This window comes from Gymnogyps californianus, chromosome 11, assembly GCF_018139145.2.
Source record: "Gymnogyps californianus isolate 813 chromosome 11, ASM1813914v2, whole genome shotgun sequence".
Lineage (NCBI taxonomy): Eukaryota > Metazoa > Chordata > Aves > Accipitriformes > Cathartidae > Gymnogyps > Gymnogyps californianus.
The window spans coordinates 18,402,946-18,475,034 of record NC_059481.1 but is presented as its reverse complement, the minus strand read 5'-3'; the positions used below and the strand labels follow the sequence as shown (position 1 = coordinate 18,475,034).

Sequence of the window (72,089 nt, the reverse complement as noted above, 5' to 3'; positions counted from 1 at the left end):
TCCCAAGATGAATATATTTCAAAGACTAGTACAAATTTGGTCTGTCTGTCTATGCATATAATATGGCTATTGCTATATTACCAGATTGAGCACATCTTTAACTGATGCTAACAGGCTGATACCTTTAATGATGATATGCTGTTTTACACTGTGTGGGGACCTGTTCATATATTTTGAACCAGTGGCTGAATTTTCTCTTTGGTTTTCTATTCCAGGTCATCTTCTCAAAAGGGTTAACTTCTTCACCAACATCTTAGAACTCAAAGTGAGCCTTCAACTTCACACTGTGGGCTCATGTGCTTTCAAACCCTTTGAGATTCAACCGCTGTTAATCTGTAGGCACAAGTGGCACAAACTGTGATTAGCTTATGTCTTTATCATGAATCATTTACATTCCCCTGCACCATATAATGCACTCAAGCTAGAGATGACCCACGCTTGCTTTGTGTATGATAAGGATTTATTCACTCCCTGGCTGAGACCTTGGGAAAAGGAATTTTTTTAGAATTGGTTTACTCCAAAGCAGATCTGGGAGGAGCTACACATTAAGATTTATAGAGGTCTTTAAGATTTTTAATTTAAGATAAAATAAAGATGCATATCTTTTAGAGTATATATCTGTATACACACATTAAAGTCTAATTATACATAGACTTATGTGTATCACCTTTAAATGATAGATTTGGCTGATTTTAGTAGAAATTGAATCCAGTAGATTGAATATTTATTAATATTATCACATTAAGTCACAATGTACCTTTTAATGTGAAAATAATAACAAAAAGAGATTCCACTTTGCTGAGAAAAAACATATAATGACAGTAACCAACTGTGTTGGCTTTTTTTCATGTCAGAGTTGGGCAGGAATGCCAGACCAAATTATAAAGTCCTTCACCAGGCACAAAACTCTCAACAAAATCAATGGGAGTTTGTTTAAATTTAGATTTAATTAAATCCACAGAATCTGGCCAGTTATCGGTAACTTTGGTCAGGATGAGAATCTTAAGGAGACAGTTGAATCTTTCCCATCTTTGCCATTATATAAATGTTATTTTTCTAGGATATCTTCCTTCACCCCCACCCCCCAAGCAGTTCAGAGACAATAAAACACCAGGAATCCCTGAAGAGTGGTAAAATGCTGACATGATTTAAGGAGGAAGACTCTGATAAGAAGATAAAAATCTAATAAACAGAGTCTGGAGGACCTTGGCAAGTCTCAGCTGCTTGCCAGTGTAAGCAAAGCCCCTCCCAAGGAAAACAAAGGGAACCTTAATCTCAAGGACATTCCACTCACAAACCATCTGAAGGAGAAAGTCAAGGCCATGACCTCTGCAGTCTGAAGTTATGAGCATACTGACAAGAAAATATTTGACTTGGTTCAAGAAGCAAAATCAGTCATTGGATTTTTTAATATCTTTTTTCTTCCATAAGAGACAAAATAATGCAATGCTGTGTTATGTGTAAATGTGTATGTATATCCGCCTCTTCTCACTATTAAATGGAAGGGATATTCACATGCACATGATACGTGTATATTATTATTATGCATGATATATACATTGAATCAAATATCTATGCCCCAAGACTTCCCCAAGATAAATAAGCTAATTGTATATGACTGCTGTATTTTTGACCAGACAAGACACAATTTCAACAGATTAAAATGTTGCCTTTGTGTCTTACTGTATGTAACTTTAGGCCACTTAAAAGCTTCTAAAAGATAGCTAGGCTGTAATTAGTTACAAGGAGTCTAAATTGGTTCAGATAAATCAAATGGAAACACAAAATGACATCTAACAGCCAAAGTTTTCTCAGGCTGCAAAGATTCATTGTCTCGTTTGGTCACCCATCTACTTACCCTTAATAGTCACTCTCCTGCCCTTCTGTGGATGCTTCACATGTTTTTAACATTGGAAATAAAGACATCAGTAACATTTGGAAAGCGGGGTCCTCAGACTGCTCCACAGCACTTTTCTGAAATTTCTGTTCTGATTTGAAAGTTTGGTAGGGTTTAGGCACTAAAGGTACACTGAAAGGTACAGGAACTTCTCAGCTTTCTAGATGGCGTGGACTTTGCTTTTGGTAGTCATCACATCTTGTCATTCAAGTTCAAATTTAAGAAATACTGGTGGTCTGTTCTGAAGCTGGCTCTTCAAATCAGCACAGCACCATAAAAACTCTTTCCTTTTCTACCTATTGCAGTTTATTCCTAGGAATCTGTGTAAACTTTCCTGATCTTGGAGGAAATTCTCCCCTGGTGCAGAGGATTAGGACTTGGCCTGTCACACTCCACTCACTATGAGAAGATCTCCAGCTAAATATTTCATACAGATTTTTAATGCCCCATTTGTTTCCAGATGCTGGTAACTTTATTAAGGTTAATTGTACTGCCCTGAAGCATGGCTATGAAGCACATTATTCACACACTTTGCTGCAGCTCACTAACGCTGTGGGTTCCCTTACCAAACTGGAAGTTGTAACCTTCTCAGACCTGCTTTGCCAGTGGGGACCGGATCACTAAGACATAATATCAGATATAAATAACCCTCTGCATATTCAGAGAGGGTCCAGAGTGACCCCAGCTCTTCTTAGAAAAATAAATAATACAATCCATGGGTAAGGATAATCATTAATTTTGCCAGTGCTCCACCAGAAGCTGGGAATTTGAATTTTGAGCTGTGGGGGAGTGAGTTGTACAACATAAAGAGAAGCAAGGATGATCTGTTAGAGAGATAAGCCTGACAAGCAGAATTTGGGTTCAGTCTGGAACTAGGCTAGCATCCGTCAGAAGTCTGAACTAATCTGAACTGAACCCTGCCCCTCCAATAACCTGCCTTGTTGTTGTGGCACCTGATGACATTTTCTGCCGTGTTGTGTAATGACTTAAGGGCTGTAATGGGTTGCATGCTGTTAAATGTCATCAAATGCCATGAATCATAAACAATCCTGGCTTCTAAACCAGAGATTAGGGATATTTATGAAGTTTAGTCTCAGTTTGGGTTTTCCAGACTCTTGAAGTTCAGAGGGTTCCTTTTATTCTTTTTTTTTTTTTTTATTGCACAGACTGCTTCCTGCTGCCGTGATTGACCCTGCTGCTAATATACCCAAACTGCAGAGCTTGATGTTAATCCAAAGGAGTTGAACGTCTGAACTGATTGCCTGCTGACAGCCAGTGTAAAACTCAAAAGCATGACTGCAGATATTGAGATTAGATATTGGAAGACGAAAAAAAGAAGAAAAAAAAAAGGATGCAACTGTTTCTTCTCTGCAGAAGCATCAGGAAACAATCCCTATTATCCCACTCCTTAAGTGCAATTTCTGGTTTCCAAAACTTTGCAATGTTACAAACCTTTTATTGATCCTATAAGAATGAAAGCAGATACAACAAAGAAGCCATAAAGCACAAAGATAAAAGAGGAATAAAAGGGACAAGGCACTTACTGTTGTTTGTTATAGTCTTAAAAGGAATTAAGTTTAAAAAAAAAAGGAAAGAAAAAAGATAAGCACCATAAAAAGTAGTGAGGGGGTGCAAAATCCAGATCTGGCTGTAGCTGGTCATACGTACACTGATTCATATTGCCATGCTCATACAGGAAGATGTTCCATGGGACAGTTCTCAAGATCCTTGCTTTTGTTTTACTTTATATGAATTTCCTGGAGAAAGGACTGAGGATTAAATTTATAGTCAGTGCTGTATTTCTGTTCACCTATGGCTTTACTGGAAGAGACAAAGGAATTATACAGGTGCACACACATGCACAAATGTTCTCCAGTGCCATTGAATGATTCTTCTGGTCATGCCATGTTATAGCGTTTGATACTCATGCACATACCTTACTGATCCCATTTAGATTTGTTCTCCCCATTCTTGTTAATAGTCATTAGATAAAGATTACCTATCTATAAGTGACAAAGATCTCATGTTGTCTGCCAGGTCATCTGATGCTGTTAAAGATAAATGCTCATAAGTCTTAGTTGAAAGCTCTTTTGAGCCAAATGGAAGCACTTTGGTGAAACCCCTAAGAAAAAACCTGACTTCACTGGTCCGTAAAAGGTCTGATTCTGCCCAAACCTGTTTCTTCAGCTGTGGAACTAACCTTCTTATACATTTATTACTGCAAGCAGCACTGACACTGAACAAGTGTAAATATTCATTAATAATGACAAATCATTCTGAATGCTGCACACAAGCAATAAAGGAAGGGTCTCCTGCACAAATAAACAAGCAGCAGTGTCTGAAGGTTTAAGACATTATTCTGGTATTTCCAAAGCACCTTAATGATGTGGATGTTCCAGCCTCAACTCCTTTGGACTCATTTGGAGATCCTGTATTTGGGCAAGTGACAAGAACCTGAAAGCATCTGCTTCAAACCCAGGGTTAAAAGCAAACAGTTTGTGTTTATATGCTACTCTGCTGCTGAGCCGAGCTCTTAGAAACGTAGGCAACCATCCATCCCTCTTCAGCTCTCCCTCCCCAGCACTCCCTAAACTTGTATTAGGAGTTGAGGAAGAAGTCAGAGGTGGTTATTGTGCACAAATCATCTGCTGGCTGAAGTTTTTGGTGGCAGCCAAGAGAGAAGAAGGAAAAAAAATTAGAAAAATTTCAATTTCAGGACCATTATTATTTTCATTAATCATAAGAGGCGCTGTCACCCCTGTCCTTATTCTTTAGAGGGAGATCTATTATACGGTCCATTTAGTCCAAGCCATATTACCTCATATGTTTTCCTGGCTGACCAAATAAGACTTAAGAGATAAAACAATTTACTGTTCATTATGATCCGTGTCACTGGAATCAATCTATTAACCTACATTAACTGGATATGTGACGATAGCTCACATACACGCTTCTCCGATTTAAAAAAAAGAAAGAGAGGATAAGGGAGGGGCTGAAGGGAGGGGGGTGGAAAGGGAAAGGGAGAGAGAGGGGAAAGGAAATCAAGGCCCATAAAGTGCAGCAGACGTATAATTTGCCAAGCGAATACAACTTCATTTTCCAGCGGCCACTGCTGCGCCCTCCACATCTTCACGCAGCCCCTGACCTGTGAAGAATTCTAACAAATTGGCTTCTATTGTGAAGCCAAAAGGTGCCATCAATGAAGGGACGGTTCGCTGGTCCTAAAGTATGATGGGAAATCGCAGGCTGGAATAAAGAGCTGCAGTTTTATGAAGTTAACCCGTTGAGGTTAAATCCAAGCGGGGAGGCTGGAGCAGGCTCTTGCCCCTTCCGATGACTTAATAAGGAGAAGAGGATTTATTCAGATGTGTTGCCCAAACACAGGGAAACGTCCCTTGCCGAGCAAGGCAGAAGGAAGAGTTTCTCTCTGGCATGCAGACGAAGCAACTTCTGCCGTGCCACAGTGCGGATTCATTCTCTCTCTTTTGCTCTCTATTTTGCTCTCCATGCTTGATAGATTGTAAGTGTCTAGAGGGAAGAAAGCAAATCAATAGGTGGTCTTCCTGATGCTCGTTTGCACAGCAAAATAACTTTTGAGTAAACAGCCAATGAGTTAAGGTAGTGCCACCTCTACACAGTTCCATCGGTCTATTTACTCTGGATTTGCACTTGCTTATTAAGAGCTCATCTGGGTGCAGGTCCTTTTTTTGTTACACCCTCCTCCAACATGCTGGAGTCCTGCTGGTGGCTGATAACTAGGAGATGTTTCCTTTGTGCTGACTGCCTCCATGCTTTCTGACCCAGCTGTGCTTGCACAGAGAAGGCTGCGTGCACCCAGAACCTGGCAGGGACTCTGCCCTGCTCCCAGTCACTCTGTCTGCGCGTGGGCTCCAGAATCATGTGCTGAATGTACTGGGAAGAGGTGGGAATAGTGCTGGTACCATTTCCAAAGGGTTTTAATCTGCTTTTTGCAAGTATTAATGTGGCAAGTACTAAACTTCATATTGTTGCTACAGCTGCTTTAATTGGATACTGGAGGTACTTTGCTTGGACAGTAGCAGGTTCAGACCTACCTTATTAGCACTGGTGCTCCTCTCTTGAATTGCAGATGCCTCACTCTTATGCAGTTATCAACCTTGAGTTACTCCACTTTGTCCTTGACATATGGCCCTTGTGGCCCTGACACTGGATTTCTCTGAAGTGATGGAGCTGCTTCTGTCCTCTGCTGTGCTTGCTGGTGCTGTCCTTGTGTATGCCAGTAAAGCGTGGGCATCCAGGAATATGTAGATTCTCCAAGGACCTGGTCCATCTCCACTGGCTCTAGCAGCAATTGTATCAAACTGGACTCACCTTTCCCCCCTAGAGATTAGGTGGGCTTTAATAGCAGGGACTAGCGGGGTCATACTCACAACCATGTAACACACATCTGCCTTAACTATTCCTTCCAGCCCAGCAAATTACAAATACATTGCTACAAACCCTGTGAATAGTCCAGGACTTGTTTTCTCATTCTTCTGTAAAAACAATAATGAAAGGCTGCAAGGGTGCTTACAGTGAATGTAATGAATAGTAGAATAAAAATAATATTATGGTCGTGCCTCATAGTTTTTGCTCTATGCAGTGAGCCATCATGCTAGGAACTAGACTAACATTTTGCAGAGGCTGTCACTGCCCCACTGTGCCTTCAGGCAAAAAAAGAGACTGTAAATTAACAGTCTGAGGGAGAAAAAAGACAAAAAGACTTGCCAGAGGCCATCCCAGAAACTAAGTGGTAGAGCCAAGGATAGAATCAAAGCTACCTTCTTTGCCCATTTGACCACATTTTCCTTAATCTTTTTAATGATCCCATTCATTGCAAAATATAAAAACCAAGATCATAACTTCGGGGGGTTGAGGGGAAGCTGGGAACACAGTCCTTAACCAGGTCTCAGATTGGGTCTTTGACTCATCCATGCCGTGTTGGGTCAGACACCGGGCCACGGACCTGGCCTCTACTCAGTCATGTTCCCTCCTCAGCCACGCAGTCTCCAGCACTTCAGATCTTCATACCTCAGATTTCCCACTCGCAGCATGAGGCTAAAAACACTTCGTTCAAGTCAACGAAACAGTCTGAGGTGCTCCTGGAAAACTGCAGGGCATGAAGTTCACTGGGGTCAAAAAAATCAGAGTCACTGACACTGGCTAGATCCAGAGTCTTCTAAGAGAAAAGAAGGATTATAGAGGTTACAGAAACTATTTCCTCATCCTCAAAGGCACATTCTTCAGAAAAGTGAAAAAAAACCCCAAAACCCTGCATTGAAAAACATGATTTATTCTTAAGACACTTTTGCAAAATCTGTACGAGTCCCTGTGGCGGAACAAACAAGGGAATAAATTTTCCAAGACTGTTAATCCAGGACTGCAATTCTTCAATTAAAAAGAACCAAACAAAACAACAGAAAACTAAAACAATATAGCAAACCAACCTTGTGGCTGTCCTACACTCAAGAATCTGTAAGGGCAGAACTTGTAACACCCAATTAAAGGAATTCAATGTTTATCTCACTGTAGGTAAAAATCAGTGATAAGTGAGTTAAGCAGACAAGAGGAGTAGTGAAGACACACATCGCTCTCCTTGAGAGTCTGGAGGCCTAAGAAAAGCAGGGAAATTAATGTACTGGAGGTCTAGTCACAGTTGGCGAAGGAAATAAAAGTTGGGAGTGTATTAATGTCATGGTCCCAGACTTTATTCCCTCTCCAAAGCACACACCATTGCGACCTCAAAATCTGAAAATTAAACTGAAAGGAAATGTTTGTTCTTACAAAATAGCAATTCATTACTGGGAATGGAGATATTTAACCAATAAATGATTGCTTAATGGCCCATAGGACCTTTTATGCAGTTACAAAAACACTGCATGTTGTTAAACAACCAAGGATACCTCTTGAAAATGCCATGCTTACAAATAACATGAGGTTTTATTTGCTGCTTGATAAATGTCCATAAACAGATACTCCCCGGGTGCCCTGGCATAACAGAGCACTGGGGATCAAGGCGGGGTGGAAGAGAGGAAGCAGGGAGTTGAGATGGAAGAAAATGCAACTGTCTCTGGTTACACACCTCTGCAATGACTTACAGCTTGCTCAGTCTGTCTGTCTCGCTGATGACTTTTATGTTACGATGGGCGTCTCAGTGTTGAGTGAAGGGGAACAAAACCTGTTACTTTCCCCAGAGTACAGAAGAAGCTCTTTTGGAAGAGGAATGTTGCCATGAGACTATATTTTCAGGCCACTGCAGAAATGATCTGATTGAACTTTTTATGGCTGCTGTAAAATCTTTCTCTATTTGTCATGAGAAGTCCAAGTTTACCAGTAACCACAACAACCTGGGCTTTTCCTGCTGAGTGGAGGAGTAAGTGCTGAACATTAATATGGGGCCTAGCTTTCTGCAAGCACTTCCAAGTGGCGGTTGCCACTGAGCAGATGACAAGGTCTGCTGCTTGGTACAGCATTATAAGATCCGGTACTTCTGCTGGTCCCAGCCACCTCTGCTTAACCCTGGGCATTTCCAGCATGACAACTGCAGTAGGAATTAAGTTAACCCCTAATGCCATATGAGCATGAAGACACAGCCTGGAGCAGCGACTTCACATGTACTCATCAGAGTCATTAACAATGATATAAATGACTCGTGGCATTTGAAAATGAAGTGTGTGTGTGAGTGTGTGTATACACATGTGTGTGTGCATAAACAAAACATCTGAGTTCAGAGCTTCCACGGAGACAATTTTCACTCCTCGTTCATCCCAGGACACTGTTAGAAGTTCCTAATTAGAAACATTCTCCTTCATTAGTATTCTCTTCCTCAGCCAATGCTGGCACGGACGAATATCCCAAGATATTTTAGTTTGTCATTTAGGCAGATGATTTTTGTAGTTCTCCCCATTCAAGAATCTAAGCTCTTTGCAAATGTAGCCAAGAAATCAAACTCCAGGGACTGAAGATCCTGATTCCTTCATCAGCTGATCAGTAATGTGGAGAGATCTTCAAGGGCCATGTTGTTCACTTGACTGCAGCCATAGGCATACCCCTAAGGTTGTCACTATATGGTAAAGGAACGGCAGTTAAAGAGCTCTGTTTAGTTCTTTTGTAAAGGTCCAGTCATTCTAGGGAAATCTACGGAGTTATCCTTAATGTGATTAAGAGAAGATTTCTGTCATAGATATTCACTAGCTATATATTAGTACAAGTAGATTTGAATAGTGCAAGCAGATTTGACTATTACTAATTGAATTAGTGATTATTTAGTTATCATTTCATTATAGGCAAGCAGAATTGATTACTTAGACAATAAAATGAGGTTTGAGTCCAGTAATGCCATTCCACTGCCCAAATGTCCTCCCTTTGGGAAAGGACAGAAGAGTAAACAGGTATGAGGTAGGTGATAGTCATGTTGCTAACTAGAAAGTGTTCAGATGCAATGATCACAAAACCAGTACGGCAGCATACACAGGACAGAACAGAACAGAAAAAAAACCTGAACCAGAATAAAGTCTGCAGAGACTTTTTTTTTTTTGTTCAGAAAAAACATGATAGTATAAAAAGATACCTGAAGGTGACAGCAAGGCTAGAAAAAGAAGCAGTGGGGTTATCATGGGGACAGCAATGCTGACAGTCAAGTCCTACATCTGCAAATCAGGTCATGTAGGTGTATGCTAAAGAATGGGGCAAGAAGTTATTCTGCCATAAACACCCCAAACCAACCTTTTGTTCTATGGACACAGGAAGAAGAGGTTAAGCCTGTGGTCAGGTAACTGCACTGCCTATTTACTGCCTCATTCGGACCAATACTATAGCACAGAGAATATGTTTCTTAATGAGTCCTATCTGTGACAACTGATGTGTGGTGACAGTCACTGCTATAATAGACCTGAACCTTTGTTGCTAGAAATTTCTTCCCTTTTCCCCCTGCTATACTACTGAACTTCTGGTAGAGAAAAAGCATGTAAGGGAAAGAAAAAGCTGTCTACTGGAAACTCTTTAGAGCAACCCCACAGGAGACATTTGAAGCTCCGATGAGGCATCAGATTCTCAATTACTGAGGCACGCCTTTTAACATGCCCAGGAACTGACTTGCTGACATGCTCTGAAGAGTATATGACTTGCCAAGGTCTGCTGGCAGCAAGCCTAAATGTTTCTCCTTTTTGTGCTCAGGTCTTCCATTTGGCATCAGAAGATGTCATGGTGCCAATGTCAGTCCACCTGGACTGCAAACAATGCTTCCATTCACTTCCTAGAATTTAATCAGTAACTAGTATCACTGGTATTTTCATTCAGGACTGTTTCCTTTAGCTCTAGCTCCAGGTGCCCTGGAACAACCACTGATAACAAGGGAGCAGTCGATTTACTTGCTCTAAGGACATACCATACGATATATTCTCAGCAGCAGCACGAGGCAGGCGGTTTGTAAGGCAGCTCCGATTTGTTGTACCTGCCAATGGGTTGAGCAGATGATAGAGTAGACTTGACCAATAAGCAGATCCACTTGTCTGCTGGCTGGACTTACAGTCTATGCCTCTGGCTTGCTACTGCAGCCGAAAGTCTTACTAATATCCTGGCCTAAAAGTCTTGAAAATAAGCTATAGGGAGCGCCCTGTCTGGTGGACTTTATTCTCGTGGAAAGTCCACATATTCTCTTTGTGCTTAGTTGTATTTCAGTATTATCAAACTTAAACTTGTTGCTTATATAAGGGCAAAGCTCTGATGCATCAGTACTCAAGAAGGCTGCGTACTGGGCTATAACTTTAAATTGGCATCAAAGATAACTTAACATGTCAAACCTTCTGACGACTCTTCAGAAAGGTCAGAAGGAAACAAAGAACTAGATTTGTCCTTAGCATACTTTCCTGCTTTTAATAGTTATGCCAGGGCCTGAAATGTCCATCAGAAAGGAGGGTTAAGTTGTCTCCAGCTAACGAAGATGAAAAGAATAATTTAATGGAGGTGGGAGCCAGAATGCAGTGTAGGGATGAAAGGACGAGCAGTAACTGAGACTGAATTTAAACAACTCTGGAGAATAAAATGATCCTTTAAAAAAAAAAGATAATTATGTCTTACAACAATTACCCTGGCTATGAAGCAAAATTAGCATAGTCCTTTCTAATTTAAATGTGTTGAAAGTGCCTGAGCATGACAGCAGAAAATTACAAGGTTTACGACACGGGCTTTGGTTAAAGTGATGGCAATCGGATTATTGTAGCTTTTTGTCTGTTGATAGTAATGATTGCAAAGTTACCTATAAATATTAACTATTTAGTACTGGGAGACTTTTGGTTTAGATGGCTAAGATATACCTCTTCTAGACACTCCAAGGCATAAAGTTCTTGCACAGAAAACACTTTCCATTTTAAATCATATATGGTTACTTCTGATACATCACTCTGCTTTTCTAATATAATTTCATGAACAGGAAGATCTTGGATTATGATTTAAGTCTATTGTTAAAATGATAAAAATTGTAATATCCATTCTATAACTACTTCATACTTTTTCTTCAGCTTTCTCATGCAAGGCGGTAGTTAGAGGATATTTAGAGTCTGGATCAAAAATATTTTTATTTATGGATTGAAAGAGCCAAGATTGACCTTGTGGCTATGTTTCTCTTTGGTTTTCTTCGGTTTCCAAATATTTTTTCAAGGCATATCTTTAGTTTCCCATATCAAGTCTGCCCTGCAATTAAGCAGAAGAGTTATTAAAAGAAATAAAAAAATCAGTAGTAAATCATGATTTGCACTTACACAGTAGCATCAGTCTGGTAGAGGTAAATTAAAATGTGGATAAACTCACCTGGGTTTTGGCCTGGACTGATCATAGACACATTAATACTCTGTATTGCCCACATTTTGTTTACATGTGTTTTACCTTGGTTACACTATTGATCATCACTTTTTACTTTGAGATCTCAAAGTACCAATGGTGTTATAACCGGGTTGTTTATACAAGAGACCCTTTCTTTCCCCTCAGATATAACAGGCAAAGCAACGTTGGGCAAGACTCATAGTTGGACTAAGTTGGACTAGAATATACTCTGGGCAAGACAAGATGTGCAGTGCAGGGTGTGACACACTCCAGCCCAGTTGCACGTTGTACCCCAAAGTTCATCCTACGCTTTCGTAAATATTCTGTGGTGGAGTAGTCTGTTCCTGCTCCATGTGAATTCAAACACCACGATTTATATTTGTACTAAGGTCAGTTGCTCAAATACTTTCATTTATTAAATTAACTCTGCAGTAAATTAATATGATTTTCTTAAACAACCTTACAACTTGGGAGGTTTGGAAAACAGAATTGAGCTCAGCTGTTTCCCGTGGAATCTTGTTTTCATAACCTCACTGAATCTTCTCTGCTTGACTTGAGATATATCTATATGTCTATATATAGATAGATACAAATTTTAGTGTACACGAAGGAAAAAGCATGTGTAGATCAGAATTTAGTTTCAAATATGAGTCTACTTGATTCGTGCATAAACTGATTTGCTTTTTGCATTTTTGGGTCTGACATTCAGATTAATTTAGGTTCTTCTCTTCCCAAGTTTACTAAAATCTTTCTTTCAGTTTTTTTTTCTTGGCAGGATTCTGGGAAAAATATTCCATGCTATTGAAACGGTGGCTTATTAAATTAATACAATTACATAAAGAAGCTGTGTTATATTTTAAGTAGATATCTGATAAGATGCTTTGCTCTGAATACTAAAAAGAATTTGGTCTCCCTGTGTGCCTGATTCAAATGATTATCAAAGGCGTTTATTTTTTGTATGTGACATGTTGTTAAATATGTTAATTTCCTAGAAGCACAGTGTAAGAAGTGCAAGAGCAGCTGTGTAGGACAGTGAGATTAAAAATAACAAGGCTGAGCTCTTCTTGGGAATTAATGTGGTCCAATGGGTAGGCAAGTAGCCTACAATTTCAGACATCTGGGTTCTGCTCCGGAATCTGCCACTGACCTACTATTTTCCACTGGGCAAATCATTTCACCCTTTGCTTTTCTGTTCCTATCCATAAAATGATCAGGAGTAAAATGATATTTACCTTAGAAACAGTTTTGTATCATTACAGTACAATAGAGTTTGATATGTGGAAATGCCTGAGTAGTAAAAACTTAGCAATATTCACAGATAATCGATGCCTGTTAGAGCCCTTATATTTAAGGAAGAAGTAGGAAGCCGGACTGCATCTAGATACAAACTCATGGTAGAGCTCAAAGGCTTGGCAGATAGAGCAATGGTGGATGTGTTTTAAATGAATAAATGGTTTCAACTTGCATAGTAGTTCCATTTTACTTGTGGTGATGATGGGCAGGGCTATTTAATTGAAATAAGAATTGATTTTGATGATATTACCTGCTTGAGTGAAGGATATATGCTGCAAAGGGAACCACTGCGCTGTGGCAGGCAGAGAACCAGTGATATTCACAGGCCAAAAAGGAATTGATAAGGGAAATCAGGACTTGGTTCTTCTGTTAACCCACTTTGTAAATTTGAGTTACTCACTTCATCCCTTCCCTTCCCACTAATATTGTAATAATAGTCCTTTTCTTTTAAACTAGAGGAAGAGAGGATGGGTGAGTGCAACCTCATGTACATTACAGGGAAAAAAAATTTGAGCCGGTAATGTTGTATTCCTCCCTAGCAGCTCCTTTCTGCTCCACTGCATGCATGCTGGGGATGAAGGTAGAGCCCCTGCTCCATCATGGCATGTGTTCACAGCAGGTATTTCTGTCTGTATCTGGACTCAAAGTCTGGACAGCTTATGAGGAAGGTAAGCTTTGGATCTTCCATTTCTTTGTGCCCCTGACGGGTCTGTGTTCAAGGGCATGATTTAGCCCATAATGATTACTGAGATTTTATCCATGTGTTTCACATCTCTGAAGAATACAGTTAGACTGCAGTTTGCCTGAGACTTCCCCTGCACTATTCCTGCTGTTCCAGACTAGGAGTCTTATTTCATTATTTTCATATTTTGGGTTCTGGTTTCAGCCCAGCTCAGAGGAACTTGGATGCTCTTTGGAACTGCAGAAGCAAAAGACTTGATAAATCACTTTCTCAGTCAGTCCATTTGTCCAGTTGTCTCAGTGTGTCTTGCAGGTCCTTCTCCAATTCCACTATAAATATCCTAAACGTGAGGATTTCTCCAACTTCTGTTTGGATGCTAAACCATACTTTTGTTCATCTTGTTTTCAGAAATGGTTTTCCAATGATCCATTTCTCCATTTCCTCTTCTCCAAGTTTCTCACCCCTTTTCACCAGGCTTTGTTCTGCTAATGCAAATACCCTGAGCAAAAGTTATTAAGTGCTGCTCCTGTTTGGTGCACAGCACTCCCTGTAATTTCTACACTGAGCTCCCTCAGCAGTGGAAAGCATTTCTACCTTAGGAGGAAATATTCCCTTTCTTCCAGGGTCGGATCACTTTGCTTGAGAATCAATACCAAAGCATCATCAGTGATCAGGATCAGGCTCTCACTATGAGAATTCGTATAAAGCCCAATATCCTTTCACACTGAGACCTTTTTATAGACTCCTAGAAATAGAAAGGAAAAAAAAAACCTTAACGGTGATGTAAATGTGACTATATGCTTTTTAAAGGCCCCTTTGTACTACCAGACTGTTATATACGTATCTTAGTGTAAGTGACACTCAAGCCAGTAAAATTTTCAGATAGTTTGGCTGTTGCCACTTCTGCCTGAAACTCGCATCAGAAATCCAGAAACAAAATTAACAAGAGACAAAAAGGATCTCTCTCTTAATCAAAATAATTAAGGCATGAAAGAACTTTCTAGGGATCTGAAGACAAATTATTGGGAAATACGTTCTGAGGGCGATTTTTGTTTCAGTTTCTGTTCATTTTATCACTGAGTTTTATGTTTGCACTTATTTAAGCTGTCTGGGAAAAGAGGCTGTACATAAAAGACGATTAGTTTTTAAAGCACTCCAGGGTTGGTTTCAGGGAGAGTTCTTTGTTTTGTTTTGTTTTAACTTGTTGTTGTTGGGGTTGTTGTTTTTTTCCCCCTTAGATAGAAGACATAAACTGTAGCTCTTAAATAGATGAATGCTGAGAATAAAATTACCAAAGACTCCTTTTTAGAAAGGAAGGCAAAACAAGAAAAAGAACAAGGAAAAATAATCCATGTCCGATAGCAGTCATGCAATGATACTGAAATACCGGGCCAAATTGTCAGTGGGTAGAAATCAATATACCTCGGGTGACGTCCATGAAGCAACATCACGTTGCACAAGCTGAGGGTCTGATAGCTACATATATATTTTATCTATCTGTATGCAGCATTACAAAAAAAAAAAAAAAAAGAGAAAGAAAAGATAAAAGAGCTCTTGAAAGTGAATGAAGTTGATTCTCAAAAAAAAGAGTGGGTTTTAGATGTTGAATATTTAATTTGCTGATAAAAGGACCCTGATTTCCTGCATATAGCCACCACAAATAAAAAAAAAAAAAAAGGAAAGGGAAAAAAAAAGGAAAGGAAAAAAAAAGAGAAAAGAAAGGCACATCTTAAAAGGGAAGCAATGAGCAGAAACTGACCTTTCTGTGAGCAAGCAGATGAGAGAAGGTATTTGGTTAATCCCAGCTGTCGCTGATTGGTCAGACAGAACCGTGTTGAAAATGTCTCCATCTGGGCTAATCTGCTCTCAGTTGGATGAGCTGAGGCCTTCAGAGTTAACCTGACATTTAACAATAATTACCCTTTCGGCTGACCCCGGCCCAATCTCCTGCTCTCTTAGAAATCTCTCTTTTTTTGTGTGTGCTCCCAAACCCCTTGACTCTTGTGTTAGAGATAGCTGAAAAGTGATGATACGATAATGAGATATGCTATACAAACATACATACGCACGTGCGCGTGCACGCACACACATGCACAGGTATGCACGCGATCTCACATTTCAATGTGCGGCCTGTCACGATTGCTCCTGCATCGTTTATCAGGTTCCTGTGGCATACAGGAGGGGAGATATTTTAAAAATCAAGGGGGGATAATTTCCCAAATTAAAGAGTAGTCATGCTTGCTTGCTAACCTTTGTGTGAAAGCTCTAAGTTTCTTTCTGGCACTTGGAAGTCTCTTATCTGTGGTGAGGAGAAATGGTGCATGGAAATAGGTTCAGATAGAAAAGCAGAGTTCAGAGGTCGCAAAGGCTAACTGTAGATGAAATGTGGCTATTTCTTTTTACCTGAGGCTGGCTTCATCTTTCCTCTGAAAGGTCATTGCGATAAAACAAAAACACATCTCAGGAGAGGAATCATTTATCTCTGGTCAGGTTCTCCTTTCCATTCTGGTACTTTATTTATTTTTCTCATCTTTTGACCACATTTCTCCCAGTGTCACCTCCTTCCTGAATGAAGTCCAATGCTGAATTTTGGGTGTCGGTAGAAGTTTGGCCTCATTATAGTTAGTCTCTGTTTTAGTGGGAAATCACATCCAGAGACTTGGATGATTCCCCAAATCACTTTAATCTGTTGGTGATGAGCTGAAAAGTTTGAGAAAATAGTCAAGCTAATGGAAAAAGAACAAGGACAAGTCTATATGATAGGAAGCTCATTTCCAGTGCCCGATTTATTTCATATCTCCGTTGTGACCGTACATAAATCTTTTCTTTACCTCAGTTTCTTTATTTGTCCAACGAAGATTATAATAGTCATTTCACAAAAGTGCTATAAGATAAAGCACCTTGAAATTATTAAATAGAAGACAATTAAGAGGAACTATATATTTATATATGGTATATTCTCTTACATCTTGTCTTGGATCCAATAACCAGCCTTAATTACAATAATTATGCCTCTGGTCACAGCCAAAAGCTGGGAGTGAAGTGAAGGAAATCAGGAAAAATGTTTAATCAACACCCTAAGCAAAACTTTCTTATAAAAGTCTTGTTTTCTCAATTTCTAAACAGTTCTTAGTAGGAAATTCAGGTCCAAGTTTATGTCTTGACTTTGGACCAGCAAACAGCAGTTGCATTTGGAATTTGGGTTACAGGCAAGGATTTTTTCAGTTATTCACTGTCTAGTTCTTTGTTTCAAGTTCATTTCTTATCCAGAGGATGGATCTCTCAGTATTTATGGGCAAAGTTCCTTTGACTGCAAAACTGCTGGGAATTATCTGACCTGCAAGTGAAATCCAGTTCTGAATATTTTCATGATCCAAGTAAACAGTCCATTTCACTGAACAATGTTCAAATCACCATCACTTGGCAAAATCTCTGCTTATGCTTTTGCCAGTTAAGCAAACTATGGCTGTTCACTTGCCCCACACGCTATGGTGTCTGCGGTGGCATGTGGACGAGCTCAAGTTCAGAGACTTTCAATTTGAGATTTTAGCAGTTTATACATGTGATAGTTCCAGTAATTTTCTGGAGTCTCTAGATTAATTCAGGTGTGAGATCATCTTTTTTTTAAACTTCATTGTAGCCTGTTGTCTTTCCATGGGTATTCAGAAGGGTATGTAGTGTGGAATTCTTCCCTTGTGAGTAACTCATTAAGAATAGTAATCTGTATTCTATTTTCATCTCTGTTTCAAAATAAAGCCTATGTCCTGGGCTGTTGCCCTCTGAAATCAGCCATAGCTTTTCCCTTCATATGTGATAAAATAACTCCTTTAGTGGAGCTCTGATCACTCTCTCAGCTCTTCATATATTTTCTTAGATCAAGATGCGTTTCAGCTCTGGGAGAAAAGATAACAATTTTTCCATAACCAAAGGAAGAGTCTCTAAATAAATAAAAAAATTCCTGCAGTTCTTCTGGAGGAAGATGTTGTCTCCTACAGCAGCCTGTGCTACAAACTTTCTAGAAATCTCTAGGTCTCCTTCAGAAAGGGCAAAAGCTTTTTTTCATCATTTTATGTTTCTTTCTGGCTGCAGCTGCTGATAATGTTATGCCCTTTGACATGTTGAGGTAAGGACATTGGCTGCGACCTTGGCCCTTACACTGTCATACCAAAGGTGAACTTTCTATGGAAGAGATTGTGTTTGATTTGGGAGGTATGAAACAAGCTCATAGATGAGCATCTGCTCACCTGCATATCTGATAATCTGCTCTACAAAGTAGTTTAGCATAATGCCCAACCAACGTTTCTTACCCTTATCCTCAGGACCAACGTCCAATTAATTTCTGTCGTGGCTGATCGGAAAGTTAAAATGCTGAGCTCTCGGTTAACTGCACATGCATGCTAGAAGAGGCTTCATTTTTTTTCCTCAGGCTGAAGAAACAACTAACCATTTCAGGATGATTAACAGATGCCAAAGCTTTTCCTCAGTGATGAGAAAGTGTGCGACTTTATTTTCCACTAGATACTATTCAGCTGTCAAGAAGATAAGTCCACAGTGTGCTTAAGCCATAGCAAATTGTTAAATAGTCTCATCCATATCTGATCAACCAGCTCTTGCTCTTATAAGCAAGAGCAAATATTCTCCAATAATTAGGGTTCAGTGGGACTAGTCCAAGCACCGTGAGATCCTATTTAAGGTATGTCCATTTGGATTCTTACAGTTTATGTACCTGTCCTTTAGGCTGTCTTTGGAAGCTGTCATCAATTATTACACAGTAAAAAACACACACTCAGAGGTGGATGGACACTGAATACACAAGTAGATTCTCTTCCTTATTAATATTAGGCAATGCTCTATGCCCTGAATAAACCAATGAAGGGAATGAGATGAGAAAGTTTTGCTCAACCTAAGAAACAAGAACACAGTTTAGCCCTTTGATTTAACATCAAGGACGAAATTGTCTGTCTTATTCTCAGTGAATGACACGGTTTGAACGGTACTCTCAGCTGGACAGGGGAAGTTACTAGCCCTCGCGAGCAAGGGTGCTGGGGTGTTATCCAGACCAAACACTCATTCCTTACAGCAATAGAAGCTCATCATGGTTTATTTTAGTTAGGTCATGTCAGTGCCAGCTTTCATGAATTCACATGATTCTCACATCTGAAATAGAACGATAATATCAGTGATATGCAGTAGTGGATTGGCTCCTTTAAGTGTTTACCTCTGTCGTACAGGAGCTATATCCCTTGACAGTGTAATTGAACCAATGTTTTGCTTCAGCTGATTTCCATCCACAAACTGTTTTGGAGTTCAGAGAAGAGATCACCTTAAACCATTGAATTCTCCACTTTCACAGTCAATTAGTGATGGTTGCCAATATGGAGGAGGGCAAGGGATATGGGCTGCCCTTGAGAAAATGTCATACTATGCTGATGTCATAAAATAATAATACTACATACTAGGCGTCATTACTTTCACTAGTACATAAAGGCAGCCAAGCACCAGAGCTACTTGGCTGTACTGTTTACACAGGCTGGGTCAGGTAAAACTGTGCTGCTAGAAATGCAAGTTGAACAGCCTGTGCCATTTTGGACAAACTGAAATCTAATACCACAAGGTTAGAGTTTACAGCATTAGTCTTCCTATTATCCAGTCCGGATTCTCAGCCTGTGTAAATTGGCCCAACTGCTTTGAAATCAATAGAGCTACGTGGACGCATGGTGTTTTCTCATTTTATACTCTGTGAGAATCTGGCCAACCATTCCTCTGTACGTCATTCAAATGTGGATATATATACGCCTATTAATAGCCTATTGAGTTACTCTGAACCTTATAACAGCCTCTGTATTCCCAAGCCCTTAGGAAAATCTGCCTAATGATCATGCAGGCAATAATTAAGCCCAGTAATACTCAGGCAGACAGAACCATAAACACAAAATTCTCCATACAGAATTTTCTAGGTAGGATAAAACACATGAACTACTGGTTGGCCCTTGTTTCTGTGCTATTTTTTTTCTGTAACATGATCAAACTAATTAGCTAGATCACACTCTGACACCTATCGAGCTGCAAAGGGGAAATACATATTTTGGTAAAGGCAAAGAACTGTCTGTACCCAGACGGATGGTAAACGTGTATCAGTTTCCTCCCTCTCCTCTTTAGGTTTTTTTTTCTTTTTGGTTTAAGTCACCCAGACCTTGTCTTCTCAGTAATGTCATAATCAGCAAGCTGAAGGCAAGGCTGCTGATAATTGTTCTTTATGTTGCTCTTTGTTTAGTATCTGATTCAATACATCTGCGTGGACACCATTCCATCACCTTCTTAGTAACAGAGGTGAAAAAAATCAATGGCAATCAGATTACCTTGTTAACAGAAAGGCTAAAGGGCCAGTGTGTTAAGTTCACAGTGCATCACCTTTCATTTAAAACATCTCACTTCTGGGGTTTCTGTTTTATTTTTTTATTATTTACCCTTTATTATTATTTATAGCACTGAGGGTTCCTCAGTATACCTTGACATAATTGCATTAGTCTTCCCCTAGGTTAGACTGGACAGCTGTGACATCTTTTCTGAGGGATGCAATGTTAGTTTTGATAAGGCAGCTCTGTCTGCAGGTCCTTGTTTCACACATGGTTCGTAACAAAATCCAGGAAAGTCTGAGCATCTTGTATAATTGGGTGTTGGGGATTTTTACTGTTCACCCTCTCCTTTCCCCCTTATTCACTGGGATAGACTCAGAGGCATAGCGTGACTTATAAGATGTGCTGGATAGAATGGCCATAGCACAGCACCAGCTGGTTATTGAAGAAACCTAGAAATTTTTAGCAAACAGGAAAAACAAAACAAAACTAACAACAAATAATTGCAGGATACGTGCTAGTAGCCTGTGATTCCCTGAGCACCCTAGTTTTAGGATTTAGGGTGTGACTGCACTCTGGACTAAAGAATCACTCTGATTGTTTGTACTTCATAAACTTGTTCCTTTTCAATGACTAAAAAGATTTATTAGAACCATTTTTCTGAGCAGACATAGTTTGCCTGATTACCTTATGCTTTCCTATATAACTCAGTTGCGTTCCCTCCTGCACCTCCAAGTCCTTTCCTATCGCTGCCAGTAAATATGGGTGAGTTCTGTATCTGAATCAGCCGTGTCTCTGCCATGGATAAAACAATTCCTGTGTATTTACTGGAGACTCTGTCTGGTTAAATCTGTTGGAATCCTTTCTGAGAGATATAGTGCAGCACAAACTTTATTAATCAGGCTGGGATATCACAATTTGCTATCATAAATATGAATGAGCAGGGAGTGTCTCTTATAAAGAGCTTGTCGTCTTTATAACTATTACATGAGTCATTCTGATCAGCCAAGGAACATTTTAGAGAGGGTTGGAGTTAGGCTTTTTAATGCTACTGACTTTACCATAGTTCGAATAACAAAATAACTAGTCTTGTTTCTGTTATTTCATCTGTCTTCTGAAGCTAAAGTTGTGCTTAGGCAGGTACTTTGTGTACATCAGCTGGCAAAGAATTATGTCCAGCAAATCCCTGAGGGAAAACAAGAGGCAGGATAAAAAAAAGCAGATGACTGATTAAATTCAACAGGGTCTTTATTTTTCATTCCTTGAAAAATGTTGTTCAAGTATCTTTTAGCTCTAACTGAATTCCAGGTCGAATTGCATGTAACTATTAGAGACCTCTTCACCACAGATTCCCACAGCTAGAGTAATTTCAATTAATTAAGTGTTGCAGAGGTTAGTAACGATTTTAAGTTGTGGGATGAAATTACTTTAAGAGATGGCAAATTCCTTGTGCATTTTCTCCTCCATTTGGGTTATGACTATCAAAAGTATAATTTTGATAATGGATTAAAACCAACCTCGTATCTCACAGGGTGCAGTCAAAATCCAGTCCTTTGTTTTTAAGGAAAGATGCAAAAGGAAAGTAATTCAAAACTAGCTGGGATGAAATGTTTGTTTCTGCAAGTTTTGGAAGTGGTGTAAGTCTGCAAACCACATAGAAGACCATTCAGCAAATTACCTATATCAAAAATAGTAGAGGAAATATAGATTAATCAGACATTCAGAAGTGATGAGTGATTTTTGATATCTAGTGCAGGCAAACATCTCCTCTCTGGGATCCCAAGCCAGTAGCGTTTATTGGATCCCAGCTCCAATTTCCCTAGTATTTTTCCAGTTGTGAGTTTTGAAGGCCTGAGATATGTTCCCTACCAGGGACAAACACGCCGCATCAAGGTCAGCAGGAGGAACAACTTTAATCTGGCAAAGAGCATATACCCAGGCAGCTTCAGTGCTCAACTCCTCAAGCAGACAGCAGAGAATTTACAGCCTCAGCCTGCTCCAACCTCCCCATAATTACACACGCAACCCTATACCCCTGATAATTACCAGCCAGGCAACAAGTTCCCCTCCGGTCCCACATAAGGAGGTCTATTTTGTACCCAGAGTTTTCAAGTGGAAAAAATCCCAGCTCTGGTGGGATTTCAGAATATGCTGCTGTGCAGAGCAGTAAGACCCATAACTGGTTTAAGTGTAGCACAGGGGAAGCGGGAGCAGGGAGACAAAAAGAGGGAATACAGGTAAAAGCAAGAAAAGCTCTGATCCTGCAAGGAGGAATCTGTGCGGCTACAAGGAGCCCGTGCTGCATAGGGTGAAGATATCAGCTCGGGTGAATGGGAGGAACGGTGATCATCTGCTGTGTAAACCAGAATAACTCCTCAAAAAATTCTTAGCACATTACATGGTACTTTTGCAACTGATATAGAATTTCACACCTGTGGTACACATTATCCAGCCACCAAAGACAAGAGCAAGGTGTTTAAGACAGATCTATAGAGGCTGCAATATCTAAGCTTTACACATTTTCTTTACTTGTTTTATAGAAGAAGCTGCATTGTGAAGCACCAAGCACTTTTGGGAAGCCATGGAGAAACATGGGGTGAATAAAGGGTGCCCTTGCCCTTCTACAACACAATCTTTCGGAGACAGAGTTGGTTTCTCTATCAATGAAGCTTTGAAAGGGACTTAGGATTTATAAAGTGCACTGATGGAGAAAGCAGCACTGTCCACAGGAGTCTGATTTTCTGGCTCAGGGAACCAGGCCCTCCAGAGGCCCTAAACGCCTTGTGCCAAAAGCCTGGAACAAAAGGACACGTTTCTGTGTGAAATCTGTCTCTTCCCACGCTTCTTGCTTGCTAAGATGCAGCCTTACAGCGGAGAAGTGAAAAATGCATGTATTTTACTAATTAACATAAACTACATCAACCTGGGGGGGTTTGCAGGGGTGTGAAATGCAGTTCGTAGGTGAATGGTGTTTCTGATCACACCAGGTGAGATATATTGAATGCTGAAGCAACTTTTTTTTTTTTTCTTCCCCTCCCTCTTACTTTCATAATGCTGTTAGCTAGGGAGCTGGAAGCAAAGACTGTTATGGTGGAAGGAAGATGGAAAACTTTCTGTGATGATAGTGAAGCTAAAGCTGGATGAGGATTACCTCAAAAGGTTTGTATTGGAGTGGTTTCTCTAGGAAATAAGAAACAAACAGCTCTTGTAGAGGGAGATTCTAGCTGTGGGACTTGGGTCTCCAAGTAGCACAGCAGCCTGAACTATACAGCTGCTTTAAATAGGGCTGCTCAGCAGGGGAAGGAGGAGGCTTGGTGCTCTCCATGGAAGTGCATGTGCCAATAGAATATGAAAATTGGATTGATGGCTCTTGCTGGCTGAGCCTGAATTGTACATGCTCAGGAGGTAGTTCTTGGTGCTTCTGGGGTGCAGAGGGCTGTTGGAGACAAGAACTGTAGCATATTCCTGTATGTGTCTAGTGCCCTGCGTGCTGGAGGAGCAGAGGGGCTGGGCAGCCCCTGTCACTGCAATAGCTGCCTCCAGCCTTGATGCCCAGCCGAGTTCTGTCCTCACTTACACAATGGCAATTTAGATTTTGACCAAAGATTTAATTTATTATTAAGGCCATATGTTTCTCATAACTATGACTTTTGTCAGAACCCATGAGCATTAGGGGTTTTTTGTTGAGAATAATGGAAAATTCCCATTGAGCAAGATTCCACTATGCGCTGCCATTAACTTAGCTCCATATATCTTCAAGGGTGTGGAGAGGGAGGGTTTTAAATATTTTTAAACAATTCATTTAAAAAGCTTTTTCTTCCCTTAACTTTTCTCATTACAACTTGATATTAAACTAAGTAGTTTCATGAAACTTTCTTCTTCAAATTAATGTGTTTCCATTTTTACAACCAAGCCACAAATCTTTATATTTTTGGAGCTGAGAAAGTGCCAAAATATATTTACTTAAAACACAAAGCAAAGTTAAAAACAGAAAAGGGTTGGGGTAGTCTGTATTTGAACCATAACACAAATTCAAATACCTTGGAGGCTAAAGCGTAACTATTACTGTGTCTGATTCACCCAGGGATCTGTGCAGGGAGAAAAAAGGAAGAAAAATCAAGAAGTTGAGACTTTTACTCCAGTAAAGCATGATATTGCTGTGGAATTTCAATAGTCGGTGATGATGTACAAGATAGAAAAGACTTTAGTTGTTTCTTTTGCAGATTTGATGCAGTAGTAGGTTAACTAGAAAAAGCCTTGAAGATGTATTACAGTCAAGAAGGAGATGGAAGCTACTCTTAGTTGTTTTTCTGATCGCAAGGGTACTTCAATAACTGTTTAAAAGCTTGCTTCATAGGGTAACCTGGGTATTATGTATTTCAAACTGGGGTAGTAAGTTACTCAAGGTAATGAGACCTCCATAGAGGCAATGTGAACCACGGTCCCACGAAAGCCTAATGACACCAGATTTAATTGGAAGACTTAGTTGGTGAACCAATAAAATCCCTTAACCATAAGTAGCAATATGGAGGCTGGGGTTCTGCCCACAAGTAATTGCTTAATGGTGTAAAGCATTGCAGAGAAAAGCCAAAGTCATATTTTTGCTATTAGAGCAGACAGAAATCAGTTCACTTACCTTCTTGTTTGGATATTCTATGCGTTCGAGAGATTAGATTAATAACAGTCTAAACTGACTGTGTTGTGGCTGGGCTAATCTTTAAATATGTTATGGCAGAGTAGGCCTGCATCTTAATGTGGGTTTCAGCTTTGTCTTACATAATGAAAATGTTCACAAAGTCTGGAAAGCCACAAAACCAGCACTGCGATTTATTCAGTCTCAAAAATATGATGCTTTCCGTCTTCCTCTTAAGGGCTATAGTGCACTTGTATTTTGATTATAGTACTTTTCAACAGGTACCGTTGCTTCAGGTAAAGGGACTCTGCATTACATAGTTTCACAAAAACGTAATCCTCAAATGTTGCACCTCGGCCATGCTTGGCTTGGCACTCTTTCAGACACTAGGTGCCCTTGGAGGACGAGTGCTATCCTTATCAAAGAGGATGCTTTCTTTGGGATGGGGGATTATCTGCACGCGCTTTCTGTCTGACACGAAGAGCCAAGCACGCAGACTTGTCTGGCTGGTGACCCAAAGGCAGCTTTAGGGTAGACGCATGGCAAACTTTGCAGCCTATTCCTTATGTTTTCCATGCATTTCTGTTTATAAATTGCTTGCATAAAACACCCTCCTCTGTACTTGTGCCATTTCTTGTGTCTGCATACTGACTTGTGTCTTTTGCCTCTTCCTTCAGCTCATTTCTGGGGAAAAAAGGAAAAAAACAAAAAAAGAGACTCCCTAAAATCACATTAAAAAGTTATTTTAACAAGGTGTTTTGTGGAAAGTGCTTTGAGATCACTTATTGAAAAACCTCATGAAGTGCACGTACTTTGAGGAGATGTTTAGCTTGCTACCCATTAACTTGTTGCTGTGATGTTTTTTGGTGGGAACTTTTTTTCCCATGGTAGGAGATGACATGTTTTTACTTGGAGTAGATGCATAAAATAAAAAAACCCTCTTTGTATCAAAAAATAGAAGGTATCAACACTGAACTTCTCTTTTTCTTTCTCTATACAGTATATATGGGCACACTGCTGCCTCCTCTGAGGAAAAAAAATGTTTATTGGAGCACCTAAGGTGTCAGCTTCTTCATGTATTGGCGACCCCAAGACAAGGTACAAGGTTTCAGCCTGATGGCAACGACTAAAAAATCCATGTAAGTTATGAAGATGAACATTTAAAGCTTACACAAGCACGTATCTGTTGTGGCTTGCCTAGCAGCAGCCAGGGAAGCTCACATGAACACCATGACAGTGCTTGCTTCCTTGGCTTAAGAGCTCTCTCAAACGCTCATCACCATCCTAAACAGCTCAGTGTGCGAGAATAATGATATTTCAACTGTCAAAATCCAGCAGAGTTATTTTTGTTTGTATTTTTCATTTTTTTTTCCCCATATAAGTTCCCTAACTACCCCTGTGTGTGTACGCATGTCTCTGAAGCTGCTATATTGCACAATGTATTATCATGGTAGGTCAGATGAGAGCTACATTGCCAATACGATTCCAGTAAGAGAGCTGGCATGAAGAAAAGATGACTGAATTAGTGGCCAATTGGGACATTTTCTGACCTACTCTTTAGGAACCAAGTCCTCTGAACTTTCCCATTATCCTTCGGCTTCATCCTTTTAATAGGGACCAAATCTCCATTAACAATTGAACACTGACAATAAGTGCCATCAGGAAAAGGAAATTCAATTTTAGTGGGGGATGACAGCCTTACCTTTTCGCGCTTAATTGGCCGTATTGTCTCCAAAAGTTAATTGGTTACTTAGTCCAGGTAGTTAGTAAAATGTTTAGCTGCGTCAAAAAGCCCAGGCTCCTACTGTTAATGGGGCATGAAATGGAATGTTTGATACTGCAAATAAAATCAGTGATATTCAAGGATGTTATGGTAGGTAATGCGTTGAAACTGCCATTTAATGGGTCCTGGAAGATTAGGGTAGTGTCAGCTGGAACCGCCCGGTCTCTTTTCTGACATTGTTAGTTGCCTCTTCATTTACTTAACGGCTGTCTGCACTGATTACATAGGCATAAAACTCCCTACAAAAAAACAACAGAGACACGCTCTATTAGCAGTCCAATTAGAACTATTTGCATATTACAGTTCATTTCTGCTTAAGTGAATCCCTAATACAACTTTAGGAAAAAAAAAAAATTCTATTGTCATTTAAAAAAAAAAAGACAAGAAAAGAAAGGAAAAGCCTTAAAGGTGATCTCTTCTCTACCTCTTCTTTCTCTCTGGATAAATTGAGTAAAGGTCCATAAAAAATAAGAGGTGGTGGGGCAGTCTAAAGGTAGGAAATTTCTGTTGCAGCCTTATGTGATGGTGACTTTTTAATATACCAGTAAATTCATGCCAACTTTTTTGCATGGCCATTGTAGGTTTTTTTTTTTTCCTAGATTGTTTTCCATTTTTTTTTTTTCCAAGTCTTCTTTAAAATATCCTAAGGTAGATGTTAGATCAACCTTCACCTTGGGTTTCTTGAGCTAAATAGCTAATGTGTCTGAGAATGAGTCTCGGGAGGAAGCACACTTGATGCTGTGCAGTTCACCTACCCTATTAGCAAATGGTGGTAAACGATCCCCCGTCTCTTCTCCCAACCCTCTCCTACACCCTTAGAGGCTGGAGCTAATAGAGAGGTAATACAGCTTTTCTGCTCCTCTTGAAAATACTTCTGCGTAAATTTTAACCTGTCGTCGAATAGAATAGATGACTTGATATGAACTGGGACAGGTGAGAACAAATGCCTCCAAATTATCAGAACTTCAGAGGAGCCTTCTCCTGCAGGGAATAAAAGGATTGAGCTAGAAGTAGTGTGGTGGGTGTTTGCTGGAGCCCTCTTTTTACCCATCTGTAGAATGGGAAGAAGAATACCCATATGGCCAAGTTACTGTGGAACTTTTGCCTAAGTGATAGCTGTGCTTTGAGATCTGCAGGTGCAGCTGCGGTGGCAGCGATTGTGCTCCTACAAACAGCAAGTGAGCTTATGGTTTTTGACACAGTGCCCTTCAGGACTCTAAGGTGACCGCTTCTTTAAAACAATAACAGTATTACTAGTAATAACAGAAGGAAGTAATTTCTAGTCTTCCTTTTAATTTCTACTTTCCCGTAGTCTGCTGAGCCTGGTGTATTTAAACGCCTCTTTTTAAGATGGTAATTACAATTTGTGCACATGCTTGCCCACGAGGTGGATAGGCTGTTTCTCCTGTGAAATAAAAATGCTGATTTTTTTTCCCCTCTTCTGCTAACGTGTTTCCTGGGGCCCCGCTCTCACGAAAACCTGGGGACTGACAACCAGCAAGAAGCTTCTCACCTGCCTCTTGGTTGGCTGGGATATATCTCTGAGGGACTCCAAGCCGGGCTGGCTGGGTGGAAAAGCTGAGTTGGTTGATTGGTACTTGGATTAGAGGCACCTAGAGGAGCCCAGGGGAGATCTTTGATGTTCAAATGCTAATGTAAATACCGACAGAGTTATTTCCAAAGCTCGCACAGTTCAATTCCTTTTTACATGCAGACCTAATTTCACAGGTCAGCCAACCCACCTCCGCTATTATCTGGATTTAGCAATTAATAGAGGATTTCAGTAGTTGACTGTGACAAATAGTGACTAGGGAAGGGAGGGAGTGAAAAACTGTTCTAAAACAAGGAAGGTTTTTAACAGGTCCTTCTCCCCAAATCCATTATTTTTATGCTGACACGTAAACAATTGCAAACAAACCCAGAACCAAGAAAATCTCTCAATGCAAAGAGTGAAATTCTCTATTTTTCTCTCCTTCAATTTCTGCCTTGCCCATGAGAGGAGTCACAGTGTGCAATATGTATTGTTTTTATGCCCTGCTGGGTCCTTTGTATCCAGCCTCCCGCTTTATATCTAACACTCATTCACACTTACCAGAGATGAGTATTGTCAGACAAAACTCTGGCACTAAAACTCCTGCTGCCTTCCCGGGCTGGCCAGCCGCAGAGGGTGCAGCCGTGGGGGGGACCGGCAGCGGGACGTGGCCCTCTGCCCCGGCAAATACTCCGTACTCCCTGCCAAGAAAATGGCTTTCTGGAAAAGAACTGCCTGCTAATAAAATGGACCTAAATCAGTAAGCAGTGATTAAGGATTGGGCAGTGCTTTCTGCTGCTGTTACTTGAATACATGCTTTTCTCTCAGGCATTAAAAAAAAAAAAGCTCCAAGTTATTTTAGGGAGTAGTTTCTTGCAGATGAGATGAAGGAACGAGAAAAGTAATACTTGGAAAATATTCATTTTCTTTCTTGTAAAAAAAGGAATGGCAACCAGAATTGCCTTTTTAAATAAAACATCAGCCCAGGAATGCAAACTCTACTCTGTTTATATTCAACCTCTACTCTGTCTTTTTTTTTTTTTTTTTTGTCTGGTTCAATGTCATGCCTAGTGGAATAGCAATTCACAGAAAACATGGGATAAATCATTAGTTCCAGTTTATTCTACTTTTTATTTACAGCAAGAATTTCTTTACCGCTGAACTGAATTGATTGCTGGCATGGGACTATTTGATTATTAGTGTGGGACTACTTGGGCACTGCTGTAGTCTGGGAGGGAAGGTGGCTTTTTTGGGTGCAGAGGGATTGTGTAAAGGCCTGATCGGTGGTGTGGGAACACGTGGCTCTTTCTAAGGGTTATTCTGCAGATAACTCCAGATTCAGGAAACCCTTTTACCTCTTCTTTTCCATTAATCTTTTTAATGTGAACTAGCAGAGGCTTTGTCCATTTAAAAAAATCTGCTAGATTATTAGTTAATTGCAAAAAAAAAAAAAATCTCCTTGGCTATTTGTTAATTATAGTGGTGATTTTATTTCGTTTCTCTTTCAGTGAGAGGTTTTTTGAGTGAGGTTACCAGTTGCACTTTGCATTTATGATTAGATTCCCTCACTGATCCTCCTGGGATTTCCAGTACTGAAACAGGAGGGTTTTTTTTTTTACTTTTGTTTGTGCAGGTTTTTTTTAACAGTACTATTTTAAAAAATCCAAAATTTTGCACTCAAAATATTTTCCAGAGACTTAAAAAAACCCAACAAACCTACTTTTTGTTACCAGCTAGAGATTTGCATCACAAACTCTGCTGAACTTTAGCCGTACGCTGATGACCAGTGTGCCTGTGAGCCAAGAAACTTGCCTAGTAAAGGGAATACGTGGGCTGAGAAGCTCCAGGGTCAGCTGGAGCCGGGAAATGCAGTGTCACAAGAAAAACAATTTGCACCAGTCCTGCAAATGTAAATGGGCGTATTGACATCTCTGGGCCCAAGTTGAAATCTGAGGGTGGGTCATTCTATTCCGGTTTCGTGCCTGTCTTTTAGGGAAAATCAGAGCTGTTTTGTTATTTTGTTTGTGTAACCGAGAGTAATCTTTCCGCGGTCTTCATTTGCCCGGGTGGGACTGGAGTTTGACTCTGAAGCCCTGGCTCCGAGGCACCCTTGTCCTGACCTGGCGTTTAGCAGCAGGATCGCATTACTAATGAGTGCATGTTTGAGCGCAAATAAAATAAATACATTTTACAAAACTCAGGCCAGTTTCAAATATTCAGGCAGCTGTCTCTGCCAGTCACCTGCCAGTTTATTGCTTCAAGTCCTTTCCTCTAACTTAAAATCCTCTTAACCCCTGCTCAGGAACAAATGACTTTTGTTGTTCCTTTTTGTTTACTGCTTTGGCTGTACACAGAACCCTTCTTGGAAATCTCGTCTTTCCCAAGTATGGTACTTTGGCATGTGAAATAATTTGGCTTTAAAAAAAAAAAAAAAAAAAAAAAACCTCACAATATTTCCAGTATTTCTGTCCCACTGGAAGGAAAAAAAAGTACAAGGGAAGACTGGATTCCTCACTTGTTGAAGAACTGGCAGAACAAATCTGTTCATTAAAGAGAACACAGAGTTGGGGGAAATGTGGTATTTCAGACTTATTTTCATATTTGGGTATATCCTTCAGGACCTTTCCCAGTACTGTTTGGGAGAAGGGGGCAAAAAAAGAAAACAATTTTTTTTTCTTTTTCCTTTTGCTCTTTCTTCTGTTTAGTGATGAAAGTTCCCATATTGAGAACACTGCTTTACATCCAGGCTCCTCACCGCAGCATGTTCCTTACTTACACAGCTGTTCTCTCCTGTAGTAATTTCAGTTCCATTTCTACCTAACAAGCTGTTCTAATATATGTATGTGCGTGTGCTCATGTAAATAAATACATTCCCTGCCCTCTGTAATTGCATCAGTAGTTTCCAAACTTGTTGAAACACAGGCTTGTTGTTAGCTCCCTGAATTGACTGTGAACAACTGTGTTTTCATGAGCCATCCTAAATCTTTATAATCAAGCTGGTGATGGAGACAATGCTGCCATTGACCACGCTGAGTACTCTCAGAACTTTACAGACCATTTGAGTACGTCTTCCAGCCACACTTCTCTGTTTTTGCCTTTTTAAGTCACAGGGAACAGTTATGGTTTCTTCAGTTTTATGACAATTCCCCCATGTCCTACAATCATCTTTTTTGCTTTTCCCTGGGCTCCGTCCGGTGCTTCCATGTGTCCCTGCTAATGCAGTGTCCAGCACGCATCACAGAATTGCAGGTACACTTATAACAGAGTTTTGGCAGACAGAGCTCTTTGAAGCCAACGGCAATTTCATGCAGACGCATCCGAAGGCATAATTTGACCCCAAGGAAGCCTGCAGTTAGACATGGATTGCAAGTATTTGATTACCTGTGTGCACCTTTAATTATATCAAGGTGCATGTAATTAAAAATGAAGTGCCTGATTCACCGCTACGTTACTCCATTTCATGCTGGAATAATTGAAATGAGCAGGATTGTGCTCTGGTGGAAGCGGTGTAAAACTGCAGTGAGAGGGGCATAAAGGTATTCTCCAGTAAGTTGTGGTAGAGTTGGTGAGTCAGAGTCACACCTTGTAGGGAGGTTATCTTTCTATATATCTAACAGAAATCCATAGAATGAGCACACACACAAACACACGCTACGTTTTCATCATTGATTAACCAGTTTCATGACCTTTTCAGTGAGAGAAATAATTGGCAGTTTTAACTAACAATAAATTGATCCCATTATTCAGTATAGAATATTCTACCGATTTCAAAAGAGATGCTTATTAAAGAGGCCAGCTACTTTCTATCAGTGTCATGCATATGTAAGTAAGCAGGGCTATTATATGCCATCTATGACAATGGCAGGACAAGTCATAAACACAAACATTCACACACAGCCAGGTCTTCAAAGCTCCTGTTTGCCAATTACAGTAATGCTGATGACATATCTAGTTTAACGCACACAGCATTAAAATAGTCCCCCCTTTTCTAGGAAAATCTAATTACACCAAGCCCAAGCACTCAATCAAACCTGTTATTCTGTGGCTAAACAGCCCAGCGTTAATGCAATTTGAGGAGATCCAGGCCGTGACTGGGAACGTCATGTATTAACAATATCTAATGGGAGCTCCCGTAGGTAAATGAATATGCTAACAAGCAAGGTCGCTGCTAAATCTAATATCTTTAAGCTGTTTAATTCCAAACAGTCCCTTAATAAATCAATTGACCGGGAGAGCTGATGCCCCTATCAATTATTCAAGAGGGCAAATAAATATTTCAGATGATTTGATAGGAAGGCTAGTGCTGGTCTTATAGAAAGCTTTGCATTTCATTAGCCTCTTGCTAAAAGTTTTATAATGTGCGGAACAGTGGTGGTTTTCCCTAATCTAGAAACCCCAAGTGTGGGGAAGAAGAGACTGAGGTATCCTGCTTCAGCGACGTAGTCTGCCAGGGACTTGATGACAGCCAACACGGGAAGAGGAGGGAATAGTGTCAGGCTTCCTAGTGACAACTTCTGAACCCCAACAAATGACGAGAGGGAAATCAGAGCACACTTTCATTTCTGAGGAATCCAAAAGAAAAGTAATCTAAAGAAGCTAGGATTAGTGGTTAATACCACATGCCATGCTGCCTTTTGTAAATGAGGGAAGTCATTTGTGTTTGCGTTGGATTATTTGTGTGTTTATGTTAACACTGAGCCATGATTCAGGTTTGCCAAATGCAATTCCCTTGAAGGAAAAGCGGAGTTATTAAAAGGGGTACTGCCTGTAATTGATCTGCATTAAGTAAGTGAAGCTTGCAAAGTGCTTGAGATACTTGGATGGAAGAAGCCAGGAGTGCAAAATATTATTCTATAAGAGCAAAGTATTACCATCGTATCTGAAAAATTGCTGATCATTGAAACATGTGGTTTATTATAAAATCAATGAAGACAAAGGTACAAGAGAAAGGGAGAGAAAATGTACCTGATGCTGGAGAACAAAGAGGGAAGTCCCTGAGGAAGCTTCTTCTTTAAGCGTGTGTAAATTTGCTTGCCTCTGTCCAATCCATTTATACCACTAATACAGATTAAAAGTCAATGATTACTTACATAAGCCTTTCAGTTTATGAAAAGAAACCTATGTCATAAAAAAATAATCTATTGTTCTGCAATGCATCGCTAGATCGGTATATGAATCTGCGTCTCCCTGTGATGACAAGTCAGGGTCTACATTCCTGCCATAGCTCTCCCACCCAAAGTGTCTCTTCCATAGAGAGTCCCTTGTACGAACAGGGCACAGTAATAAGCTTAGGATGTAAGTGTGTTGGCACCAAAGTCATCAACACTGAGCCTGAAGCCTCCCACTGAGTCTCATCAGTATGGAGAACATAAAAAATGAGATTCTTGGAACAACTGTGGGCAAGGAGGTCTCTGCCTGGCATGGTGCTCCCAAGGGAGTGCAAAGTCCCCAGTAGTCCCCTCCACGTGGCCTGGGTTCATGCGCTGGTGAGGAGGGGGACTCAAATCCTGCTGCCTCCAGAATTATAGACTGGATGAAATTCTCTGAAGGATGATTTACAAAGATTTCCTCCCCACTAATTCAGCCCTGCATAAGGGATTTTCTACAGTGTAAGGCAGAGGAGTTCCAGCTACAAAAGTCCTGTTGGTAAGAAGGTGGTTTAAAAATTAGATGTAAGGGAAGTTTTTAAATAATTTTGGACATGTAAGAAAACACTACACTTTCAGAAGCTTGACTAGAAAAGCATCCGACACTCCAGACTGGGTCCTCAGCAGAAATAGTCTGATTTACGCCTCCTCTAGAACAGGCTCTTGGTTTCTTCTGCTTCTTCTCCCTAAATAGCAAGAGCCATATAAAAATCACTGAATGAGGATCTTCTATGGCAGCAGTTTTACATTGCAAATTACTCAATGAGGTATGAAAGAGACATCTCAGCTGCGCAAAATCATAATTTAAATGTTAGGTTTGGTTTATTTTCAGCTTCATGACTCAATGGAGTAGATCCTCTATATGGCATTGAAAGTAAAATCTGGTCAAGTTTAAAATCAGATTCAGGGATTTTAACTCATCATTAAGTAACCTTTTTCTTCATCTCGAAATACTATGTTATCATGTGTATGCTGAAGCTGAGTCTGTGTGCCACAGAAAATTGCATGGCAAAGTGGGAAGGGGAATTACCCTGCATGTGAAAAATATAAAAATAGTAGAGGATATTAAGACACAGTGGAATTATTAACTAAACATAAAACTTGAATCCTAAAATGCTTTTTTATTTTAAGTCTAGTTTCTACTTGTTTCAAAAAAAAAAACCTTTTCAGGAACAATATCTTTGCTTGCCTGAGAATATATGGCTCACATAAACACATGTAAGAGTGGGTCTGTATTCCTGTTTTCAAGAGGGAACACTTTTTCAACCTCTTGCAAAAGCTATTTCTATTAAAGGGGACAGCATCCCTAGCTATTTCTTGGAAAAATAGTGGTAAAGCCATATGGGAAATTGGTGGAAGAGGGTTTTTTATTTTTCTCTTTCTGTTTTCCATTAAAATAGGAATTCTCAAAACATTTTCTTCAGTTTCAGTTCATGATAGGTCTTTGAGATTTAGTTATCCTTGGGGACCTCGAGGGTAGTATTGGTGAGGATTTTATGAAAATATTGGTGCAGAAAATTATATGAAGTTGTTTATTGTACTGAATCTTGTGTGTCTGGAAAAGGGTTTATGGAGCAACTACATGACAATTGGGTCTAGTGATTATTGAAGTCTTCATGTTTCTTTTACTCCGAGAATTTTAGACTTCCATGAAGGACAGGGTCTATATTAGTGGGATTGTCCACTTATGCTCTTCTAGCTATGGATTAAATATACACAACTATGCTGATTTGTCAGCAAAGCTTCCGCTATTAGTGAGAGTTGTTTTGAAAACGTGGCCCCTCACGGAAGTACATGGAGATGCTGTTGATGTCACTTTTGTCCTTTTGTTCCTTTTTTAAAAAAAAAAAAAAAATAGAGAGAATAATAACGAGAAAGTGTTCATCTAACTCATTCACAAGGTTCTACCTGCCATCCCTTATGCTCAATGAGTATGTGAGGGCACTGTTAGGCATATGTGCATGTAAATTACCTCTAACTGCACATCTCTATTATAGGCAATTACACTAATGTGCTGGAATGATACATTTAGTGTCTTCAGAAGATAGAAGCTGGGTGGAGGGCAGACTGATTTGAAGATCAATCTGGATGAAACAAAGAATGGTATTTATTTGGCAGACCACTGGGGAGAGCTGGCTAAAACTGCAGAATGAGATAACATTAGCCATTTGATAAGTGAGGCTTGCAATTTAGGAGTCTTATTTGCTTCTAATTTAAAAAAAAAAAAAATGTCTGTGGATTTCTAGGCTTAGATTGGGAACTACTACTCTGTCTATATAACAGCTATCTCAAGCAATATGAATTGGCAACCAGGAAATGTGCCAGATACTTGAATTTGACCTATCCAGTCTATGCCTCTATTCAGGTGTCAAAATTTGGGTTCCCTTGCTCATACATGCAAGGCAGAGCCCCTGTGGTGACTACCTGTGAGCAAGAAAAAGTGATGCCAGCATTGTCTATGTGGTTGCCAGCAAATCTACGAAGTGTCTCTTTTTGGACAAGGGGAATTCAATGTTCTTGCCTGTCTGTGCTTTCACCACTGAATTTATGCTGGACAACTTCTGTTTGCTAAAAAGAAAAAGAGCTGAATTCACAACAGCAACACTTTTTGGTGACATTTGTTCCATCCTGGCTGCTTTTCAGTGTTGTGCAGAGCGCAGGGGACTTTATATTAGTGCTTGAGTCTCAAATGCTTTACTTAGAAGTTACGGGAGGAAAGTTCTTGCTGCTACAGCTGCTGGCAACATAGAGCCTTGAGGTGGGGAGAGAGAAATTTCTAGATTAAAGCATCAGCTTTAAACCCCATGACTTTCCCTTCCACAGTACCACCATGACTATGGGCTGCTTCTGCTACTTGTTCATGTTCTAGCCTCGCTCTTACTTTCATTTGGGAAGAAACAGAAGAAAGTTGCTTGAAGTCACCTATGACGGTTGAATGACAGGTCAGGTGGCTTCATTACCCAATGTTGATAGTATCACATGAGTTTTCTATTTTTATAATTGTTTTACATGTGTTAAGTCTTACAGGAAGCGTGGGACAGAGACTTTTCATACTATTGGCTTCTATTTCAAATACATAAACTTAAGATGGCAGTGACATATTAAAGATTATTATCAGATAATATAAAATATCTTGATCAGAACAACCTATGCAGGTAATTTGTCCTACTGAAAGCAGTGAGAGAGTCCAAGTACAGAAAATGGGCTCGTATAGATGCTTAGTGAAGTGAGGGAAAAGTAAATAGGAAAAAGTAAGCAATCTGCTCTTTACCTCTGTATTACAACAGAACATTATCACTGGTTTCCATAGCAGTTTAAAGAAATCCTGCACACTACAACTTAACACAGGACGCCCTGTGAGTACTGTGATGGTCAGAAGTGATGATCATCATGATGAGCTCTTTTGAGAACAAAACTGTTTGATAATGCTGACTACTTGGGGGTGACAGAATGAGCACACTTCAGAGGGACACTGGCCAGTGTGACGTTATAGGGGCATAGCGCACAAGGCACAAGATCAAATGGTGAGACAACGTTGTGTGTATTTGTGGGCTGCAGGGAAAAAAGGAAAGGGTTGATGGAGGGAAAAGAAAGACAACTCTGCTCCCGAGGTGAATAAAAGTCTAAATATCTTTATCTGCTTTCTGAAGAACTTAGTAAATTTTATACCAAGGACCTGCTTTTTACAGGGATTTGCTTTGCATCCTACAGGCTGCTTTAAAGAGTTTCGTGTTTTATATTTGGCTGCACCAGGAGGGGATTACTTCCTGATGCTTAATAAATGCAGAAAAGAGGTTCGAAGGCCCATGCATGCACACACACGCACACATGCATGCAACTTATATGTCCAGCAGATAAGTGCAGTATTTTGTTTACAAGGAGATATTACACTGGAAATCCTATTAGCAATCAGACAGTCTGCTGGCTGGATTTAATAAATTTCAACTAAAGGAGTTGTTCAAGCTGGCATATTAACCCCCTAAAGGCTTAGTTTTACTTTTTAGGCGCTCTCCTAACTTCCACCTGCACTGCGTAACGTGGAGGTGGATGCGCTGTGTGCACAAGTGGGGTTTTGCCAGTCAAAGTGTTTAAAATCAAGACAGAAATTCATGGAGACTCCAGATAGGACGATTTTATTGCACTTACATCTGCAACGCAGGGATGCTGGTGCATCTAAAATAATGCCTCGTCGTCGTGAAATCTCCCCCCAGCCCTAGATCTTAGTCCCATGGAGTTTGGCACTGTGAGAAGGACGGAGGGACATATCCCTTTTCTGTGGAGCAAGGCTCTGATTTGGAAAGGGGATATAGGCAGACGGACTCCATCCCCTCAGCATCTGCCTGTGTAAGACTCTCTGCACCATCGTAGCTTAAAAAGACAACAAGCAGATGGAGAGCAGGGAAGTAGGATGCAACATACACAAATTAAAAAGTCGCAGATGTGGTAGACACATATCCTATTAGTTTTGTCTAGAGTTGGTTGAAAAATGCTAGGGATAAAAATTCAAATCGTTGCTGAAAAAAATAGTGTTGAGATATGTAATCTTTTTAACCTCCTTCTAGCTTTACCTTGTGTCATTTCATTCCCCTCAAGACTGGGGATGTACACAGGTGAAAGTGAGAGGCTGGGGGAAGAAAATGCTGTTAAAAGAACTAGAGTGTTTGAATGTATGAATCTCCACTGTGTGAGATTTTTTTTAAGAAGTGCCTGGGATGCTTAAATCCTAAAACCTGTTGAGTATTTGTGCTCTTAGGTAATGTCTTCGAAGATCCTGAAATCTGTAATCAGATTGGAGATTTTTATCTTTGTTATCTTCAGGGATTCATTAAGCTAACTGATAATTTAGGCTCTGGTTCTGAACAAGAAAATTCAGATCTGAATTTTGCTTTGGTCAAGTGTTATCACAGGATCAGAAAATCCTGAAATAATGCAATGACTTAGGTTTTTTTTCTTTTACTTTTTAAACTCTCTTTTCAGCTTTTATCTGTCATGCATTTTGAGCTATTAGCAGTGATTACACTCACAGTTTATGACTCTTTCTCAGCTTATTTAAACTCAGCCCTCTCCCAGTCTGCATTTCTAACTGTATATCTTTGCCTAGGATGAATCATGTAGCACCCACTCTGATTTTCACTCTCCTTCACTCTCTATGAACTGAGTTTGTTTGACAAATTCTGATCCTTTCTGAAAATACCTGGCTTAGTTTTATAATATTATTTATTTTTATAGCCCAAAGCCCAGCAGGTGAAGAAAAAAATGAAGACAATTTGGTAAATAATGAACACAGGGATGACATATTGTTTTCCTGCGATGAGGAATAAATGCACTTTATTAAGTGACCTATCCTCTAGTGGCTGCCAAGAAATTGGAGATAATAAAGCTCTTACTTGCAGAGGATTTTAGTTGAGAGGGGTATTGCTTAAAAAAAAAGGTCCATTCCTTTATTAAAACCTTGTTGCAGCAACATCGGTATCGCCAAAGCGTGTTATTGAGACTTTGTGTTGTGGTTTTGTCTTTCTTTTAATTTATTTATTCTTGTAAATCCTCTGATTCAATTACTGTTGCAAATGAGAGTTTAATTCCCCACTCTGATACTTTTCTGATTTGCAAATGTTTATCCTGGGTCTTGCTTTACTCTTCCATGTCTTTTCAGGAGGCGTAGCGTGCTTGCTGTGAATTGCACCGGGGCTGGTGCGTGCGTGTGAGTGCCAGCTGCCTGTGTTTAGCCATTGATTCCATGTATGATCAGAAGCAACTTAATCAGCTTTGCATCTAAAGGGGTTACTGTGACTGATGACCAACAGGAATCTTTCCACTGGTTTCAGTGTATTAACGGTCTAATCCAAAGTGTCAGGGATGGCTGGGAGAGGACGAGGGTCTCTGTGCATGTGTGGTGTGCAGGATAATGTCCACTGTGCATAAGGGTGAGGGAGATGCTGAAGGTTTGGGGTGGGTGATCTCTAGGAAGGAGTCATCCCTCTTGTAGGGTGTGCCCAGAGTGACTGCGCCTTTCATGCACACCTATAGCCACCATATGTTTGTGTGGTTAAAAGTTTTATATGGCGGGCAGGAGATTTAGCTCTAGGACAAGCTTCCTTCAGGTACAGTTGTATTATCTTGCCCGAGAGGACAGAAAGCATTTGGCCCAATAACTCTACAGATATTCTTGGGCTTGACAGAATGGATTCTTTTTGTGCACTGTATTTCTTTCCACACCTTAAAATTTAAGGGTATCTTCCAATGGTATCTTCTGACCATGAAACCTACACTTAGGGCTCACAGACATGAGCCAACGGGAGCTAGACACTTCTTCTCACAGGGCTAAACATGTTCCTTAACCTTCAGTTAGAGATGGACTAGACCACATACCAGGCTAATCGTCCAGTAGCAAGTTCCTGGGGGAAGCCAAAGCCCCAGCAGATGATCTGGTCCACGAGCCCTGCGGCCGATGCCACCATGCTCTAACCGAGCATGGATTAGGGACAAATCCTGCACTAGAAGCTATGGTTTGAACTCAAGCACTAACTGCAGGGATACATATGTATTTTAAAGGATGTCATATCTCACCTTAAATATGTATGAATGAAAACGAGGTTGGCTACTGCTGAGGGAGACTGACAGAGGAATCAGAACATGAGCCCACAAATCCTTCTTGAAGGTTCCCCCCCCCGCCCAAAGTTACTAAAAGCATCAAGGAAGAGAAAAAGAAGCAGAGATATAAAATGCAAGTAGCACTTTTTAATAGATTTTTCTTCCTTTTCCCCAAAGGGTTCAGCTGCAGAGAAAGAGTGGAACATAATAATCCTTAGCATTTATATAGCACTTTACATTTCCAAAGCTCTGTACAAACATTAACTGATCAATCTTCACAACACCCCTGTGAGTTAGGGATGTATGATTAACCCCATTTTACGTTGGGGGAAACCATAACATTTCAGAGCCTGACTTCCCCCACCCCTCTGGAGGTGCACGGTTCTTGCAGATCCTCCTGATTTAAATAGGAGTTACGCCTGACACTTCTGAGCACCGGATGCTTCGTGACAGCCTCAGGGCTACATGGCCAGTCTGTGGCTGATGCTCCAAAGGGTCTGTCTTCCCTTCCCCTGCTCTAACCGTTGGACGGCCCATGCTTTTGCACACTTTCGTCTTTCCATTTCCTCGGTGGAGTGGGACTAGTGACTGGAATTTCAAGAAGCAAAACTATGCCTGGTTGATGCGCCTACTTGAATGTTGTAAAATTGTCTTTATTTGGAACCCCTAGGGAAAAGCCTATTATCTCAAAGCTGTATTGGGTTTGTGTGGCAAGGTTTTGGTAGCGGGGGAGCTACAAGGGTGGCTTCTGTGAGAAGCTGCTAGAAGCTTCCCCTCTGTCTGATAGCACCAATGCCAGCTGGCTCCAATACGGACCTGCCGCTGGCCAAGGCCGAGTCCATCAGTGATGGTGGTAGCGCCTCTGGGATAACAGATTTAAGAAAGGGGGAAAGCTGCTGCACAGCAGCAATTGCAGCCAGAGAGAGGAGTGAGAATATGGAGAGAAACAACTCTGCAGACACCAAGGTCAGTGAAGAAGGAGGAGGAGGAGGTGCTCCAGGTGCCGGAGCAGAGATTCCCCTGCAGCCCGTGGGAAGACCATGGTGAGGCAGGCTGTCCCCCTGCAGCCCATGGAGGTCCACGGTGGAACAGATATCCACCTGCAGCCCATGGAGGACCCCACACCAGAGCAGGGGGATGCCCGAAGGAGGCTGTGACCCCGTGGGAAGCCCACACTGGAGCAAGCTCCTGGCAGGACCTGTGGTCCCATGGAGAGAGGAGCCCAGGCTGGAGCAGGTTTGCTGGCAGGGCTTGTGACCCCACGGGGGACCCACGCTGGAGCAGTCTGTTCCTGAAGGACTGCACCCCAGGGAAGGAACCCACGCTGGAGCAGTTCGTGAAGAACTGCAGCCTGTGGGAAGGACTCACATTGGAGAAGTCCGTGGAGGACTGTCTCCTGTGGGAGGGACCCCATGCTGGAGCAGGGGAAGAGTGTGAGGAGTCCTCCCCTGAGGAGGAAGGAGCGGCAGAGACAACGTGTGATGAACTGACCGCAACCCCCTTCCCCGTCCCCCTGCGCCATTGAGGGGGAGGAGGTAGAGAAAATCAGGAGTGAAGTTGAGCCCGGGAAGAAGGGAGGGGTGGGGGGAAGGTGTTTTTTAAGATTTGGTTTTATTTCTCATTATCCTGCTCTGATTTGATTGGTAATAAATTAATTTTCCCCAAGTCGAGTCTGTTTTGCCCGTAGGGGAATAACAGCAGCTTTGGTGGGCACCTGGTATCTAGCCAGGGTCAACCCACCACACAATGTCTTTTCTTTTCCTTTTTCTTTCTTTTTTTATTTTCTTTTCTTTTCCAACCCTTGAAATGATTTAAAATGAAATGTAATCCTGTATTGAGTGAAAGCACACAAATACAATGATATACCTGCTACCTGATGCCTTTTTTTCCCCTTTCTTTTTCAATCTTGATAATTTTCTGTGTTTTAGAGAAAATGGCAGGTAGAGTAGGGGATTAATGCAAAAATGCATCTTTCTTTTCTTTTTTTTTCTAGCGTAGAAATAAATAGATGTCTTTAACATGAAATCTTGGTGTAAATTGTTGAATTGTATTAACTTTTTAATGCTTCCTGAGTTTCCATCCCCTGAGCATGTGTTGCCTCTTAAAGCAGAGCTCTGCTTTTGCAGGAGATGGAACTGTATGGCAACGCTGTCGTTTTGCTTTGCTCCCTGTTTTGCTCCTCGCCTTTGGTCTCCTGAGCCACAAGTGCTTTCATATTAATTCACCTCGGGTTCCCATCAGGAGAAAAACAATGCATTCACTCAGAGAGGATGCCCAATTGTGGCTAAAAGAGGTTTGTCTCCAAAGTCATGTCCTATAGGCAGGGATGGCTCCATATAACATGCAGCAGGAACAGGACCAGAGTGGGAGAAGACTTGAACAGAGGACCTCAGGTTTCTGCACCAGCTGGTGTGGGCTGACCCTGGCAGAAAATGCAAATAAAGATAACAAATACTGTGAAGATGGCTGCTGGCTGCCCCGATGTACATAGTCTTCCTCCCACCAAGTGCACCTTTCTCCTTCAGGATACGGTGTCAGATACTGCAGAGCTCATAAGAGTCACTGCCACTTGCTCTTCATCATCAATATTCACCCCTTTGGGCCTCCCAGTTAGCTCAAAGAACATGGAATCTAGTTAGGAAATGGGTTTCTTGGTCTCCTCCATCTAAAATAGGTCTTAAGAAGGAAGAAAAAGGGTTCTAAATAAGACTGATGGAGAAGAGGGATTAGATAATTTTGAGAATTTCCTCAAATGTCATTGCTTTGGGTATTTTGTATATTTATTCATTATTTATTTACCTGGAAAATATAGTATTACTACAGTAATAGGAGATTCAAGTCTGGATGATACTCTATTTCTGGAAGAAAATTGCTTCTTCTGCACTGGGATGTGACCTGTAGCCTATTGCTTTTTATCTGTATTATTGAATCTTCTGATTTGGGAGCTGTGCAAAACAGCTTTTCATTCTGAATGCTAATCAAAAGAGTGCGTTAATTAAATATACTTCTAATGAAACTAGCTTGAAATGAGACATGCACGCCAAAGTCTGCCCCTTCTGAAGTTAATGAGAGATACTGAGGGGATTGGATTTTTTTTTGATGGGGGAGCTGGCCACTGATATAGAGATGAGCATTATTGTAATGAAGACTTATAAAATAAGATCATCCTCTGATCTCCATTGTACCTGAAATTGGTGGAGTGTGTCCAGATTTGCACTGGTGGAAGAGGAGCTCTGAATTTGGCCCCCTACTACTTAAAAATATGTAGTTGCCCTTTAAGATGTAAATCTATTGAAATCCAACCTTAGACATTGCCAGGGTCACTCTGCTTATTACTTTATGACATTTTCAGATTAAAGGTGCAGTGGGGCTCACATTAATTTGCTTTATGTTTGACTAGAAATGCTTCCCATCACTATTAGAGCACACTTCGAGCTCTCTTCATTTTAGAACGCTTGTCAGTCATTCGAGAATGATATGCCCTACGTCTGGGATGAATAAGCACATCATATATTAGGCAGAGGCTTTTCCTCTGGAGAGGCTCAAGAGAACTGACAACTACTTCCAAGGAAGGTGAAAAACATACACAAGCCCAGCAGCTGAATGAGGGAGGAGCGGGGAAATATTCTGCTAAGATGTTATCTGCCGAGTTGATTGAAAGCATCCAAGCAGTTGTCCTGTGATGGCAGTTTTTAAGACTCAGATGTGTGGGAATGAGAGGAAATGGGGACCAACACTTCCACATGCACCTCTGGTCTGCAGGGGATAGGAAATAAATCTTCCATGGGGCGCTTGTACATGTCTGTGCAACCTCCTGGGTCCCAGACAGGGCGCCCTATGGATGTAAAGGAGAGGGAATAACCCCTCCTAAACAGGGACGTTTTCCTTTTCTGTTTCATTTTTCTGGAGTGAAAAATAAATTCTGTCACTTATTCCACTAATTTCCATCTTGAAATCTTTTCTAGTTTCGATATCAGTTTTGAAGCTGCCTGCACGTTAAGGCCTTTAGGGGGAAAAAGTGATGGTTGTATCATGAGGGTAAGAATGACAGAGTACCCTGTTTTTTATCAGATGTTAGGTGTTTCAGGGGAATATCAGAGTACCCCTGGCATGGGAAGTATTTGTACCTTCTCTACCAACAGGCAAAACATCAGCCTGGAGATTTGCTGATGCTGCTTCACTGGGGGAGGACTTTTGGTGAATGTCACAGCAAAGTCCCCTTTATGGCTCCTTAACCAAGTGACCTCTCAGTGCAGATCTGTGAGTCACAAATCCTGCAAAAACTGGGGGAGAAAAAGCAAAATAAAAGACATTTGGCATTTTGATTTTGAACCTTCAGGGTTGTTTCAACTTAAAACTCAAAGCCAGTTGCGGAAATACCCTCCTCTAAAAACACAAGGCCTGATTCTGAGAGAGGTGGGTGAAAACCTCTTTCCCGAAAGCCACCAAATTTTAGGTACTGACACAGCAAAACAGGCATAAACACCTTTACCTTTATTCTGAGGCTGGTGGAACTGCCTGGGCACTTGAGGTGTGTGTGTGTTTAAATGTCCGGCATCCCTGGCCAAGGAGTTTTGGAGGATTGGGCCCTTCAGACCGAAGTGATTAATTTCAGGCAGTTTTTTAAGTCTCCCTTTTTGCACCTTCATAGAGCATTTTTTAAAAATGTGGTTCGCCTATGTATCTATTTTTCTATAATCAGCATTTGTTCTCTGAATGCAGACTCTAGGAGGAACGTAATGACAACATGGCTGAAATACCGTCAAAAATACGACACCTGTGGAGGGAATTTAGAACTGTAACGAACAACATAGAGGCTCTCACATTTTTTGTGCACAATTAACTGTGTGCTAATATGGCTCCTTGTGAAGTATCTCATAAGGACAGTGAGTTCCCGACTGATCTGTGTGTGTCTGCCCATCACTAGTCATGACCAACCCATATCTCCACCTATTCCTATTCAGCCCCTCTGAAAGGTATATCAACCCCCTACAGCTGCAGATCTGTCCACCCAGTAGCTTCATCTGCTCTCGCTGCTATGTTGTCTGGAGAGCCTGTCTCTATTTTCTGTTCTATATGATATCCTAAAAAACTTTAGAGCCGTGTAACCTGGTAAAAACTCACTTTTTCACAAACTGAGTGCAAAGACTGCAGCAACCAATTAACTTGTACATACCCATTTTTAGCTCTTAAGTGCTCCATCCTCTCTCTCTCCACCCTCAGTTTAATGTCCTAACCTCAGTTATCCACGGAATTATATAGCTTAATATATAGCTTAATCCATTCCTGGGATTTTATCTTTCCTTATATTAACTTACCTATAGATGATCTTGCAGGGATGGCATATGTTGGAGACAGTCATTTTTAAAGCCATCTGCAGCTGGTTCTTGTGTGAATGCAGCACCCTGCAACTCATGATTCCTCTTCACTACTAATTATTTCCTATGGCTTTTAATACTGCTCCGAGTCTTAGAATAGCTCTGAATGATGATAGACATATATTATTATTACAGGTTGTATTAAGCAGTCGTAGCTCAAGTTCTAATTACATTACCCTTCACCCACGGCAGCAGTAACACTTGGTTTGGTTCTTGAGTTTCTAGGAATAATCTCGCCAGTAGTTCTTAGTCAGACTGCAAGGTCAGGGAGAAAGGAAATTCTCCTGCCCTTCTTTTCGTGTAGGATCTGAGAGGATATATTGTGAAAAGGGACAAAACTGGTCATGAAGAGAGAGGATTAAAATGAGACGCTCCATGCGTTGCATGCTAACAGGGACAGTAGCAGCATCAAGACTCTGCTCCAGGCAGTATAGGCACTCCGGAAAAGCAAGTGCTGGGGATGTGTGCATGGTCTAAGAGCATGTGGGTGCATTTTAGGGTGTTGAGTTATGGGGCTTCACGTATGACTGAAGACTTCTAAATCCATCCAGCAGAAACGAGAAGTACAAAACATCCTCTGGTTCCCTGCAGCATTCCCAACTCCAGCGATTTTTTCCGTAAACCTACGATTTTTAGATGGTTGCATGAAGTCCTATAGAGTGGGAACAATGTTGTGTGTATATCTCATTTTAATTTTTTTGACTGGGGAAAAAAATTCTAGTCACTGTGATCAGTGAGGAAAGGATGACATCTGAACCAGAAGATCTCAAAGCCAGGAGTCAGTTAAAAAGTATTTGCATTTTATTATTTTTAGTCAGTGGGTGGCCAGGGTCATCATACTTAAATAGTTGTTAATAACAATTCTGATTTGGGTCTGTAACATATTTATTGGTGGTTGGTGGTTGTTTATAAATCTTAAGAGAAATATTTTTATGATTTAAAAATGAAATAGAAATATGACAGACATTTTTAAAAAAAAAATCTGGAAAAATTCTTCTGGTATTGAAATGACATGTGCAGAACATAAGGACATGATTTGATTTTTTTATGTTTGGTTATCCAAATGCCCAAGTAAATAAACAGCATAAATACCAAAGGGACTATTTCTTTGTTCTCAAATTCCTTTATCTGATAATCTCAGGCAGTATAAATAACTAAGGAAAGGTTTTATTACGTAATACTGCACAGCAATATAGTATTGCTGGTTCTTTGCGACAGTGAGTCTCTCTCCACAATCCCCAGAACATTTTGGCTACTACTATAAACTTATTACAATCTATTTCTCTATTGTAGAGTTTTCTTACAGTACCCATAAAATCCAAGCACCTGACACTAGAATATCTCATTTATATAGCAATTTCCATCCCTCAGCGTATGAATTTTTGCGTGTATGTCTGCATGTGCTCCAGATAGTTTACTTTTGTCATGTATGTATCCGCGAAAATCAATATGCATGCTTATTAGCAATTAATGATTTTCAATAAAAATCTTAAAACAGAATAATCATCACTGTTAGGGATTAAAAAAAAAAGTCTGTTTTATCAGCTTGAAAATGAATGAAGAGCATTTTCTTACTATGTTAATTAATTACAGTTGACAAAAAGTGGGATCCTTCACTCCTCCTTTCATGTTGATAATTCCATCCCTCCCTCCCTCTCTCTCGCTCTCTCCCCTCAATTAAACATATGAGAGTATCCCCTCCCCTTTTAGAAAGAAGCTTTTAGATTAATCATATTATCTTAAGGTTCCAAATCTCAATGCCTGCGTGACCTTTCTTCCGTTAGAATCCATTATCTTAAACTATCACAATAATCCTGGCTTTAGGGAGGGAGAGCGGGAAGCAGGAATCAAACCTAATAGATGGCAAATAAGATTAATCTATGATCTAAGTGCCGATTACACTTGGCCCTGCCCTTGAACACCCAGGTGTAACCTTGAAATTCACATCCGCTAAGACACTGCAATTGGATTGTGGGTCCCTGAAGGGCTGGAAGGGGCAGCTGGCCAAACTTTACCCGTTATTCCCCAGTGAGACATGAGCTGTCTCGGCCTGCAGCTCTCTTACTTGTGGAATTTGGCAGCGGAACAGCTGAATGTTTGTTTTGGGATGTTTAGCATTTTTTCAGATAAAATAGTTATTTTCAGGTCCTTAATTTTTGTTTGTCAGAAGCAAGCAGCCAGGGAATGGGTGAACTTTTACCTGGACCTCACAAGAGGAGAAAGCTCTCTTTCAAAATCTGATAACTCTGCAGAAGAAAACAGAGATATTTTCTTTCTTTATAGGCCGACCTATGGACCCTGCCAAAAAAAATGTTCCATGTGAACTTGAGTTTGCAAGGCCCTTGTTTTCAGTCCCAAATACTCCGCGTTCTGAGAAAGGACATCTGTGATAAGATGGAAATTGGCACTGGTAACTCATGTACTATGGGTGAAGCATGCTCAAAAGAGGCAGACCCAGAGGTAATTTTTCATCAAAGAACTTTTTAAAGCCATTATTAAAACTAGCATAAATTTCCTCCGTTGCTGGCAGCTTCAACAGGCAGGACAGGATTGATTTGGATATGGCAGCTCAATTTAATTTTTTTTTTTTTTCTATTTATATGTAAGGCCAGATTCTCAGCTGGGGTAAAACAGTGAGAGTTTGCTGACTTGCTTGAACCTTGCCCGAGAGATGTTGGTGAGAGGTGGCAGTGATGTTCAACTGGAACTTTCTACCCTCCATCAGCTCCATTTGGAGGCAACAACTGAACCCCACAGCAAAGGGGCCATATTTCTGTTTGTACCTATCCTCACACAGCAATACCCTGGTGGGACAATAATGCAAGTAATAGGGCATTAGCAGGAAAGTACGCTGTAGGAAATGTCAACGTGAAGCACATCTGGTGGCTGGCTGACTCTAAAGTGGTCCTTCGGTAATCTCAAAATTATAGAGGAGGGGAAGAAGAAACAAAGAAAGAGGCAACATCATGTGGATAACAGCTACCACACTGGTAGCCTTGCAGGGTCAGAAGTTGTCTGAGGGGAGAGGTTGCTGCAGCCCCCAACAGCAAACCCTCCGGAAGGCTGAGAGAGTCCTGACCTGCCAGGCTCTGCCCACCTCTGGGAGTCACATTTTAGGAGATATCCGAAGGATGCGATTCCCTTCAGGGAACTGCCATGCACAGAGGGCTATTGTTTCGCTGCCTCTTCGCTTTCTTTGCCAGTTTATGAGTGTTGGCTCTCACAGGTGCTTTAAAAGCTTTGCTCAGCTCCTTTTGCCGCAGGGACGGTATATAAACAGCATGGCAGAGAATTTGTCACCAGTTCCCTTGCCTGGAAGGTGGCCTGGAGGGACTTGTGGATGCTATGTAGGTATGTAAATAAAACAGGAGATAACCTGACCCCGCTTTTATTTAATTTAAAGAGAAATCAATGGGTGGAGGGAAGTTACAAAATGGACTGGTCAAGTAGACTTTGATCAAAAAGTAAATCTGCTCACACAAGTATTGATTAGCAACATTGCTTCTTTCTCAATTCTCTTTGTGAGTACATGAATACGGTGTTAAAGGTGCCTGTGGTCCCGGAATTGTGATATTTTAGAAGTTTTGTAGTGTTATGAAATGCTGGAATCTTAATCTACCTGGTTCAATGATCAATATAAATATGAATTTGAGATTAGATTTCTACTAATTCTACAAAAAAAGGTCATAAGGATTTTAATTTTATGGGCATGTCTCTTAAAGATCCTATAGTCTCAACTCCCAGCTTCAACCTGTGCTTCCCTAAACCTGGAGAAAGTGAAGAGCTGGATACCCTCCTGTGCCTAGCAGTTGATCTGGGCTGCAAACATCCCTGAACCAATAGCTGGGATACTCTGGGACACGGGGTGCAAGGCAGAACTTGCAGCCACGTTCGAGGATGATGATGGGGAGCCAGGGGGATGCTCAGGCAATGTGGTGGCACCCAGAGCCAACCAGAACACACAAACTCTGTGTCTTCTGTCCAGAGAGGGTTAACTTGCACTTGCAGCAGACAGCCTCATGCCATTAAGTCAGGGAGAGTAATGAAATTTCATTTAATTTGTCAGGAAGAAAGTGCTAATGTTAAAAGGCATTTAATAAAAAGGGGAGATTCTTTGAAAGGAAGCCTTTAAGTAATTACTTCAAGTGTCTTAGGCCTACTCACCAGAATATTTACATTAGTGTCTCCCAGCGCCAAAGTGTAATTAAATTAGTGCAGCATTTACATTCCATCCTGTTTTTTTTTTTAGAAGTGTGATTTTATTAACAATTCTCGAAAAAAGAAAAGCAAGCCTTGATCTAATCAAATCAGGTGTTAGTATTTTTTTAATGTTCTCACTGAGAAAACTACTGAGTAAACTGGCTTGGAGAAGGTGGGGAGAGGGGGGAAGGAAAACTTCAGCTCAGTTTTGAGTTCCTGCCCTGGGACTGATGTGGAAAACTGGCCAACACTGTACAGACTGCAAGGGTCTCCTGGTAGAGCTTGTAGCGTAAGCCTGGCTGTCTTCACAAACCACAGAGGTGCGCATGTGAGAAGAGAAGGAGATGGAGAGGCAGTGAAGACGGCATCACATGGAAGAAACAAGGGATAGACCTGGGGGTTGCCCATCCCATGGATGTGTACAGGGCTCAACATCAGGCGACAGCAAGCTGCAAAATGCTAAAAAAATCTGTTTTGCATATTTTGCTACTAGAAAGTTAACTTTTCTGGAAAATATGCATGTAATAGTTTTCTAGGGGAGGACAACTTTTCCACCTTGTACTAAAGGGAATTTATTCTATTTTCCTTAGCTTCATTATAAACGTCGCATTTTAAAAACAAATTTAAGAAAAGACAACAGAAATTCACTACAGATAAAACACATCTGGGCAAATCATCTTTCTGTAACAAAGATGGCTCAGTTTGTTATACACAGTCACAGAATTGCCAGTGCCAGAGGACACTGGAGCTGTGTACCGAGAAAGAAAAGCCTGTGGAATATTTTTTCTAACAAAACAAAACAAAACCTAGGTAAACTAAATTACCATTTTGCAAATGTTGAAATGTTTTGGTAAAAGATATATAATTGTATGAAAAAGATTACCTCAGGAGTTAGCTGACTGTTACATGTCACTTTGGTCAAAATGAGAGAAAGGTGTTTCCATCATAGAGTAACTAATATCTTCTGGTTGTTAAACTCAGCTGGGACTCTATGGGGGACACAAATTCAAGTCCCTAGGAGAAACTAAGCAAAATAGAGATTTAAACATGACTCTGCTTCTTCATTACCTAGAGAGAGGTTGTTTGACTGGTTTTATTTCATGTGAAACTTTCCTAGATAGAAATATATTTTGAGTGATGATAAATACAAATAGAGAGAAACATTTTCCAGAGTTGTTTCGAAACAGTGCCTATGGCTATATAAAAACTAAAGCCACCATAACTGCTGTACAGCTTTCACCTGGGATATAGGAGTCCCAGATTCAGAGTTCTGCTGTGTCTATTTATCTGTAGGAACTTCAACTAAGGTCTCTAGCTAAATATATACAGTAAATGTCTAAAAAGTTAGGGTCATGCTTCCTTTGCTTGCATTCACATAGTCCTGTATCTTGTAAATGCTCCGGGTGGATATGAGGAACAGCTTCTAATTGGTTAGGTGAAAGATCATTTTAAAAAGAATTTAAGTGTGAATGTTCACCAATACATAGGGTTTCAGTGTCCTTCACTAGCAATTGATTTTCACCATGTCCAGTTTGCCTGTGACTCGGAGAGATGTTCTAGCAGGAACAAGTCTTAGCATATTGAAAAATTGTCATACGCAGTGATTATAAGCTTTCTCCACCCTGTATTTAAAGACTTTTCTGAAAAGAAGAAAGAAAAACTTTGTGGCTGACAAAAAGCCCTTGCTTTTGCCACTACCTCTCTAAGCATCTACAGTGGAGGTGGCTGGGATTTGCTGCTAAATCAAAGGATTTTGCAGGATAACAATAGCTGAGCTATCAGTAGGGAAGAGCATACATGTGTAACTCCATCCTAGACACAATGGTTTCCTCTTCCCGTGGTACAGTGGATTCAAAGGCAGTCTAAACACTCAAAGATCGTAGAAAAATATCTGAGCTAGGGGAAACCGTCCAGCACGTCAATGAAATGGTGACGAGCTGACACTTTCAGAAGGAAAAGAGGAAAAAACTGTAAAAGCAATGCACCCTGCTTCTTCCTGCCAGGGCTGTGATGTTATTTACAACTTTGTAAGCTCTCTTATATGTATCTGCCTGATTCAAAGTGGCTTTTTTATTTTTTCCTGTGCTCCACAGGCTTCACACCCTTTGAAGGATGACTGACTAAAGGTTGTGTTTTGAAGTTGCTGTTTGAGTCATGGCAAACACGTTGCAGTCTCCCAAAGAGACCCTGGCAGGGGCAAAGCCCGATTGGGACAGCCTGGATGGTGCTGCCATGGTCAGGGATGGACCTGGATGGGTTGAACTCACAGTTCACTCAGGAGTCGAGATGTTTAATAACAGCATGGTTAAGAGGAAGGAAAGGAACTGAAAAGCCTTGGTGCATAAAGATGGCCTGAGCTGTGGAGATGGCTGATCTCTCAGGCTGCTTCATGTGTCCCATTGGGCCTTTTTCAATTTAATCTGTGGGCAATCACAGAAACCCACTAAACTACATGTCTATTGTTCTTACCTTAAAGGACATCAGTCCCATCCCCACCTCTCACAACTAGTTTTCAAATAATTGAAAGAGTGGCAACACGTGTTTTATTTCATTCTATTTTTGAGGTATTAGCTTTTTGAGTGTGGAGCTTTATTTGTGGACCGGCAAACAAAACATGCAGTGAAACACGCTAGGATTGCCACCACTGAGCCATGGTGTGTCCGCACTTTTCATCAGACCTGGTGCTATCAACAGCTGCTGTGTCAAAGAGTGCTGAATCTAGCATCTATTTACACGGGGTTCAAATCGAGCACCTGGTGTTTTCAGAAGGTACGAGCATTTCGCGCCGCAGCCATTTCGATCACACATTTGTAAGGGAGATAAGGTTCAGGACAAGCAGCACTCTGTTCCTGATTAGGGCAAAAATAAATCAATCCTGCGAAAGGGCTCTACGATCTGGAGAAAATGGAAATTGCTGAATGTTGAAAACTTTTGAAAAGCCGCACTTTTCCTCTAGATGCCTGAGCAGGAGCTAATCTCTTTCAGAGATCTGGTCCTGTCTCTTAAAAACACATTTTTTTATGGTAGAACAGCTGTTGTTGCTTCTGTTGTGATGATCTGGGTGAAAAGTTTGGTAACAGAGAGGGAGGCTTTAAAAAAAGCAAAAGGCAAAAAAATTCCAAAAAAATTCCTCCCCAAACCCACCCACTGAAAAAAGCCCTTCTGCTCTGGCCTTCCAGAGACATAAAACTTCTAGTGCTTTTTAATGCAATTAAAACAAATGCTGACGTTATTTATAGCTAAATTACTGGCAAGAAAAACAACTAATGACCAAAACCCACATTTGTACCATTAAAAAAAAAAAAAAAAAGAAAGAAAATCCTAAAGGGAATGATTTGTAAGGATGTGGTTAAACCTATTTATACCCTGGGTTCTATTTGTTTTACAGCCAGCGGTGCACGAACAACATGAAAGGTTATCTTTGACAAGGTTTTAGCTATTATTTTCTTCCAGTGAAATGGTATTTCTTGAGAAAAAAAGGTCTTCAGAACAAAATAACAATAAATCCTGATTTAGATACATAAAGCTGCCATCGATATCACATAATATCAGTGTTCTTTCTCACTCGATACAGGCGTTTTTAAGATAAATGGTAAAACTGAACTGGAAATCCATCTGGCCAGCTGCCTGATCTAATGAATAACCCCACTTTGGCTCCTGCAATGTAAGCAGAAAGAGTTCTCTCCCGGCCGCTTTCGTCTGTCATGAATCTACAAGACAGCCGACATAATATCTGGGCGACAACAGCGTGCTAACAGTGCAGTGACTTCCATTTTCTTTGCTTTCTATTGATTTTCACTTAATAACTGGCGAAATACTAAACGTCCGCCCTGAGTACCTAATAAATCCTGCCTGAGCTTTTTATTGAGGAGAATTTAATAAAAACAACCATTGCAGCTGAGGGATTTTTCTTCTGGACAGAACACGGTGAGGGGTGGGTGGTGTGCGTGGGGACTGGGGGAGAGATATTTGAATTTTCTAATTTTTTTTTTTGGTAAGATATCCCCCCCCATCCCTTCTCCTCGCTGCCCTCTTGAGGACCCGGCATCGTTTCTTCCAAAGGGACCCAGTTGCTTCGCCTTGTGTTCGTTTTCTCCTTGTCCAGAAATGGCCACTGCACGCACATATTGCCACGAGACAGGGAAGAAGAAGGACGTTTGCAGAAGGAAGGCACTTCCATCACGTCCATCCTACCCACCCACACTTACTTCTTCAATCTGATTTCAATTTTGTTAATTGTTATGAAGGGTCCCTAATTGCCAAGTGCGGGGGCTGTCAGAATCCTACAGTAACACGCTTTTTATTGTCCCATTTTACAGCTATTTTATGTTTGACACTTGACACGCAGGCGTGAAGATCCCCTGTCGGATTGGTTGGCTACTGTAACAAAATGGCATTTTTAAGTTATATGAAGTGTTAAATCTGCATTCAGTTAGAAACAAAACAAAACAAAACCCGGTGGTTTATAAGTTGACAATTAATCCTAATTGTTAGCTTGGGAAAAAAAAAACACTGGAAAAACAAAAGTAAAAGGCCAAACCCCTTCTTTCTCTAGCTGTCCACCAAGTGTCTATGTGTGTATATATATGTTGATACATACGTTATGCACAGTTTTCCTTACTGAAGATGAATCAGGAGAGACCGGGACACCATTCCTGAGCACAACGTATTATTTTCCTCTGCGTAACCTCCCGGAAAGGCTCTCTTTCTTTGCCAATAAATTCAACAGAGTTCCTATTATACAAAGCTGCTCTTTTAAAGCATTTGACAGTTTTTATTTTAATTGACACAGAGGCAGTTTCAAAGTCATTGGGTTTAATGAACAATCATCTTAGCATTTGCTTGCTCAAATCCTCTTATTCCCAGCAGTTCACAGTAAAGTTTATTCTAACGGTTGAAATTAAAAAAGGAGAGAGAGGCAAGTAGAAATGTTGAGGAGCTTATATAAAAATCTGCGAATCTCAAGATTTGTGCAGTGCTGTTATGAAAACTACTCAGCCATGCAAAGCAATAAGAGGTTTAATTACTCATTGGTAGTCCCTCTGCTGCTCCTGATGTGGCGTGTGGTGTTGCGGAGGCCTGGGAGAGATAATTGAGGCATATGGGTGGAGTACAGCGCTGTTGTGGCAGCTCATCTATTTTTTCTCTTATTTTTGTGTGTGCCACTGTCTCGTTTCTCCTGAGGGCCAGAAGGCTCAACAGTTCAGTGTGGGGAAGTATACAGTAGACGACCTCGATTTGAAGCATGTAAGGGCCTTGCAAGGGAAGAGGACATCTCCTGGTGGTCTGGCAAATCCACGCTGACTTGATCCATAGGCTGCAAGAGACAGCGTGAGAATAAAACCTCTGAACCTCTGAAAAAAGATCTGTTTTCAGGTTTGGTTTAATCTATCCAATCTAGGCATTACTGGGCTCATGTGGCCAAGGATTTAATGGCTTGTAATAGGCATACCACCAGTGACAGCTATGGCCTTTCCCTTCTGCAGGGTATTACAGGGTAAGGAGAAGGACATGATTATTGAACCTGAACAAAACCTGGACCCTTAAAACCACATGGAGGGAATATTCATACCCAGGAATTCTTGAATTTATTTATAGTTCAGTGTCCATTTTAATGCAGACTAATTCATGAACAACCTTCATCACATAACTTCATGTGGCAACTCCATGAGAATAAGAAAGTACTAAAAGTTTCTCCTCTGGTTTATTAATATATGTTAATGACATTCAGCAACTGGAAGTAAAATTGACATTCCAGCAGGGTGTGATCAAATTCTTCTTCATAGCTGACCAGCCAGTAACTTGTGTACTACCTGTTGTTAGAGCTTGGAAACCTCTTTTCTAAACTAAAATCTTTTTACAGTTTTTACCAAATGGATAAAACAAGAAGAAATTTTATCACTATCTAAATGGAGTAATAAAGTGACAGGACATATTTGCATTCTGAATAGATTAGCTGGTCTTTTAAATATTTATTTGTGTCTATTTTCAAAGTCCCTGATCCTCTGAAATTTTCCAAACACTTCTGATTTGACAGACTGGGAAATCTGTCTGCAGCTCCAATTATACTTGAAAAGATACATATAAATGATTTGACAAGTTAAAAATTAGCAGCAAGTTCTATACCTAGCAAGATTTTGTAAGCAGCAGTTCATAATTCATGATACTTCACTCTAAAGTTCATGTAAATTCTGTATGTGTGGGATCCTTTAATTGGTAAGCATAAAGGTGTATTGCTATTCACCTAATGTATTCTATTGCTCAACAAAAGGTTGTTGTAGTGAGCTCTGATTGTGACAAATGATTTACTATTAGGAACATTCTGTAATTATTGTTCGGTGGTACCACAGACCGATACATCATTAACATGATAGACGACCTTTTATATCAGCAAAAATAACTAAATTAATAAAAATGGCTTCATTCCAAATCCTGTCAGAAAGCCAATACTTGAAACAATCAAGTATCAGTGATACCTGAAAAGACCAGAGTTATGTTTTTGTTAAGCAAATCTTATTGTTTGTGTAATAACATTGACATGTGCTGTAGAATAGAGGGCCGGATTTTCAGCTGCTGTGAATCAATGATCTAATTAATTCTGTTTATGTAGAGACACACCACTCCACATCTGTCAAGGGTATGATATGTAGGATTTTATTGTACTGCTAAAAGCAAGACTGTAAGTGAAGTATCAGAAAACTTTTTTTTCTCTTCAAGAATTCTGGGAACGGATGCAAGTGTGCTCTGACACGCTGGTTCCTCAGATTGTTCTCCCCATTACATCCACACAAATCTGGTGTGAGTCTCCGAAATGAAATACTTCCTCCAAATTTATATCTTCCTCATTTGAGTTTGGAGAGGCCAGAATCCCATCCTTTAACCATTAAAGTTAGGAATTTAGAAAACTACCTGAAGAACAGATTAATTTTTTTCTACCAAAGAATCTAAGCTCAAGATCATGAATTCTTTGTTATCCACTATGCTGTATTCACTTTTAAAGTTTTTTCCAGATACTTGACGAAAGAATGCAGTTTCTGATGGAAAATAGTGAGCCACTAGTTCTGGAGGCAGTGTTGCTTTGCAGAATACAGATAACTTGGGGGTGATGCCATTTGCTGTCTCCATTTAAATTCCTATCAATTGCAGATAATTTTTAGGAGGAAGATAACTATCTTTTGGGAAATGGTGTGAGTCCCCCAGGCTACCTCCCTGAGCCCACTAAGGAGCCAGCAGGGAGTAACAAACACAGATACTGCTGCTTGGGGAAGGGTTGGAGATAGTGGCTACAGAGCACTTCCACTCATGAATTTCTTTCATGTCTTCATTTCTAACATCTCCCATTCTCTCCCTACCCTTTGGTATGGGACAGCCCCCATATTAGAAAGGTAGGAGGAAACGCCATGTTGAGACTGATGCTGGAACAATCTCCACAGAAAGCCATGACCATGGCTGAATGTACCATTCTGGACTATTCCTTTATTGTTTTTTGTTTTATTCAGACCTCTCCTATATCCATCCCTTCATTTCATCTCTTCTTCCTCCTTTTGTCATTCCACCAAGCTGTTCATTCCGAAGGTAACTCCCCAAAAAAATTAAAGAGGTGTATTGAACTCAGTTGGACACTTGTCAAATGCTCAGTGTCACATCTCTCTCTCTCTCTTTTTTCCCCTGGTCTTGTTCACGTGTAAGTTCCTTCATCAGGGACTGTTCTGTGTATAGGTGTTTCACACCTGGCTTTCTCAGTTGTCCGTGTAGACATCACAATGGTAAATAGGGCAAACAAATATTAGGTGGCTGGATCACAAAATGTTGCATGATACCTGACTTGGTTTGCTTCACCATAATAAATTCTCAGGGTGTTTTTCCAGTGACACATGCTGAAAGAAGAGCAAAAAACCAATTAATGTACAGGTTGTTGTCTTCTAATAGGCAAGGAACAAGATTTTGGGACTTCACTCCTTCAGCAGCTGTGTTACTAACTCACTGTGTAACCTTCAGCAAATCCCTTTATTGCATCTCTGTAAAATATTGGTAATGAATTTACGTTTTGTAAAGTGCTGGGAGATCCACAGATGAAAAGCACTATATAAGCTAAGTGTTATTAATGTGATTCACTCAGTGAAATGAAATCTCTGTTGAGAAAAATACTGTTCTGTAAAATTTATATTTAAAGTTACATATTTTACAGCACCAAGAGAATGAAGGTTGTGTCACTGTTTCCAACATATAAACTATATTTAGCAATTTATTCCTTGGCTTCTCTCTAAGTAAAAGAAAACAGCTTGATGTTTAAAAATAACATTTTGTAGGCTTGACGTTCATAATTTGGACTGGAATATTTTTTAAACAATTATTTAAGAAGAATGAAAAATCTCTTTCTGCTCATATAGAATAAATTTCAATTCTTGCATGGGCCATATGTATGAAGGTTAGCCATTTATCTTGAATAGTTATTTCAATTTCATATGACCATTCTATAGAAAAATGTTTCTGATGTCAACCATTTTCATATTTTCTTTTAATGCATAGCTTGCCTTTTACTGTTGCATCCTGTTAAACAGCGGGGCAGTGTTTGAATACTGGACAGTTCAGTTTTGTAGCAAAACCTCTCTATTTTTACTGCTGAGATGGGCTATGTTGCAAAAGGTTATACAAACCACATAAATGTAGGGAAGTATATTTGACTCTTAAAACCCTTTTGATTTTATTAACTGATATTATCTATAACATCTTCAAGGAAATTGATTCAAACATCTGAGTTTTAACCCAATATTCTTTTTTTTTTTTTTTTTTTGTAAGAAAGGAGCATTCATTCCTGATCTTCTCCCATAATTCATTTTCAAACATCTTTTTGTACAAAAACCTTTTGGTTCACGGTGACTTCTGCCAGGAATATAGCCCAGCTTTTTTGTCTTGAATCAATTAATCAATTATCACTATTATTGGAGTCTAGGAAAGGAAGAAAGACCTTTCAGAGAACTTTACCAGAGGATGTAACTAGTCAAGAAGAGATGAATCTGGATTTCATCTGAGGTGAAATGTTGATATGTTTCTGATAGAAAACAAAAAGTCTGTCTAAGGACTGTGCACAAGACTCTTCCCATTTGTTTCCTTGGCTCCTACTCGTCATCACCATACCAAGAGACACTGGAGTTAGACTCAAAAATACCCTCTTATGAGAAGGTCAAACTAAATGGACACCTTTTTCTAGTTCTGGCATCTGAATTGCAACTCTAAGCTCCTACCACCTGACCTTTTTTTCAAGTTCCCCCCATTAGATATGAGTTATTATCTATAGAAATCTGTTTGACTCACTATCATATTCAAACCCCCTTTGAGGAGCTTGAAGAAGAACTGAAGCATTTACCCAGCTATTTTCTTCACTTACTATACAAGACTCAGGTCCTGATGGATATGATGCCCTAACTTATTGTGAATGTCTAGCCACTAGACATTAGCTTCTCAAAAAGTCTGGAGTCTATAGTTAACCTGGAAAAGCATAGCTCTGAACTGGAAATAGAACCTACAGCAAAATGTAAATGTAAACCCAACTGATTGAGGAGGTGAAGGTATGTTTTGTAAAGCAAAGCACACAACAGCCCCTAGAGCTCTGTTTATAGTAGGGAGATGAAGGTACTACCATAAACTTTCTTTGTAGCAAGGTCTGTAGCTGCTTTTAATGCCAATATAAAATAATATAATCTAGTATAATCTAGTATAATATAATATAATACAATATAATATAATATAGTATCAGGAAATTAGGCAGGTATCGGACTATTTCTAATCTCCAGCAACCACAAGAAAAGGCAAGCTTTGTTGCTTGTGCATTTCCTTGGAACGCTACATGGAGATATTAAGTAAATCTTATGAATTATTTTTGTTTTTTGAATAGGTCCTTGTTTTCCAGACTTTAGACTCAAAGAGATATTCTTTGTCCAGTTCTTCTAGATTAAGGCTAGACTTCTTCCTAGCAGTCAGCAGTGATTCTTTGAAATTGTTTTCAAAGCCAAATGTTGGCTGGAACTATTTTAGGCCTTGCCTTTGCTACCTTGGCCCTATCTGAAAGGAAGAAGTTTGCCCTTGAAAGAGAGTTAAACTGCTATGATTCACCGACTTGGAAGAATTGCAGGATGCTGACTGCCTGAAGTGGTGCCTCCCACTGGACCAGTGCAAGTTTCCTTCCTTCTTGTCTGACTAAGCCATTAAGAAGTTAGTCAATTCCCTGAAGGTTACTTCCAAGGAATATCCAAAAAGGAAATACCCAGCCCTGGAAAGGTAATTTACCTAGACAGGATTTGAAATGCAAGGTTCTCAGCTGAGGGAGAAAGTCCTATATCCCATCTGCCTGTGGGAATACAACTTCACGAGCTTTTCATCCCTTGAGCTGACAACTGCAGACGTTCAACTGGGAGGTGTCCTATAAAATCCAAAGTACTTGGAGATCCATATATTATCGCATCCAGCCTATCGGAGCCGGAAATGTGGCATACCGGTGTTCTCGGAGAAACAGTGGCAGAGCAGCATCCTCAATTTGAGAATGGTTTGAATCCTCATCTGTGTGTGATGTCTCCTGAACAGAAGCTATTTTTGACTTGGTGGAGGCACAAGTGGGAGGAAATGCCAGCTATCTGTCTTTAGGGACTCGATGTAATTTGTTTCCTTTGTTCTTAAGGAGCAGATCCCCAGCTGGTGTGAAATGGCATTTCAGAAGAGCTACTCTTGTGAGAAACCAGTCCTAACGCCTGCTACACTGGTGGAGCCTATCGCTAAGAAACCAGTCTCCAGGCCAAAGTGTATTGTACTCTACCCAAACACAGTGATGCTATTTGAAATCAAAGGGGCTGGTAGGCTGAGGAAAGCTCACACAATGTCTACTTTTTAGGGTGAGAAATACACTTCGCAGGACCTCCAGCTAGTTAAAATGTTTACCAGAGATGTTTATTTTTATTCCTTCTATGTTTTCAAAGTCCAGTTTACTCCTGAGGAAAATGCACTGAAAAGGAACTTGTGAGGGACTGGAGTGACTGTATGGAAATGGGTAAAAGTGACTTTGGAGCTCTGGAGCAGTTTCTTGAAAGCAGGAGCATCCTCATCCCTGTGCTGCTTGGCCTCCTGGGCATTTTTGAGAAAAAAATAATGGCTGTAGGAAGATACAGCACCGGGAGTAACAGACTGGTCTGAGAGCACCAACCCCTTATACAAATGAGAAAAGCTTTTAGTAGATAACAGATGAACACAGTTTTAATCCTTAATCAAGTTGGCTTTGGCCTGTAGGAAGACTGCATTTTAAAATACACTTCTTCCCATCACTTCTTTCCTTCCCCACCTTCTCTGCACTCAACAGCCCAGGCAAAAATGCTGAAGATGTCTTCATTAAAAACCCAACAACAACAAACAAACAAACCCCCCCAGTGTCTCCAGAATATCGGTATATCGAAACCCCTGACAACTGTGTGAACATATTTTCAGCACCTGTTCAGTACTTAGCCAGATGCCTCTCTATTTCAAGGTTTGTGAATCGAACCTGCTTGTTCGATATATTGGGTTTAAAATGTGCAAAAAGATGCAGCAGGAGGAATTTGTGAAAGTTCCTTATCACAATCCTTCTTTTGAACCCCAAAGTGAAACTTTGTGGATCAGATGGACAAATTTCTTCCTTTTCTTTCTTGTGTGTGTGCCTCTCTCCAGCTCTGTGCCTCAGTTTCCCCTTCTATAAAAAGTGCTTCTGGTTTGGACTTTGAACTTTACTGTGATCTGCTGATGCAGAGTGGTGCTTTACACTACACTACAATTTCCAAGTAAAGAACTGCCCTTCTCCATGATGGCCAAGTTGGACAGTAACCACAATTAGCATGTGACTGCTTAGGTGGGGAGAAAGGACAACTTCTTCCTTGGTCTGGCCACTGAGATTTTATCCTTTACACCATTCTCATGACTCAAGGCTATTTGGCACATAAAGATTTAAAAGGACTGTTCCTTCCTTGGGTGCAACTCTGATATGGATACATAAATGCATCAGAATTTTGTTAAGCCTGAAACACATTTTTCTCAGAACTTTAATTTTTGATGTTAAAGATATAGCTGTCTCTCACAGCACAACAGGCCTCAGACTTTCACAGCTCCAAGACATAGATGTCTGATTACTTAAGCTCTATTTGAAATTAAATTCCAGCCTCAGGGGCATTTTGATAATAAATTCATTTAGGGAAGAAGTTTCTTTCACAGACACAAACATCCTCTACAGCCATGCTCTGTGCCAGTATATCCACAGAGAAAATTTTAGGGTACTTTCCCCACGTTTCTTTTTCCTGTATTCTTTTCTATGGTTTGACTACCTGATTCACCACTTCTTTTGGCAGGTACTACTCTCCTGCACTTGACTCAGCTTTATTGCACTTCCAAGTTTTCCTCAAGCTAAGCATGTCTACATCGCTACTTAAATCTGCCGTTGAGGATGCCACCAGCCTGCCAACACATCTGAGCTTCCTTTCCCCTCTTAATTGTGCCTTGTATTCATAGCAGAGTCACCTTGATGACTGTTGCTTCTCCTCAGATTCCCTTATATTTTGGGGGAATAGAGAGAGGGATTAGCAATCAGGCTGGGAGTGGGCCTCACGGAGTGGATGCTGGCTGAATCCATGTGCTCAGAGGCCATCAGCCAAACAAGCTCCGGGCATGCTGAGCACCCAGGGATGGGGACCAGGAGGGTGAGGGCAACCTTGTGGGCAGATGGTGAAGCTGGGCTGAGCCCTGATCCAAGCTGATACTTGGTACATGTGGAAGGAGAGGGAATTTCCCAAGCAATACTGGTTTTGCTTCCTTGCAGAAAGGAAGGTAAATAGAATTTTAAAAATGAGGCTGAGAGAAGTGAATAGCTTTCTGCTGGCTTTGGTTTCCCCCAGGAATCATTTCTGATCCTGTATTTTTGTCTCTAACAAATTTAGATCATATTTTCCTGTTGCTGTATTTCAGCCTTCATTTGATACCAGACTACAGTGGCTTATAACAGTGATCAAAATGAATGTTGAATTCCCAGGGACTTTACTGAGGTTGCTGTATCCAACACTTAGAAAAGCACTTTGAAGGGGACTAAGGATTATTATTCCCATTTTATGGATACAGTGTCATATTATCGCAGACATCAAGACGAAGGATTGTCTTGTATGTATTTCTTGTCCATAGGAAACCAAGGAGGGAGGTGGAAATCTCAAGATAAAGAATATTCCAGCAAATTTGCAGACTGCTTCCAGCAAAAAGATAAGCACTTCATCTTCTGTGGTTTGCCTCACCTTCATTTCTACTTTTTTTCTCACACTAACCCCGGCTAGGAAGAGAGAAAAGAGAGAGAACATTGATGAAGGACTTGCAGGAGTTTTGCTTGTAGCCAAATTCTGCTATTGACCACTTCTTGGGAAATCTTGCTTACAGGGACTGGATTTTAGGCTCTGCATTTGCATTCAATGATAATGATTTTCTTTTAGTCCAACTGGGATAACCGCAAAGATAGTGCCCAACTGCAACTCTGTTGAAGGGGGAGTGCAAAATAGACTACACTTCTAAGATGAGCGGAGCAGTGGGAAGGCAAAATGCTCAAGAAAAATCCACGCTGTTAGAGCCATAACAAGGACTCTCGATTACGCAGGTTAAAATAACTCCTTGGCTATGCCTTGTATCCAGTATTATTATCATTTCCAAGTGAGGCACTTATTTCTTTTTTTAAAACAGGTAAAGCTTTAAAAAAATAGCCTGGATCTTTAGATAGAATTGAATGTTCTGTGACTTTAAATGAAAGCTCCACTGTTGTTGGGCAAATAAATTTAAACCACTTAACATGGCAGAGAAGGTCAGGCAAGCTTATTATAGTGATCATAGCGTTACAGCTATTGCGATTGACCGCTGCTCTTTGGAATCACCAATAATCAGAGGCCGCAAGCTGTGTTTGCAGAGAAAGGTCATCATTCATTTTTTTCGAAGCATTAATATCTTTTGTTTGTTTGGCTCAACATGAAACAGGAATCGATAGAGGTAATTCACAGAGCAATTAGCCCCTCATCTGTCAAACGGTGTCTGGGTGTATTTAACAAAAAGACCTTTGGAAAGGTTTAAAAAGGAGGAAAGTGCCTGTACAATCAACAATTTATATTTTCTACATGACACATTGTGTATGTATCTGTGAAGAGAAGGGACCTTGGGACTAAAAAAATATACATAAAACATGCTGTAAATCTGTACTCAGACTTTAAAAACCCACAGTGAGACAAACTGTTAACTGACTTGGAAAAGTTTTCCATGCTGTTCTTAGCGAAGATAAAAATTTTCTACCCGAGGCTCAGGGAAAAAGTTAGACAGCTGTTCAAAAACTTGTCAGATTCATTACATGAAAGGGAGTGGGGCAGCATATAAAACATAAGAGGGCAGAGACAGAGGTAAAAGGTCCCTTGCAGCCCTAATCCTACAGTTTAGGGTACTGTGAGTCCCTTTTCCCCCCAAGAGGTTTTTCTTTATGGGGACACTTAGGAGAGTTAAGGAAAACTGAGAAAAAGTGCAGAAATCAGAACGTAAGTTATTGCTCTGTTGCACTTAGGAAATCTTCCTATAAGCACTGGTGACCTCTCAAATTTGAGAGACTAAACTGGGAGGATAAAGCTACAGTAGATCAAGGGCACTTTATTTCTGAATAAGAGTGTCTACCAGGGGATTTAATATACATTAAGAGTTGGCTGTATAGTGCCTGTGTTTGGAGGTAGAAGACTGGCAAAGAGCATATGGACTGTTAAAAAAGGGTGTATTTTAGACATATCATAAAAGGTTTGGAGGTCGTCCCAGAAGTTCAGATGCTTATTCCAGATAAAATTTGGCTATCATCTCAGCTGCTTAAGAATAAGGCTCTGGACTTTATTGGATGAGTAATTGTAGGTTAAGCTTTCCTCATTTTTTGTCTCAATGCTGAAATTATATATCACATTAGAAAGTTTAGAGTTGGTGAAAATTAAGATGTCTTCCAAAGTCCAGGACTTTGAGTTCCAGTTAAAGTGAATTTTAAAAGTCCCACCAGAAAGCTTTCTGTACTTTCATGTTCTCAGTGATTTTTATACCTTATCCTGCGGCATCAATTTTATTTATTTAGTTAGTTAGTGAGTGAGTTACCTTCAGGACTCGGAAGGTGCTGTGGAGCCCACCCATTGATAACACTGGGAATTTTGCTTAATTGGAGCCTGTAGAAGTTTGGATCTTTGGTGCTATAGACCTAGGCAGATGCTCATTATAGTCACTCAATTCATTTAAATAGGTTTCTAGCAGTAGACTCCACATCAAGGTCTTCAGATGTGGACAGAAGGTGTGTTAAACCCTGCTTGCTAACTATGTCATGTTCTCAGCATGTTCTTTAAAGCCTCAATGCTATGTCATTGTCAAAGGCACCAAAGGCATCTGATGAAAAAGCAAGAGAAAATGGTTCTTGAGCACTGTTGGTACTTTAAAGTTGCTTCTAGTTTCTAGCCGTATTCCTAGATCTAAGACTGACTCTTTCCATCAAGCTTTCCGTGATTTTGTTTTGGGCCTTTTTTTAAACTGAAATACTTGCTGAAATTATTTGAAACTTTTTACTTCATGGGTGGTCGTTTTAATTTGCAATAAAATGGGGAGATTTTCTTTGTGACCTCAAAAAGCCCATCAGTGATTAGCGAAACTTTTATGATATATTGTGAAATTAACACTAAAAATCTAAATGTTTATGTTCTAGGAAAAATGTGCTATTTCTATCTGAAGAAAATGCAGAGTAAAATAGAGCAGTCAGCTTTTTGTTTGCAAGATTTTAGTTTCTTAATCTTCAAAATGCAATATATATAGTGAATGCAATAATAAAATCATAAATTAATTTAATTTTCCTATTTCAATCAATTTCCTAATAGGCTGATCTCCATGTCACATCTCTAGTACTGTAGCATTAGTTCACAACTGCTTTGGTAGTTTCTCTGTTTCTTTGTTTTCTTTTCCTTTTAGATATCGCTGTAAGCTCCCAATGCCAATTCTGGGCTTCTGCTGAGAACAGATATAAGAAAAACTTTTCCTTATACATACGTACTTTTAAATCTAAGGCATCCAAAACATTGTAACTTCAACAGTCAATGAATTTTTTACTGATATTTCACTAATTCTTAACATTTTTTATTTATAGTGCTGTGCAGATATTTTGAGCAACTTCATAAAAAAAGCTTTCAGATTCTAGTCCAAGGGCAACCAGTGGTCTGTGAGATTACGGCAGGTGGTCTTCAAAGTCCTGTTATCTTTGTGGTCAAAGTTGTATTATCTTTTTGGTGTTTTTTCAATTAAAAGTTTGATTAACTATGCTTGGTGGTTCATGACGAACTTGGAGTGCTGACAATGCTCTGTTTGCCCCCAAAGTGTGAGAACCAGTGGTCTAGAAGAGGATTATATTCCTTTCTCTTTTGATAATGTGAGTTAAATTCTTGCAGGCTCTTCTGTGATTTTTCTCTGATTTTATGAATCTATTCTTAGATTTAGCTAGACGGATAGGCTGATGGGGACTGTGCTACTCTGTTATTGTCACTGAGGTAGGATAGTCCGTCAGCAAAACACCTCTTAAATATCAGTCCTGGCTACTATCCAGAGAAAACCAAGACATGCTATTGAACAACACTTAGGACCAAATCTTTCTTCCTCCTCTGCCACCACTAAGCAAATTCGTTAAAGGTCTTGGCCTGTATTTAAAATAACATGAGCTTAAAGAACTTGCTAGTGTTTCATCTTAGAAGACATTAAGTGTTAGAGGAAAGGCCAAAAAAATGTTGGCAGACTCCTCATCCAAGAAGTTCAAAGATGGTGTTGATACCTAAATGTCCAATCTATCCTTACACATCTGTTTGCCAGGCAACTTGTCTAAGGAGTTGGGCAGGGTTTTCAAAGGAGCAAATGGCAGCAAGATGCCTGACTACCATTTGTGCCTTTGAAAAATCTACCTTCTTGTCTACAATGACGTTTCCCCGAAAATTTACCATCAGTGGTAAGAATAAATGGTTTTGACAGTCACTCAACAACTGCAAGCAATTAGAACGATCTAGATCTGCACTGACTCTACATGCCACAACATTTAAAATACCGGCAGTCAGTTTGTTAGCACTCCCACTGGTGAGCACAATCTCTGTCTGTATCTGTGAAACATTTCCAGGTAAGTCAGTTATGAATAATTGCCGTTCCAAACAAAGTTAAAAAAAGAGGTTCAGACCTTTGTGCCTTGCACAATAAAGGGAAAACATTGCATAGAAAGTCGTCAAAAGCCAAAAAACCTCAAGAGAAAAAGACAAAGCTTATTTAGTGGATTTGCAGTAGTATTTTTACACATTACCACAAGTCAGAACTGGAAATGAATGAGTTTAAGGCATGCTGTCATTCAAAAAAGGAACAAAGCACCAATTGCTGTTTGGCATCACGTTTTTGTTTATATTTATGACTGCCTTTCTTAAAAGCCTGACTTCCTATTCATGTGCAGATTTCCTTAAACAGTTTTAACCTAAACAATTAAACTTTCATTCATGGATATAATCTAATAGGAAGGAATTCTTCTGTCACATTGTTTTATGCTCCTGATGGAGAAAATATTTCAAGTTGGCTTTACAAATCTTTTAGGAAAATAAAATCCTGTAGGACAGCAACTCTCAAAAATAACCCACGCTATGTCCCTACATGGAAGAAGGTAGCGCTTCCTTTTTGTGGTGACTTTGGCAGCTGCATTTTCTTAGCTAAGAGCAACATTTTTTGGAAATGGAAGGGATATTTATCTCTGTTTTGCAAAGGCCCAGGGTACACCTGTTCTTTATCTCAAGGACCTATCCAAGGGTAACTTCAAGACTTGCTTGGTTTTCCAGACTTGGCAAATCTTCAAGTTTAGCCTCAGGAAGGGTCAAGGGTGTCCTCCAGAGGGTATGTGTCCTGTCATACTGAACAAGCATAGCAGCTGGAAGCCAGTTTTCAGCCATGTGCTGGACCATGGAGCATCCTGCACTTACAAGTGCTTTCTGCAAAGACTCATAAGATATCCAAAGCTTAAGAAATGTGAATGCTTTGTCTTTGAGGACAGTAAATTCTGAAGGAAAGAGCTGACAAAGTGTAGAGAGAGTAAAGGAGTTTGGCCCAAATGACACAGAAAACCCATAGCAGAGGCAGAAAGTGAACCAAATTGCAAGGCAGGGAAAATTGCCATGGTCCTCTTAGAAGTCCTGTAATTAAAGTCTCTGTTGAAGCTGATGTATTTCCACAAATCATTTCAGCTTTGAAATAGCATATTTTACTGAAAAGTTTCCAGTTAGCTGTGTTGTTAACATCAGGCCAACTCCTGAAATCCTTTACTCAGGTAAAAAGAGCGACAAAATGTAGAATAGCTTCTACTGTGAACTCAGTAGGTATCAGATGGAGAGATGTACCTGGAACAAACCTCAGGCCTGGATCAGGATAAGGGCGTGCTTGCTTTCTACTGGAGCCATATCACGTACTTCTGTCCTGCCGTTACTGTGGCAATGCTTACACAGATTGCTTTCAGAGCCTCCATAGTGCTTTACGGAGGTTAGGCCAATCTGGATCTGGATATTGCTGAATTTTTGAGGACCCACATATAATGAGTTTTGGGCCACAGTCAAATCTGTGCAATAGAGAAGACATTTTCAGAAAGAGTCCTGTAAACTTACTTGTACTGGATTTTCAAAAGCACCTAAGTGAACTACACTTTTTCAGAGACTTGCGAGTGCCTTTAAAAATCCCATCCTTTGAGATCTGGATTTCAGAAAACATTCATGATGACATGAAGGATAAAGTGCTTGTAATAATAATTGCAGCATCAAGGCCTGTCCAGTCTTCTTTTCCTTTGACTGAATTGCCAGCACATTCCCTCAAACCAGGATAGGACCCAGTGTGCCTGGGTTTCAGTTTTACTACCTCCAGCTGAAGGCAAGGATAGCATGGGTTTTTTGTTTTGTGTTCTTTTGGGTTTTGTTTTTGCTTTTTTTGAAGTAAAGACCTGCTAGAAGAAAACTGTTAATTCACCTAGAGTTAGCAGACTTGTGTTTGAGAATCTGTCACTCCGCTGTCACACTTCTCATCTATATTATTAACTACTCGTATCTCATGAACAGTCCCTGTTGTTTCAGTTAATAAGTCTTCTCAGGTAACCTCATAGGGTTCTAGTGCTCAAATTTTACTGAAGAATGGCCTGAATGTCACATTTGTAAGCAGAACTGGATTTTCAGTTCCTATCTTCCAAATTGTCATGAAATGTTATTTTGGCTCCATCTCAATCTCTGTTAGACTATTGGTTTTATGTGGACTTGTTTATGACTTCATAGAGATGTCTTCTGACACTCCTCCATGTACACACGGTCTCGATATCTTCCTCAAGCCCGCTCCCTCTCCTCTAGATATATCATATCTACTTTGATATTTGATCCATGTGCTCCCCGTAGGAATCTTGTGACAAATTGTTCTTTTACATCATTGCCAAATGCCTCAAAGTGAAAACATACTTTGGGTGGGGAAGGAAACCTAGTTATAAGTTAAACGAAAGCAAAATTAGGGACCTGCTAATAAAATTAGATTTTCTTGACACTTTTAGTCAATGCAAAAATAATTGTGGGAATATAAAAGGTTCTTTATGGTCAATTATTCTTGTCTTAGTAAGTATCTATAATCATAACCGCCTCTGAATAGGTAATAATCCTCAGTAGGGAGAAGAGAAACTTCCCTTCAGGACCATAAGGAAGGTAAAACATTATCACATGCATGCATAAAATATATTAATATTGAGATGGTGCCAGTGCTAAGGTCAGATGGTTAGACATCTTTTCTTTCCCAGAAAATATACTATTCCACCTTATTGGACTGCTGACATCCAATTGATCTGCATTATTGCTCTTTGGCAAGTGTATGTGCACCTAAATGTTTCAGATAATAGGTATTACAGTATTAGGTAAAAGCTTCCTTGAAGTCTCAAGCAATATCAAAGAAGTATAAATTGTAGAATAGGAAAGATGAAGATGACACTGGAAAGCTTTGAATGAGATGTCATTTTGCATTTAGAAAAACAACTGAAAAAGTTAAGACAAAAAGAGGGGAAAAATGCTACCCCCTCATTTTTTCAGCAAATGCCCTTAAAGGCTTACAAATGACCTCTTAGCGGAAATTAGTTTCTCTTGGGTTTCAGACACTGTTTATTATCTGGGAAAGAGAGGAGGAGGAAAAAGCGACAGAAAAGTCTGACAAATTATGCTTATTTGAAGGTAAAATGCTTCCCATCAGCAGTGCAGTGAGAATGTATTGTACGTGTCAGCTGGATGTTGACATGTTCGTGTTCTTCACAAGGTCCTTCACCAAGCAAGGAGTATGAAGAACTTTTCTAGGGAAAATCCTCCTGGAATCTGAATCGACTGACATCACTATCCCACACATCGTGCCTGCGAAATCCAGATTAATCCTGGTAATGAAAGGGGAAAGGGAAGCATGTTCTGTAAATAGGGAGCTTGAACCCAGATTCTCTGGCTGCCACCCAGATGTCTCTCAGTACAAATGGGCTCATCTGATCTTTCCAGTCAATTTTATTCTGGAAAGTAGCCAGTGGGCCTAGTTCATGACCCAGTGATGTCATTATAATTCATTTTCGCTCACCACCAAGCCTTCTGAACTTTCCATTTTACAATGGGTCTTTTTAATAAAGAAGGCAGTCATGAATAGAATTCATAAGCACTCCTAATGATTTATAATCTTTTTTTTTTTATCTTTAAAATGGACAATCCTGCCTTCTCTGTCAAAACTGGTTAAGGAGGTTTATTTCTTCTGTCATAAAACACAGTATAGATTTTATAGGTAAAACGAATGCTATTGCCACCTATTTACAAAGGGGAGCTCTTGTGAATATAAAAAGTCCTCTTCTGGTTCAGCAGCATAAAGATACCGCAATAAAGAGGCAGTTACTGTATCGATGGGTCTCTGGTTATGGCAAATATGCGGAGGCTTTCATTGGAATGACTGGAGCACACCCCCATCACCATCGGTGAGGTATTGCAGCTCGCACAGCGCGGTACGAGTGCGCCGGAGGAGACCTGAACAGCTGTGGCATGTATAACCTGCAGCCTGTACCTGCACAAACAAGACATTGCTGAACTTGGCTCCAGCGCCCTCCTGAAGCCTTGCCTCATTGAACTTGTTTAACCCCTCCCAGCTAAAATAAACTTTCCTGAGATTACTTCACTTATCCTCGGCATGGATCTTTTCACCCCTGGGTTGTAGGAGCTGAGTGGATGATCAATGCATTTGCAGCCTGCACTGTAATTTAACTTGCTGTGTCTGACAGGAGATGTGGAATTGCTAAAGAGAGGCTTTACTTGTAATCTTCTTATCATCTTATCCTGGAGTGTTTGTGAAGGGGGAGGCCTTTCCAGCAGAGACTCGGAGTTGAGGGTTAATGCTGAGAAAGAGAAATTGCCCTATAGTGCGTCTGACTCGGTGACCTGATAAAACATGCTCTGGACAGCTCGTGAACTCTAGCCTCTAACTACACACTGCACTCAGGCTTTCCTGCACTAACATCACTTGCCTTCCTTTCATAAGCTCATTAAGAAAAGTCACTGGCTGTAAATATGATGGGGAAAAAAAAGCAAGTCTTTTCTCCCATCCTCCCTTTCTTGTTCTCTTTCATTTCTGATGCTATTTCAGATCTTCTCGGCTGAACAATAATTAGCACAAGTCTTGTGTGATTAATGGAAATGAGATGAATGGCTCAGCGGTACTAAGAACTGGAAGGAGGCAAGGATCAGTGGCATGAGGGGAAAAGGTGCAGGAAGTCCGGAACTAAGAGATCCTGGAAAGAGGACCTGAGTTAGGAAATGAAGGAATGGAAATAAGGACTAAAGAGAATAAAAGGAGTGAAAAGAGGAGCAGGAATTGAGAGGAACCTGGAGGTGATGAAAGAAAAGAAATACCCACTGGAAACTGAAAAATGTGAGGAAATTCAGGCATCTGGGTAAGAGCTAAGAATTGTTGGCTTCTAACTGGAGCTGTGCACCGGATTTGTTGCACAGCCTTAGCTAAATGGCTTCTTTGAGGAGTAAGCAAAAGGAAGGGAATGATCCTGCCAAGCTCCCATTACCATCTGTGGAAATCTTTCTATTTCCTTTACTAAGAGCTGGATCGAGCTCTAGGAGAAGGGATGTAAGAGGGGCCAATAGGAGAAACTGCAGAGACAGCTAGTTAAAGTAGAAAGGGAAGGAGAAGTGGGATTTTAGGATTAATCAAGAAGCTAATGGGGAGCGGTGACAAGCCATGAAAACCAGTTTTTGTAACATAACATCCTGCAGACATAAGTGAAATGTCTTAAAGCTTTCACATGCAGTCATACTGTAAAGTTGATAATCCTACAGAAGCGCATGGAATTAATTAAAACTCCTTTAAAGGGCTATTAAGGGGAATTCCAACTTCTTTACTGTCTGAGTGCTGTTTCACACAGTTGTTATTGATTAGACTTGAGTTGTAAAGTGGTTTGTAAGAATTAGGGAAGGGCAAATGGTTTAGAAATATACACGGTGGGTGTTCAGACTGGAGCAGACCAAACTCAAATAGTTATGGCTACTGTATTATTAGATACTCCTCTCATTTGAGAAGGAAAGACATAAAAAACCTCCCTTGGGTGAACCTCAGAGAAGTTTTCCAATAAGTCTTTTCCCACATCTGAGAAATTTTTGGTAGGAGGGGGTAGTC

General features: G+C 40.3%; 1 long non-coding RNA gene across 1 annotated transcript; it reads left to right on the top strand.

The window, feature by feature from the left end:
* Positions 1 to 23,143: 23,143 nt before the first annotated feature.
* LOC127020733 (uncharacterized) lies at positions 23,144 to 47,733 on the top strand. Its single transcript, XR_007767103.1, has 3 exons — positions 23,144 to 23,224; positions 25,699 to 25,837; positions 47,412 to 47,733. It is a non-coding gene; the product is annotated as an uncharacterized LOC127020733 (long non-coding RNA).
* The last annotated feature ends 24,356 nt before the right edge of the window (positions 47,734 to 72,089 follow it).